Raw genomic sequence first — 72,089 nt, 5'->3', positions numbered from 1 at the left:
TGTAAATAGCATTGCTTTCATACATGTCGGGATAGATCAAATAGGGGTCAGAAAACTTAACAACTTTAATCACCCTTTAACATAAGAGAATGCCAGTCTGCAGTACTGTGGAGATGCCCCCATTTAAAATCTTATTTCCCCATTCTACTAATAGTACTAAACTTCACTTTTTCAAAGAACACTTCCTTACTCAAAACACCTGACTACCTTCTCATTATCTAGACAGTGCTATTCAATACTACAGCCACTAGACATGTGTGGTTATTTAAATTTAAATTAAAAGTAAAAATAAAAATTCAGATCTCAGTTACAATAACCACATTTCAAGTATTCAGTGCCTTCAGGGGGCTTGTGACTACTGCCTTAGACAATGCAACTCTACAACATTCCCATCAACTCTGAAAGTTGCATTTGATAACTCGGATCTAGAGCTGGGCTCCCTGATAGGATACCCACTAGCCACGTATGGAAATGTGGCTAGTCCACACTGAGATGTGCTGCAACTCTAAAATACACAGCAGGTTTGGAAGACATAGTTCAAAAAGAATATTACATAATTTCAGTAAGTTTGTGTGCTGATTACATGTTGAAACAATGATATAGGATGGACCTAGGGTCTGTCATAGAGTGAAGTAAGCCAGAAAGAGAAAAACAAATACTGTATGCTAATGCATATATATAGAATCTAAAAAAAAAAAAAAAAAAAAAATGATACTGATGAACCTTTTGATAGGCTCAAAGCAAAGAAGGGCTATTTGCCAAGGGTTTAACCTCAAGCCTGAGGTTGAGAAGCAGATATTTATCTTATCTTTGGAAAGTAACAAAGTCAAGATAAATGCAGAACGTATTCAAAAACCCCTTATTTGAAGTTCTGTAACTAGGTTGGAAATGGAGTCTTCTTCCTTGTGTCAAGGAGACTCAGTCCAGTCAAAGGTGGCAGGCTCTATTCTTACTAGTATGATTCCTTAATGTTACATCCTTTTGTTAATTATCAAGAGCAATTTTTACAGGCTAATAATAAAATTTCATATTTCTTGACCTAGCATTAAAGTTCATCCATGGTCCCTGTCATTCCCAATAATATCCTTTATTCTTCTTCATGTACGCTGTGATTATGCAAAAATGTTCTATTCTTGCCATTTCTTTGGCTCATATTCCCTGTACCTAGAATGTTCTTCCCACTCCTTCTGTTGAAATGTTTCAAGGCTTAATTCAAATATCATAGCTGCTTCTAAAGTCTTCCCAGATTTTACCCACCACAGTCAAACTAGCATCAAACAAATATTTCAACCTGATCTTGACTTTCCTTGGGCAAATGATGGACACACTTTTTATTTTGTGTTAACACTATTAAGTCTCCTTCCTTCCTTCTTTCCTTCCTTCGTTCCTTCCTTCGTTTGTTTGTTCGTTCCTTCCTTCCTCAGTCATTTACACCCATCTAATTCATGCCAGACATTACTAGGCAATACCTATATATGTTGAGATATTATTCTAAACATATTTTGCAGGCCATAGGTGAAATAGGAGATAACTAGGTAGTATTCTTTGAGGAGCTGTTGTAAAATTATCTTATGACTCTGGTATTCTGTCAGAAAATCTAATTTTTCTTGGCAAGAATAAAATATATCTGACATAGGAAATTCTATACTTCTGAAAAAAACATGCTAGGAAGCAAAAGGCTGGTGCTTTGCCTGATTCACTAGGTAAGTGATTTGGGAAATAATACCTAGGCACCAGGAATACAGAGACATCTTGTGACTGTTTCCTCCTCAGGCGATCAATCAATCAATCATCAATAAATAAAAATAGAGTATTGTTCTCCAAACTTTTTTCATAAGAATCACAAAAAAAAAATGAGTCCCAGACCTGGTCCCCAGGGATTATGATTAGTGAGTTTAGGGAGGTCTAGAATCTATTATGTTTTGTTTTTATGAACATCCATCCCAGTAATTACAAGGAAAGTTTGCGACCTAACTTCACACTTCTTCGTGTATAGGAGTCACTGGGAGGCTTGTTTAAAAATGGAGATTGTTCTGTCTCACCTCTAATGATCCTGATTCAGCAGATCTCAGGTGGGGTTCAGGAATCAAAACTTTTAATGAGCATTTCCAGGTAATTCTGACTGGGATTCATAGACCACAGTTTGAGAAATACGGGAATCAATTGCGACTTACGAGAGTTGAGAGATTGCCTAGTTGATGGCTGTAATTCTGGCAACCAGAGCAGAGTTGGTGCTCAGTAACCACTGCTGAATCAAATCGGAATGCCCTATGATGCGGTATTGTTTTATCTAGCTAAAGAAACCATTATTAAGAAGGGAAAAATAAACTGATTTACTAATAAAATAACAAAGATTGATATGTCTCTTCCAGTCCTCTGTGTCTTTAGTACATTGATTGTTTCCAATTCATTCTTTCATTTATTCAACAAATACTTCTTGAAATCCTACAATAGGCCAGGCAGCCTGTGAGGAACGGGTGATACAGCCATAAATAAGGAGACATACCTCTGTCCTGCTGGAACCTAAGGTGTAGGAGGGTTTTATGGTTATCTATTGCTGGGTAATAAACCATCCCAAAACTTACCAGCTTAAAACCAACAATCATTTATTTTGCTCACAGTTAGCAGTTTGAATACAGGCAGTGGGACATCTGTCTCTGTTCCATGTGGCATCAGCTTGGGCATCTACTGTGGCGGGGAGATCCAGTTTCAAAAGGCTGCCTGGCCACTTGGCGGTGACTGTCACCTGTGTGCCCAGCTGGGGCTATCAGCAGGGGTCCTGGTCCCCCTGTGTGTGGCCTTCCCAGGGATTGCTTGGGCTCCACACAGCATGCAAGTCTGAGGGTAGCTGAACTTTTTACGTGGGTGCTGGCTTTCCTCAAAGACAGTGTTGTGACAGAACAAGGTGTAGGCTGCAAAGCGTCTTCCTAGGTAGCCTCTGAAGTCACAGAAGGTCACTTCCACTAAGTTCTGTTGGCAACTCAAATAGCTAAGGCTGTCATAGATTTATAGGGTGGGAAATTTTCTTCCAACTTCCAATAGGAGGAGTAGCAAAGAATTCGTTGCCGTTTTTAATTGTTCACCGGATGAGACAGATATTTAACAATGAACTAAATACATTTGCAGTAAGTACTACTAAGAAAAAGTATCTGGTGCTATGAAACCATAAAACAGAGGGAGATAATTAGGAAAGGACCCCCTAAGGAAGTAATATTAAAGATGAGACAGGCTCCAAGTCAGACTGCTCCATAAAACGTGAAGAGATAATAATTAGAAAGCAGGTAGAAAAATTAGGCAAAAGAAATGAGGCTAAAAATGGTAAGAGCTAGTCTTACTTACTTGCTTGATCTGTGTTAGGCAGCATTTCCAGACTTTGCATCTATTATCTCATTTAACTCATAAAAATCCTAGGTGGTAAGTAATCGTCTTCCCATTTTGCACATACTGAGAAATAAAGAGTTCCCCAAGGTTACAGAGATAGTGAGTGACAGTGCCAGGGTTTTAGGGTCTGGTTGTATTCTAGAAATTTGAGAGTAGGGCCATCCTTGTACGAAAGGCAATCACAGTGAGGCGCAATGAGTTGTTAGGAAATTCCAGTGGGGGAGCTGGCACCCACGGAGAAAGTTAGGCCGAAAGTAAGAATGAGCAAACACCAAAAATGAACTTGATCTACTGCACCCCTTGCTCTGGTGAAGGGTTGTAATTTTCTCTCACAGCGGAGTTTCAGAAGGAGATTGAAAAATAACGGCGGGAGTCCCATTTTTAAGTAGGGAAGGGAAGTCGTTCCCTTTGATTTGGCTCCATTTGCCAACTCGAATTTTTTTAAGCCCTGAAAGACCTTAACTACCTCTTTCTCCAGGTACAGTGGAAATGGATGATCTTGCAGCAGTGGACAGGATTTGCTAAATAAATAATATCACTTTAAATAAACCTTGAAAGGTGTAAGTCACTTGTATAGGTTTCCACAGGCCGAGGTGACAGTTCAGTAAATGTATCACCTGAGTGATGTGGTTCTTATGATGTAATACTTCATCTGGACCAGTGTGATATACTGTCAGGTCTGTGTTGCTTTGATGATGTGTTACTTGGTAAAATAAGGTTAGCTGTCAAAAACTCATTCCAAGGAGCTGAAAGTTTGGCTGGGGGAAAAACATTTCAGGCCTTTAAAAAATACATTTTTCATTTGAGTGGAGGGAACGATGACATGGTTAGAGTCAAAAGGCTTGAGAGCCTTGTGAACCCTGGTGGAAAAAAAACCATCTTTCAATACAGACAACTCGGGAAAGTCAGGACAAAATCAACGAAGCCAGAGCCTTCCTGTTTTGCAGGAACCAATGATACACAATTACAGAATGGTACAACTTGGGTGACTTTTTGTAACTTCCACTACTATGTCTTTGAGACAGCACAGGATGGAAAAATTATTTGCGTAGGTGTTTCAAGAGACTAAAGTTTTATAATTAACATCTGGAATTGCTGTTCGGTACATGGGCTAGAAATGTCTTATTATTTAGCATAGCCCTATTTATGGATGCCTTAACAACTGTTTTTTTTATAGAAGGTGATAATGTATTCTAAAATGATCTTTAATACTGATATTTCAAAATCTGTTCTCAAATATGTGTGTGTTGTATGAAATTAAAAATAAAAAACCTTTCAATGTTTCATTTGGTTTCAGACGTGCTGACTAATCTTGGAACTTGATTTATATTTATCACAAAATTCAGCTTTTAGACCCACCTATTTTCAGTTTCTACTTGATATTTTCATGATAATGTGAAACTTTAAAAATAGGGTTAGGGGGCTTCCCTGGTGGCGCAGTGGTTGAGAGTTCGCCTGCCGATGCAGGGGACACGGGTTCGTGCCCCGGTCTGGGAGGATCCCGCGTGCCGCGGAGCGGCTGGGCCCGTGAGCCATGGCCGCTGAGCCTGAGCGTCCGCAGCCTGTGCTCCGCAACGGGAGAGGCCATAGCAGTGAGAGGCCCGCGTACCGCAAAAAAAAAAAAAAAAAAAAAAAAAAAAAAATAGGGTTAAGGAAAATAAGTACCTTAAAAAAAAAAAAAACAACGAAACAAAACCTCTAAGGGAGCCAAATGGAAGAAGTATTTCTTTTAGGCAAAACAAGCAGGTCCTTAAGTTCTGAAGTTCTAGAGCTGGGCTCTGATTTTGGTAACAGTTGGATCTTTTCACTTGTCTAGAAGATAAAAGAGAAAGAAAACGTATCTATTCATCATTGAGATGAATATCACTTTCTATCAATGAATCTTCGTTTTTCTAAGAAGAACCAAGAATCACTCAACTAAAAACTATCAGACTAAATCAAAGTACCCAAACAGTGATTGTGAAACAAAATGTTTTTTCTCTGTTCCCTCTCTTCTAAATACAGTAGAGGTAGAGATAGAGCATGCTGTGTTACATCATTTTCCAACTTTAAAGAATAATCCAAGGTGTTTTCAAATGTTGTCTGCCACAATTTGTTCTTACTAATTAGAATGTGTAATTATGTGTACCTGACTTGAAAATATCTTGGTATTGGGGTAAGTTGGAGTGGACTTAGGTATGGTGGGGAATCTATCCAGCTACTTACCTGAAAAATGGATGTAAAGAAGAGTCACAAACTCAATAATTGTTTTGAAATCAGTTCATGTATTATTAGTTTTGGCCTTAAAATAACTTCTCAGTGATTAAGTGCACAAACAGTAATTTTATCATCAAATAAAAATCGCAGTTACCTATTAAGCTCTCACCACTTGTTTGCCAAAAGAAAATATAGCGTCGAGAGAGGAAGACATAAATATATCAACTGATATCCATTTCTAAATTTCCTTTTTAACTTAAATACACTTTTACTTTCTTGAAATTTCTTAGGAGTTTTTAAAAGTATTGTTGAAGGAAAGACCCTAGAGAGTTTATAATATATCACAAACATTTTTAAATTTCAATGTGATGGGCATTTTAGTTATTTAGTATTTTTTTGAGTTTAAAATGGGTGATTTGTTACCAGAGTAATTTTACAATGATGAATTAAACTTGATTTATACAGATGATGATAAAACATAATAATTGGGTTTTGTTCTTTTTAAAAAAGGCAATCTAAAATCTATTTGTGTTTAAGTGCCCAAACCAAATTTTAATAACAAGACTGAGATAAAGGAACTATGGAATATATGTGTATGTGTGTGTGTGTGTGTATATATATATATATATATATATATATATATATATATATCTCAATATAAATAACTATGTGGATATATTTTTTGCTTTTTTTTTTTAAGGAGAGATATGGTGAGAATCTAAAACATCAGAAGTCTTATAATTAAACACAAAGGTTGTGATGTTCTAGGAAAATATTTCCATTGTGATAAATGTGTAAGAACTAAAGGAGAATTTTAAACTAAATGGAGTCCCTACTGTGTGGAGACAGAGGTCTGGTAAGAGATTGGAGTGCATGACATGAGAAAACCTGAGAGATACTCTTACCTGGGAAAGGAATTTTGAGTGACATGAGAAAGAAAGGAATAAATACATCAGAGAGGGAGAGTGACTTACATTTAGCTGGTTACATGATACCTAAGTGGAATTTTTGACAAAGAAATACAGTGAAAATACTTAAATTTCCAGACCTACAGCTGGGCCAGTGTGCTTTCCAGTAGAGTGGGGTGTGCATGTCTTAAACTCTTCAACTAAGACTCATGTGATCAACAGTGCAGGAACTGAAGTGTGTCATTACGATGGCCTCTGTTACCTGGAGGAGTGCATACAGGGTTAGAAGACATAGTTCAGTGAGGACAGGACAGAAAGTTATAGGGGCTTGATGGTAAAATAGTATGGAGGACACTTGAAGGAGACATAATACCTTGCCCTGTCCTCTATGCTCATTTATGGATTTGATAGTTACCTTAACAGGGAAAGTTTCAAATACACATTCTTTTCATTATGTGTCTCTGTGTTTCCCAAAGTGTAGTAAGCCTAGTATTGGGAGTATTCAGAATGATTTTAGGTGGTATGCCATAGGCGTTTGTTCTAAAAGTTATTCATTTAAAAGTATATATATATCAGAAAAAAACATGGCTGATGATTTGACAATATCATTGCTTAAGATAAGGTCAAATCAGTCTTTAAATTTTGAAAAAAAAGTGAGTTGCTAATCAGTAACAATGTTTAGGGAACTCAAAGATGTTGAAAAATAGTCAAGATGTTAAGTGGAAGGCTGAGATGGGAAAAACCCTGGTTCCCTATTTTTCTTCCTACAGCTTTCTATGTCTCTGATACAGTCTAGATTTATTCCTTTCATCATTCTGTACCCATCCTCTGTCCCATGACTGACCACATAATTTGTGTGGCCCAGTGCAAAATAAAAATTCGGGGCTCCTTGTTCAAAAATTATAACTAACTTCCAGATGGTGACAGTAGAGCCTTAAATAAAGTGTGGGGTGCTTGTGAACTCGAGGCCCAGTGCGGCTGCAGAGGTCACGCACCCGTGAAGCTTGTCCTACCCCTTCTCTTTGTAAAGGGTTAGGTTAAGTTGGGACCTGCCAAAGTTACATGTTAGTCTTTGTTGCAGGAAATCTGAGATGCAGAGTTAGAAAATTTGTGGAAGTGTTTGTGTATGTGTGTGTGTTTGGGTATTATTGTTTCCAATGGAAAATCAGAGTATATCTAAGACAGTTCCGGAAAAGTCAAACATCAGAACTTTCTCTGTTGTTACGTATGTGGCAGAATATGTAGTCATGTGAGTTACAGAAACCAGGGTCCCAGTGGTCTCCTTTGGAAGATATTAGGGCCTCATATTGGTCTCTCCTATGAGATCTCCTACTTTATATAGATAACCAAGTATCCCAAGTTACTTTTCTAGGTTAACCTAGGACTCCCAGGAGGTCATCACTTCTGGGAAGAACGACATTTCCGCCTCCAGCGCATAAAATGGGAGATGATATATCAATTGCTTTTCTCTCCAGTTTCATCTTAAGTCTCATCAGGCCTGCAAAAATTGGAATGTTTCTCTCTCTCTCTCTCCCGCCCTCTCCCGCTCTCCCCAGCCTCATGTTTTTGCCATCATCCAACTTATATTCTTGCCTTCAAGTCTCAGCTTACAAGACATCTCCCCATCATGCATTTCTGAAGCCCAGGTGTGTTGGTTCTGTTCTGGGCTTCCAGACTGCTTTGTTCTCCTTGATGCTCTCCCCTAGAAGAGCACTTCCGAAGCTTTCTGGAAGTTCCTTGCTTGCCTATCTGTCTTCCCTCTAGATCCTGAGATGGGTGAAGGCAGGACTTCATCTTGTTGACTGCTTATTCGCTATATTCTTCCAAAGATCCTGGCACATAATACACTAGACATATTGAGTGAATGAATGATTGAATGATTTAATGCATCAGTTAAAATATATGTGAGGGGTGAGAGCACTAAGAATGTCTACAAAAAGATACAAACGAACTAGCCTAAACAGTATTTTTACTGCTTATGACATAAACGTTATGGTTGCCATATGGACTTTTAGGCATGTATATAAGTATCTTCATCCTTATATATGAATTCATACTGTACTTTTCAAATAAATGATTGCTTTTAAAAATACTTTCAATATTCATTTAATGTCTAGTTTCAAAATAGATTTCATATCAAAAGCCTGTGCATACCAAACCAATAATTTTGTCGAAATTTTCACAATAAATGTGAATTTATCCTAGTGCTTAAGTAATAATTTTTAAAAATCACCAATATTTACCCTTTAAACATTTAAACCATGTTTGTGGGCGATTATTTTCATATATTAACCTACTCTTCTACCGTATGTGAAAACAGATTTAATTTGTGTAAAATTGTCTTTTAGTGGGGACAAAGGGTCATTCATGTGATAAATCATTTCTGATTCTCAAACATGTCACAAAGAACTTCAAAAATGAAAAATTTTCAACCTTCTACTTCTAGAGTTTATTGGCTTTGATGTTAGATGCTTATGTTTTCTAAAATAATATCCATTCCCAAGTCTCTTAATTCTATAAACTCTGGACTTAGATTCAGTTATGAACCATAGATCAACAAATTTGTAATCTAAAACGTCTGTCTCCTTATGTATATAAAATTTACACATTGTGTATGATTATATTTGGGAGTTTATGTGGAAAACAAATTTTCAATTGTCATATAGAAGTGTTCCATCATTAAGAAATTTTGCAGTAATATGTATAAGGGCTTAAGACATCTGAGCTATATGCAAATGAAGTAGAAAAATTAAGCTTTGTAGAAAGATGTTTCTGCCTGTGAGGTATGTTGTCAGAAGGTTTTGGACAATCTGACAAGGGGATGAACAATTTGGATCTTTGGGTGGAAAAAATGTACAAAAATAGCTGAGAGTTATTACAAATGTGCCCTGCTTTTCTCTGTTGGGAGTAATGGACTGGAGTTGCTATAATAAGAGTGAGTTCTGTTCTTTTTTTGTTTTAATTTTTATTGGAGTCTGGTTGCTTTACAATGTTGTATTAGCCTCCACTGCACAACAAAATGAATCAGCTGTACACATACAGATATCCCCTCTCTTCTGGATTTCCCTCCCATTTAGGTCACCACAGTGCATTAGGTAGAGTTCCTTGTGCTATTCACTATGTTCCCATCAGTTGTGTATTTTATACATAGTATCAATAATATATATGTGTCAGTCCCAGTCTCCCAATTTCTCCCACCCCACCCCTTTCCCCCTTGGTATGCATACATTTGTTCTCTATGTCTGTTTCTCTATTTTTGCTTTGCGAATAAGATCATCTATACCATTTTTCTAGATGCCACATATATGCATTATTTCATGATATTTGCTTTTCTCTTCTGATTTACTTCACTCTGTATGACACTCAGTCCATCCACCTCTCTACAAATGACCCAATTTCATTCCCTTTTATGGCTGAGTGATATTCCATTGAATATACGTACCACATCTTCTTTATCCATTCCTCTGTCAATGGACATACAGGTTGCTTCCATGTCCTGGGTATTGTAAATAGTGCTGCTATGAACATTGGGGTGCATGTTTTTTTTTGATTTATAGTTTTCTCTGGGTATATGCCCAGTAGTGGGACTGCTGGGTTGTATGGTAGTTCTATTTTTAGTTTTTTAAGTAACCTCCATACTGTTCTCCATACTGACTGTATCAATTTACATTCCCACCAACAATACAGGAGGGTTCCCTTTTCTCCACACCCTCTCCAGCATTTATTGTTTGTAAATTTTTTGATGATGGCCATTGTGACCGGTGTGAGGTGATATCTTATTGTAGTTTTGATTTGCATTTCTCTAATTAATAGTGATGTTGAGCATCTTTTCACGTGTTTGGCCATCTGTATGTCTTCTTTGGAGAAATGTCTATTTAGGTCTTCTGCCCAAGTTCTGTTCTTAACTGGGGATTAATAGGGACTCATAGAAGATGATGTCTGACTTCCTTTTGATCTGTACAATTCATTTCTCACATCTTTTCTACATAAATAGTCAAACCTTGCTAGAGAAAATACAAATACCATAAGTATATTTTCTTTGCCATTTTCTCTCTAATGTTGCTAGACACAAAATGTGTTTTCTGAAAGGCTGTTCTTTATATAACAAGGTCAAATATAGGGACATTTCGACTTTCAGCAAAGAGGAGCATAGTGTTACAAATCTAGTGCCTTGATATCACAAAACCTTTTTCACATTCCGAGAGCATTGTGACCAAACTGTGAGACCTTCATCAATAACTTACCTTCTATTTAAATATATATATATATATATATATATATATATATATATATTTTAAGCAGTTTCAGCTTCCAAGCAAAATTGAGAGGAAAGAACAGAGATTTCCCATATGCCCCTAGTTCCCAAACATGCATAGATGCTCCACCTATCCCACTGTCAATATTGCTCACCAGAATGATACATTTTTTACCAAGCACCTACGTTAAGACATCATTATCACTCAGAGTCCGTCGTTTACCCTAGGTATTACTCCCAGCGTTGTACATCCTATGGGCTTAGACAAATGTATAAAGACATGTATCCGTCACTGTAATGTCATACGGAGTATTTTCACTTCCCTAAAAATCCTCTGTGCTCTGCCTATTCATCCTTCCCCCACCTCCACCCTGGAAACCCCTGCTCTTTTTATTGTCTTCATAGTTTTGCCGTTTCCAGAATGTCATATAGTTGGAATCATACAGTATGTAGACTTTTCAGACTGGCTCTTTCCCTTTGTTATATGCCATGTTTTTTCATGGCTTAATAGCTCTTCTTTTTACTTTTATTGCTGAATAATACTTCATTGTCTGGATATACCATAGTTTATTTATCTATTCACCTACTGAAGGACATCTTGGTTGCTTCCAAGTTTTGGCAGTTATGAATAAAGCTGCTGTAAACTGTGGTATGTCCGTTTACATGTGGATATACATTTTTATTCATTTGGGTAAATACCAAGGAGAGCAATTGTTCAATCGTATGTTACCTATGTTTAGTTTTGTGAGAAACTGCTAAATTGTCTTTCCAGGTGGCTGTACCACTTTGCATTCCCACCAGCAATGTGCAAGAGGTTCTGTTGCTCCACATACTCACTAGAATTTGGTGGTGTCAGTATTGCAGACTTTGGCTAATAAGTCTGTAGTGGTATCTGACTGTGGTTTTAATGAACATTTTCCTAAGGAAATAAGATGTGAAACATCTTTTCATATGGTTACTTTCCCCCTCTATATCTTTTTCATTGAGGTGTCTTTTAAGGTTTTTGGCTCACTTTTTAATCTGGTTGTTTGTGTTCTTATTGTTGACTTTTAAGAGTTCTTTATATATTTTGAATGATCGTCCCTTCTCAGATGTGACATTTACACATATTTTCTCCCAGTCTGTGGCTTGTCTTCTAATTCTCTTGACACTGTCTTTTGCAGAGAAGTTTTTAACTTTCATGAAGTCCAGCTTATATTTCTTTCTTGGATTGTATCTTTGGTATTGTATCTAAAAAGGTGTCACAACACCCAAGGTCATCTAGGTTTTCTCCTATGTTATATTGTAGGAGTTTCATAGTTTTGCATTTTACATTTAGATCTATGATCCACTTTGTGTTGATTTTTGTGCAGGGCGTAAAGTCTGTGTTTATGTTCATTTTTTTTTCCATGTGGATGTCCAGTTGTTTGAGCACCATTTGTTGAAGAGACTATCTTAGTTCTCTTGTATTGCCTTTGATCCTTTGTCAAAAATCAGTTGACTGTATTTGTGGGGGCCTATTTCTGGGCTCTCTGTTTGGTTCCTTTAATTTTTTATTATTTTACAAATACCACCAAATACAAATGTCTTCATTATCATAGCTTCATAGTAAGCCTTAAGGTTGGGTAATGTCAGATGTCAGAGTGCCAACTTTATTCTTTTCTTTCAATACAGTGTTAGTTATTCTGGGCCTTTTGCCTCTTCCTGTTAGGTTATTACGTGAAATAATCCTCGTAACTTTGTAAGGAGGTATTACTATGATTCTCAGAAAACTAGGGCTTAAACTATTACATAAGTTGCCTAAGGTCACAAAGGTAATATGTTTTGAAGTGAAAATTCACTTGTGGGCCTTCTGACTCAAACACATTTACATTTTTAATGCTTAATTAAAGATCAGCATTAGTATTTCAAACCTGAGGGACTGGAAAGAAATACATTTATGTTTGTGTTTATGTATTTGCTATACTAAAAATAAAGATAAAAAAGCTATTAGAAGAAATATAATAGGAGATCAGGTCAAAGGATCAACAGTGGAGGATTGTTATATCAACAATTCCTCCCTACATTTCCATCATTTTTGAATCTTACTAGCGTTAAGAAATTAGTCCAAGGATGAATTGCTCTGAAGGGACTATACATAACTTTTCCCATCACTCCACCCCTGCTTTGCTGTTCAAGACACAATGTATATATCATATTATATATAAACAAAATAATTCTAGTATATAAACTTAGCATTCCTGGAGAAAGATGTATACTGAAAATAAGTGAGCTTGCCTAAACTTTAGATGACTGCCATGGCCAGTAAAATACTTGGTTAAACATACAATTTTGTGGAAAGTAAAGGTTAAAAGTTAAAAGTTCATATTCAGGTTTGCTGCTTAAGTGTCATGAAAGTTGCATGGTTAATATTGGGCAATACATTAGCATTGGACTGAAATCACTTTGCTCCTTTTTACTCACAGTCTCACTTGGTTTTTGTTTGTTTGTTTGTTTGTTTTTTGCGGTACGCGGGCCTCTCACTGTTGTGGCCTCTCCCGTTGCGGAGCACAGGCTCCGGAGGCGGAGGCTCAGCGGCCGTGGCTCACGGGCCCAGCCGCTCCGCGGCATGTGGCATCTTCCCAGACCGGGGCACGAACCCGTGTCCCCTACATCGGCAGGCAGACTCTCAACCACTGCGCCACCAGGGAAGCCCCTCACTTGGTTTTTAAAAGAAAAATTTATTTAGAAACAGACTAATAATCTTCAACCACAACCTTTATCTAGTAAACTTTGGTTACCAACTGCCATATTAATATCATGGAGCCTTTAGAAATAAAGCCCATATATTTTTGATTGTATATTTGGAGTGTATCAAATAATTGCTAGTTTATTGGCTAATGGTTAAAAGTTTGGACTTTAAAGTCAAACAGACAGATATAAATTTGGATCTGAGCTATACTTTTTGTTAGCTCTGTGATTTGAGGCAAGTTAACTAACATCACTTGTCTTTAATAGGTGATTTAAAAGTTCCTATTTCACAGTCCTTTGAATTAGAATGAGATAAAACAGGTAAAGTGAATAGCTCATAATAAACCGTGTAGTAAACAGCAAAACATACTGGCTGTTTTTATTATTCACTGTCATAATAAAAAGAGTTTCAAATGAGTGTTGTCACAAAGCCAAGTATTGGGGTGCAGGTATTACAGTAAGAAACTAAAATTTTTAAAGCATAGTATACATTTATTTTAAAATTTTGAAAATAGTATATGCTATCTGAAAACCATCTAGATGTTCAGTAGCTAACTTCAAGTTTAAAAAAAATTGTCACCTAAAGTGAACTCTCGGATAGTACAGGCTGTTTAGAATCTTCTCCATCCCTATTCATTCTGTCTAATACATTAGTACAGCCTATATGTGTTGAACTAAAGACTATGGACATGCAAACTACCTTTACATTTATCAACAATACAATCAGAGTTTGCTCTCTCAGGGCTAAAACGGTCAGTCAGTGTGAAGGGTGGGACAGTGGAATATTTCATCAAACCATTGATTCCTTTTTAAGGTAACACATATGTGAGCTGAAATATTCACTTTTTTATTTGGTTGTTCCATATTGGAAGCTGAAGAAACTTATCCTCTATTTGTCTTTTTTGGCCACACTTATTTCTGTGTGCAACTCCAGTCAATATGCCTCTGAGACTAATTCACACCCTCTGAAAAATGTGAATAAGAAGCATTGCCTGAGACTTAAGTTTCTAACTTAAGGGAGAGACTACAGGCAAATTTTTCTTTTTTCTTTTTTTTTCATAACGGGAAGTGGTTTGGTATGGTGATAAAATGAGACAGATTTTGGAGGAAACTAGCAATGATACTAAAGTAACTTGTACACATCTAAAATCTTTATAAAAATTTACCTTGTGACTGAGACTCATGCCTTTTTCTGCCTCCACTTTAGGGCAAACTTAGTTCCTGGGTCTGCTGTCCAGAACTTTTGGCTTCTCGACATCATCCCGTTCTCCTAAAAGGGTCACAACAAGCAGAGGAGGAAGGTAAGAGTTGTTAACATTCCAGACGCATAACATATAATCAGCAATATATTGTGATTAACGACTAAAAAAGCCAATCAAATTGTTATGTACAATAAATCTCATATTCCAAGGTCATAGGAAGTATTTTCTTGAGCTTTTAAACACCAATTCTATACTTATATTTACAGAACATAAAATTGCAGTATTTTAAACTTACAATTACTTACACTGGGATCTTTCAGATCCCTGCTACTGGAGGTATGATCCAGAGATCAGTATCATCTGCATCATCTGGGGGTTTGTTGAAGTATAGAATCTCAAGCCCTACCCTTAACAGTTGCGTATGAATCTGCATTAACAAAACACCTGAGTATTCCAATGCACATTACAGTTTGGGAAGCACTGGTTTACATGACATGTTTCTTGTTGTTGTTGTTGTTGTTTTGACATTATGAAATAGAATAATCCTAACCTTGATAAAAAGTGATGTTATATTTTCCACTTACACTGCATCATTTATTTCTTGTCACAGATATTTATAACTACTTTGCTGTGTTAAATCACAGAAATTGGTAATCAAATGAGATTGGCTCTAAATGTAAACATTGATGAAAGTGATATTTTAAAATGTAATAAAGATTTTTAAGAGAGATAATGCTTAATTATGGGTGTTATTTAGATAGTTTTATGTTATGGGATTTACTTTCAGGAAAAGCATGATTCCTAAAATATATGAATTATAGAGATCTAGAAAGTGACCAGATATATTGATTATTACATTTTTTGATATTTGTATATAACATTGGCATTATTCAAAGACCGTCAGTTGGTTTTGAAGATTTTAAGATGTATATTATATTGACAATATTGATATTCTATTGACAGTATCATATTGCTTGATACTAATTGGCGTTAAACCCAGAAACATTCATGCACAACGGCTGATGCAGTTGGTGATATTTCATTGTGCTCTTGTTTCAAATCTGGAAGTCATCATAAGATATCTTCTTTCAGAATTAGAGTTGTATATTGTGCTAATTGGATGTTTATAGCTTTAAGGGAAAATTGGTGTTTATCAATCATTTAATTATTGTAAATTAAAATGTATATGTAATCATCTACATTGTATTAAAACTGGACAGATTTATAAGGAATTCTAGGTGAAATATTAGTGTTAGCACCATGCAAACCAGACTGATAATTAGGAAATCTGTATAATTTCTTCTACTGTATCAAATTAACTCATTCTACTAATTTCTCTAAGGCTTGCTGAAGCAAAAATTCTCTGGATAAATAAATTCAAGGGCAATTTTACCATATTTTAAAATTTTTTCATTGAGGCATAGTTGATGTACCACGTTATGGAAATTTCAGGTGTACAACATAGTGATTCACAATTTTTAAATTTTTAAAGGTTAAAATTTTTAAAGGTTAAACTTCATTTATAGTTGTTATATTTAAAAGGTTAAAAGGTTGTTTAAAGTTGTTTAAAGTTGTTTAAAGTTGTTTAAAAGTTGTTTATTTAAAAGGTTAAACTTCATTTATAGTTGTTATAAATTATTGGCTATGTTCCCTATGTGGTACAATATATCCTTGTTGATTATTTTCATACATAGTAGTCTGTACTGGTAACCATTAGTTTGTTCTTCATATCTGTGAGTTGGTTTCCTTTTTGTTATATTCACTAGTTCATTTTATTTTTTAGATTCCACATATAAGTGATATCATACAATGTCTGTCTTTCTCGGTATGACTTATTTCAGTTAGTATAATACCCTCCAAGTCCATACATGTTGTTGTAAATGGCAAAATTTCTTTTTCTTTTATGGCTGAGTAGTATTTCATCGTATACGTACACCACATCTTCTTTATCTATTCATCTGTTGATGGACACTTAGGTTGCTTCCTTATCTTGGCAACTGTAAATATTGCTGCTACATGTATATTTCGGGTACATGTTTCTTTTCAAATTAGTGTTTTTGTTTTTGTTTTTAGATAAATGCCCAGGAGTGGAATTGCTGGGTCATACGATAGTTAGTTTTTTACATTCCCAACAAAGTGTACTAGGGTTCCCTTTTCTCCACATTCTCATCAACATTTGTTATTTGAGGTCTTTTTGATGATAGCCATTCTGACAGATGTAAGGTGATATTTTTAGTGGTTTTCATTTGCATTTCTCTGATTAACGATGTTGAGCATCTTTTCAAGTACTTATTGACCATCTGCATGTCTTCTTTGGAAAAATGTCTATTCAGCTCTTCTGCCCTTTTTTAAATCGGGATCTTTTTTTGACGTTGAGTTGTATGAGCTGTTTATATATCTTGGATATTAACCCCTTTTTGGTCATATCATTAGCAAATATTTTCTCACATTCAGTAGTTTTTTGTCACAGGTTTGCTTTGCTGTGCAAAAGCTTTTAAGTCTAATTAGGTCCCATTTGTTTATTTTTTATTTTGTTTGCTTTTAGGGGACAGATCCAAAAAATAATACTATGATTTATGTCAAAGAGTGTCCAGCCTATGCTTTGTTCTAGGAGTTTTATGGTTTCCAGTCTTACAATTAGGTTTTTAATCCATTTTGTAGTTTGTTCTTGTTTATGGTGTAAGAAAATGTTCTAATTTCTTTATTTTACATGTAGCTGTGCAGTTTTCCAAGCACCACTTACTGAAGAGACTGTCTTTTCTCTATTGTATATTATTGCCTCCTTTGTCATAGATTAATTGACCATAACTATGTGGATTTATTTCTGGACTCTGTGTTCCATTGATCTATTTGTCTGTTTTTGTGCCAGTACCATACTGTTTTGATTACTGTAGCTTTGTAGTATAGTGTGAAGTCAGGAGTGTGATTCCTCCAGCTCTGTTCTTTCCCAAGATTCTTTTGCAATTCAAAGTCTTTTGTGTTTCCATACAAATTGTAAAATGATTTGTTCTACTTCTGAGAAAAATGCCTTGGTATTTTTTTTTTCTCCTTTTTGTGGTACGCGGGCCTCTCAGTGCTGTGGCCTCTCCTGTTGCGGAGCACAGGCTCTGGACGTGCAGGCTCAGTGGCCATGGCGCACGAGCCCAGCCGCTCCGTGACATGTGGGATCCTCCCGGACCGGGTCACGAACCCGTGTCCCCTGCATCGGCAGGCGGACTGTCAACCACTGCACCATCAGGGAAGCCCGCCCTTGGCATTTGATAGGGCTTGCATTGAATCTGCATATTGCCTTGGGTGGTATGATTATTTTAACAATATTAATTTTCACAATCCATAAAAACAGTATATCTTTCCATCTGTTTATGTTGCATCCAATTTCTTTCATTAGTGTCTTAAAATTTTCCAAGTACAGTTCTTTTACATTCTTAGGGAGATTTATTCCTAGGTTTTGTTTTGTTTGTTTATGTCATTGTAAATGGTGGTTTTCCTTAATTTCTCTTTCTGATTGTTTGTTGGTGGTGGTTATTGTATAGAAATGCAACAGATTTCTGTATATTACTTTTTATATTTGCAACTTTACCAAATTCATTGCTGAGTTATAGTAGTTTTGGTGGCATCTTTAAATTTTTCTATGTATAGTATCATGTCATCTACAAACAGTGACAGTTTTCCTTTTGTCCTTTCCAATTTGGATTTCTTTTACTTCTTTTTCTTGTCTGATTGCTGTGGCTAGGACTTGCAATATTATGTTGGAAAAAAAAGTGACAAGAGTTGGCCTCCTTGTCTTGTTTCTTAGAGGAAATTCTTTCAGCTTTTTACTATTGAGTATGATGTTAGCTGTGGGTTCGTCATATATGGCCTTTATTATGTTGAGGTATGTTCCCTGTGCCCACTTTCTGGACAGTTTTATCATAAATGGATGTTGAATTTTATCAAAAGCTTTTCTGCATCTGTTGATTGATCATATGGTTCTTACTGTTGAATTTTTCAATGTGGTGTTTCATGTTGGTTGACTTGCAGATATTGGAAAATCCTTGCATCCCACATTTTCTTTTTCAAAAACAAAGAACTAATAGGTTCTTTGAACTTAAATTATTTCTTTCAACAAATACTTATTGAGCCTCTATGAGAAGAATATCATTCTGATTACTGTGTGGGGAAAAAAGAAAACACAAACTGTTTCAGATCACAAGCAGAACATGTACATATATCTCCGTCTTTGTGTGTGTAATCATCATTGAAAATAAAGGCTATTCATTTCCATCTAATTGTTATTTTTCATATGTTTCAGGCACTAGTTATGATTGTAAATAGGTAGTAGTAACAGTAGGCCTTACTCACCACTGACATTATATCAGCAAAGTTGGTAAGCATTTAAATTTCATTATCTCTTTGAACTTAATAAAAATCCTATGAATTGGACAAATGTGTTATTTCATTTTGCACCTCAAAAAAAAGAGGGTCCGCGATGTCTTGTTTATATTGTTCAAGATCACAGAGATAATAAGTGTTGTATCCAGAAATAATAGCCAGTGTGCAGGATGTGTGTGTGTATGTGTGTGCGTGTGTATGTTTATCAGCACTCAGTATAAGCTTCTGATTATTGAATAACTCTAAAGAAACACCAAATAAAGAGACCTTCAAAAACAATAGGGTAGACTCATTCAGTGAATACCATTCTTAACCGAGTAGCAAACAACCACCATCAGAAAGGTGAAAGAAATCAGATTGAACATTAACGTTTCTCATCATGCACAAGGTTTCTATTTTTGCCTCTTTTGAAAGAAAAAAAAAAAGATTTAGTATAGGCAACACTATTCCACTAGTATAAGTTACTGTCCTGTGACAGTATAAAAATTCTTTTTCTAAAAGGATAGAGAATAAAAAGAAAGTTTGAGTATGCATATAATGTCTGTCAGAATGCGACCAGTACCATTTTCCATCATTCCCTTCTTCTTGGTACTTTTTTCCAGAAGGTCCAGAAGTACAGGATGTTTCTGAGTCCTATTTTCTGACTTGATGGATGATTTTCCTTTAAAAAAGAAAAGTAATACCCTTTCAGGGCAAAGATGGAGATGCCTGCCTGTCAGTAGCCAATGGTGCCAGATACTCAGGTTTTTTCACTGTTCCACAGCTAAACTTTTAAAGGAGAAAATGGAAGGCACACAAACTTGTCTGCCCCCTGAGGGCCTGTAAAGTGACTAATATATACTTTGTTCACGATCACATGGGGCCTGTTAAAACAGAGGAGTGACTATTTTTATCTAGTTGGGTTAGAGTTGGACTCCCCATAGAGCCATAAAGAATGGGAATGTAGACCATCATTTTGGAGGTAGTTTCAACTGAAAGAACATTAATGTTGGAAGTTAGAACAGGAGTCTTCTTCATATCAAGGAATTAGAAACTCCAGTATGGGTTCTGCATTAAAGACCCACTGTTCTTCTTTTGTTGTTATTGTTAAGTAATACAAGGACCATACTGATTTTTTTTATTATGGTATAATGAAGTTACACTTGTTTTGAACTTTTATATTTGTGAATAGTCTTGACATTTCATCACAGTTTAATATGTTATATATTTAGACTCAGTCATCACTCTCTACCGCCTCTTTTTAACACATTTGTAATTGGGAGGAACTAGTTCATTTAAACCAAATGAATCACCCTCTGCCTGAATTAATATTTATTAACATGAGTTATATTGGTGGCTCATTTTTCTCCTCTCCTCCTCTCCCGTTTTACTTGTTGTCATTAAGCCTAGCTGTATCTTATTGTAAGAAGAGAAAAGGGAAAAATAAATCTCAGCCCAGGGCTAAGTGTGAAAGATAACAACAGCCAATAAACAAAGTGCTAATATTTTTCCTGATGGAATAATGGACACCTTGTGTAAACACATTCTTTATAAATTAACAGCTTTATTTTGTTTCTGAGTGCTAATGAAATGGTCAGAACTGTACTGCATTTAATAAAGTTAAACACTTGGAAATAGCCATGCCCATTCTCAAGTCCCGTCATGGGAATGATAAACCTAAAGGCCAGTTAGGTGTTTATGGTTTAATTTAATGAACATGCATTATGAACTCATGTACCATCCAGTGGTGTGCTAGAGACAGCTTGTGCGTTATTCGTATCTTTATCCAACTCCATATTCAGTCATATCACAATGTTGACTGGAAATGGGTTACAGTAGGAGTATTTATACCATGGGAATCAGTAAATGCTATAAATTAGAGCTCTCCTGTTTTTTCCCATCCATAGAGAAGTTATTAAGCATTTTCTAGTACATCACTGCATCCGAGTATGCAATTCTTTTTGACCTATTGGCATCTATACTTGCTTGTTGCTTTACAAATGCCTGGCATTATCCACAGGCTAACCACACATCAATCTGGATAACCTGCAAATTAATTGGAAAATGTCCAGCCCAAAGCTCATGTGTTGTAGTTCCTTGTTATTTTTGTCACAAATTCGGACCTCACTCAGTATTTACTGAGTGAATAAATCACCATATGTGATAAAAAATAAAAGCCTTACCTATCTGAATATAAAGTTATTTTTATAAGTAAGTGCATTTAATGTAGACTAGCTCTTGTTGGAAATCAGTGTATACTGATTTACAATTATTGAGGGAAAGTTTCGCATGATAAAAGAGAAAAAATATTAAAGAAATAGGACTGGACTCAAAATCCAGCTAAGCTACTTGCTAAATAGACCTCTTATTCAAGTTGTGTATTCTTCAGTTTCTCATCTGCAAATAGAATAATATCAACTGTGGGCTTATTGTAAAGATTCGAGCAATATAAAGTATTTGGCACATAATATGCTTAAAAGTTGTAATAGATATTGCTAATATAACAAGGTCAATAAGTATTATTCTTGCTATTATTGTTATTTTAGACATCATCACCTGAGGACAAGTGACTTTTCTAAGTAGTATGTGAGTTATGGAGTCACTGGTAATTCCTTTAACTGCACTGGAAATAAATCTCTTTGAGTTGCATCTTTCATGAAGACTGAGAGTTGATCAAGATCTGGTCTATGCATTTTCTTTACCAGATAGTAAAATTCACTTTCAATTGTCCAGCTAAAATTTGCAGTGAAATTTACCTAAATAAGAGACGTAAGTTAATAGTAAATTTCTAAGATCAAAAAAGAAGCAAGTCCCCAAACATCTGGTAACTGGGACATAGACATCTCCTTTAGGGAAATAGGGGAGTGAGTGATTATGCAACAATTTTGTTCTAACTCAGTGGTTTTCAAACATAATGTGCAGAACAGTCACCAGAGAAGCTTGTGGAAGAAATGCAGATTATTGACACCCCTTTTACTAACTCCCTACTCAGGGAGGAAAAGTAGAGAGGGAAGAAGAGGAGGAGGAGAGAGAGGGAGGAAAGAAGAATGAATGGGTAAGAGAGAAGGGAAAGGAGACAGGGAGAGGGAAGAAAAGAGGGAGGAGGGGGTAGAGAGAAGAATATTTTTGGAAAAGATTCATATTTACTTCTTAATGTCTTCTGATATTCTGAAGTCTCAACACTGGGCTTTGTATTTTCACTTTTTCAGAGTTTTGACATTTGGAAAAAAGATTGGGAATTTATATTGATGTCATTTAGGTAGATTTGTATTTTAGGGTAAGTCATCTTATTGGAAATGGTGTCACAAGTCAGAATGATATGAAGTCAAAACTGATTTTCTCAATGGAACAATGGTACAGTCCAGAGCAGCATCCCACACACATCATGAAATGAGAACAAGCGTCCTCTTTTTCTTCAGCTGCAGGTGATAGACATATACAACATAAAGCTTTCTCAAGGGATGCAGATTTACCTGGCTGTGCTTCAGAGTCACCAAAGAAATAAAATTGCACTTGATATGATACTGCATCTCAGTGTACTCTGTAGAGTTATTATTCTCTTCATAATTCATGTCCTATTATTAATGCAACAAGGCATAAATAAAGGAAAGCCATTGGTATCCTGAAAGTTTGAAGGATTCCACTCCTTGAAGAAATTTGTTCCAAGCATTTTGTTTTCTTTTGGTAAATATGGGATGATTAGAATTCTCTAATAATCATTTTGACTTGTGGATATATTTCTTGATCTTTTTTCATGGTATAACTGTTAATGGGCCAAATTACCAGCACCGAAGTTCAATTTGTTGGTCTTCTTTGCTTTCTTAAAAATAATGTTATCAATATTAATAATCGACATTCATAATGTCTCAACATTAGCAATTGCATACCATCTTCATTGGATGGGTACATAGCTGCCTTTAAAGTGTACACATTGACATGTATTTACATATTTCTCCCCGAATTTTCAGTACTCTTTTTTTTAACAGACTTTTCATGAGATTTAAAATTTAAGTTTGCATGGTGGTCAGATTTAAATGCACTTTGGGCTGAGTTTTGTCTCAACTCCACAGAATTAGAAATTGTCCTTTCTTAAAAGGACTGCATTTAAAAATAATATACTCACAGATCCCAAATTGCATTATTGCACCACCATTCAATGTATTAAAATTTCAATATACAGTATGACTATAGATTAATGTAATTGATATTATAGAAACAAACACATCAGAGTCATATCAGCTGGGATCCAGCCAGGATATAGAAACTATGCTAAGAATTTTAAGCAGTTAATTCAGTATAGGGACTTGATGACACAAGCAACATGAGAGCTTACAAAATCAAAAAGAGAATGGGGATGCAACACAGTTTAGTAATAGCCAACTACCAGCTACCATGCCTGAACCCTGAGAGAGAAGAAAAGGATTGTTCCAAATCCCAGGGAGATGTCCAGCAGATAGCCAGGTGAGAGCTTCAACTACCCAGAAGTACAGACTCCCCCACAGACATGCCAATGCAGAGCAAGAGAGGAAGAAAGACCCTAATTTCTACCTTGCTAGGAAATGTACTTTGCAGAAGATATAGAATGCCTCTGAGAATTAAATAGATAAGGAACAGCTCAGATAAATATCTTCATGTATATTGTTCTTTGTAAAGTTGTCTTCATGAAAGACTCCAAGATCACTCAAATGATAATGCCATTGCACAGTATATTTTTTACATTTCCATTTGTAGAGTTTTTACTACTCTCAGAAGGAAATCTGTCTTTCCCAGAGCCTGTGAATAGCATAACTTCAGTTATGTCCTGGCTTACTGTTATAATTACTGCACATGACAACATGCCTGTAATTTGCCTATGCTGCAAAATGTGAATCACCAGATGTTGACTGCGACGAAATGAGATCTATCTGTTCTGGCAAGTTTTACGAGCTTTCCCATTAGGGAAGTGAAGGATGATACAGTTTTGACTGTATATATTATCACAAAGCTCAAATTTTGTGATAGCCAAGTAGAACTTCTGAACACTCTTACTGCTTTTAAACTATTACCCTTTAACTGGGCTGTATATCAGGACTTTAAGACCAGTTAATGGTAACATAGAGTTAAGATTTACTGAGTACCTACTATGAGCTGGGCACTATGTAGGAACTATGCAAACATTACCTTATGGTGTTATGAGGTAGGTATTCTGTTTAATATGATCTAATATCCATTCTCTCTCCCTTACAAATCTATAGCATGAATATTTTGAACTCACCTGGGGCTTTATTTTAGGTGACCTAAACCTGTCTCATTTTCCCACTTATTTTCAGTTCATTCATTGGTGTATTTTTGTGAGCAACTTTTAAACTTTGAGGGAACGCGACAAGCTTTAGATAAATATCTCTCCAGTTGAAATAGGTTTGTCGATTATACATTAGACTGTGAACTTTCTTAGAATGCAGGCTTTCTTATTGACCACTGTTCGCTTGATACCAGTGTCAGACACAGAACGACTCTGGAATATTTGTGTATGTGTGTGTTTGTTTAATTAAGCTTATTTGAATCTCTGCCCAATCATATACCACACAGATGTTTCTGTAGTAGTAACCAATTTTTTTCTGCTTCTTGATCCTTGTAAGTATGCATGCCTGGTTTTTTTTAAAAATGTATTTTTCCAACTTTTTCCTGGGTCCTCTCTTAAGAATGAGATTTGATTGACTTTGGTATTATATTTTTTCATTTCACTGTAGCACCTTTAGTTTGAAAAGACTCTTCCTAATTACTAAGAAGTATTAACAAGGATTTTTTTTTTATTTTTGCATTTTTTTGTTTTGCAGTAACTTTTCTGTAGTTCTGTTGCATTCTTCAGTCTGTAACACAATGAATACAAGTTGTAGGATAAAACAGTCTTCTGAATATCACTGGGATGTTTCATACTACAGAAGCCTGACAGTTCTCACAGCTTCACTCATATTTTTTAATAATGCAGGTCTCTAATTTCAGAGTAACCTTTCTTTGTCTTAGAACAGTGAGGTTGTGAGTAACATTAGCATGGCTGCTCAACAATTCTTGTCAGTGGAAAAGATGCTTGTGTGTTGCTAGTAACGCTATGAATCCCTCATTGGGGATTTATGCAGATGACAGAGAGGATTCTTGCCTGAGTCTTAATGGTTATTTTACATAACTTGGCTTGGGACCATGCTAAGGAACAAACAACTTCTAAGAGCTATCTATTTTGCTTTAATAATTTTGTGTTCTTGAAATCACATGGAGAAGCAGGCAGCTCTGCAACCTATGGAACAATGACATAGCATGCATAAAGCTGAGCTTATACCTTGAGGTAATTCTCGTTTGTGAACTAAAAACATATTCAGTAGTCAGCTACAGCTAATGTGTCTCCGTGATAATATATTCTTGTCTTGAACACAGCAATTTATTTCTGCTAACATATTCCTTTCAGCACTTACATCTCTATCTCCCACTCAATTATATATGCATGAGTTCGTGTTTTCACATTGCGTGTTTTATTCACACCTTCTACACTTGCAACACTTAATCCAACAGTGTATTATTTGCCTCTGCCAAGCATTGTGTTCAGACAGGTACAAGCTTATCCAAGAACTTCCCAAACACCACATAATCACAAGTCAACAAGTCCACTGGTTTTGTATACATTTGGCAAAATTACTATTTAGTTCAATGGGAGGCAATGTCAATAAAGCAGGTTTTTAAAAATTTAAATGAATGTGTGATTGACTTGTCCATCGAGATTGGTCAAAATGCCACTCAATGGAAAGAGATTTGGGGAAACAAATATACTAAGATAGTCCATTTGGAAGAGCATTTTTCACTTGGCAAGTTAAGCTTCTCTTTGCAGATACTGAGAGAAAGGGTATAGTCTGGTATGTCCATATGATTGAGGTCTTGTTTTTAAACTTAGTAATGTTTGACTATTTAAAAACTTGCAGCTGGATATCGACCAGAATGACATCTTGATAGGAGGAGAGGTCCTGCCACTGTCTCCTGCATGCTTACCACATTAGTCTTTTCACTGGCAGGCAACCTGGTACCCTACAGCTTTAAAGTGGAATGTCTTAGTGGCTACTTTGAAACCTGACACTGACTTGCTTTTCCTTGAAGTAGGAAATAGCCTCAGAGACAATTACCAATATTAACGAGTCCAAGCTCTACTACTCACCATGTGTCAGGCTAGTAAATCAAGAGACAAGGTGTTGGGGCAAGAAATAGTGACTTTATTTGCAAAGCCAACAGACCAAGAAGATGGTGGACTAGTGTCCCAAGGGACCATCTTACCCAAGTTAGAATTCAGGCTTTTTTTTTTTTTTTTTTTTTTTGCTGTATGCGGGCCTCTCACTGTTGTGGCCTCTCCCGTTGTGGAGCACAGGCTCCGTAAGCGCAGGCTCAGCGGCCATGGCTCACGGGCCCAGCCGCTCCACGGCACGTGGGATCTTCCCGGACGGGGGCACGAGCCCAAGTCCCCTGCATAGGCAGGCGGACTCTCAACCACTGCGCCGCCAGGGAAGCCCCAGGCTTTTTTTATACAAAAAGGGGAGGGGACGCGGCTGGTTGTCACAAACTTCTTGGTTAAGGAATCCTTTGTTCTTGCAGCTGTCAGGTAGATCTGGTCACAAAGTTCCTATAAACCTCCAACAAGACAATTGTTATTTTCTGTTCTGCAACTTTTTATAAAGGTCAGAGCCTTGAGAATGGGCTATCATGTATATTTCAGGCTATAGGCAACATTCTTTTACAAAGGTGCAGACTCAGCATGACTAAGCACAGGCAACAGAGCACAGGGGTTAGAGCTATAGGAATAGATCCAGTGTGGAGCCACGTTTCTTTGTTTCACCATCTCTTCCTGTCTTGGCACAAAGCACTATTATGGCAACTCATGGTGGTTCTTACTAGTGTTTAGAGCTTACATTTTTTTAACCTCATCAAAGCAGAGTTTCTAGAATAAATTTTGGTGATATTTTATCACCAAAATTGAATGGAGGAGGAAAATAACTTACCTGTGTAATTCAGTAATATTCTTCTTTCTAATGGGGGATTAAATCTTTTGTAACCTCCTTAAACTTTTGTTACCTTTCTAATTTAAAGTGACAAGTTAAATGCTAATGCAATTGATAGGGGTGAGCAACTGGTCAATGACCAGCCTGATCAGGCTACATAATGTAGCTGAAATTGCTAAAATATGCAGATCCATTGTAATTTTGACAGAAAACAGTTTTCTGCAGGGCTTTATCTCTCCCTAGGTGATATTAAAAGCCAAGAATATTGTAAGGATTACATTTCTTTCAAGGAAAGTTGGGAGACATCAACCTTAACTTCAAGTTAAAAATATGTACATCAATTTCTGAGTATCTTGAGATTTGTGTCTATTCTGAATGGGAAATTTGATGGTAAATTATGTTAAAAATAACACAGCCCAAACTGGGGTGGCTTATGCTAGGTTCCACGTCACCAGAATGAAACTTAACTACAGTTTCAGCTCTACCGAAAATGAAATCTTAAACCAGTCATTCACGAATTGCCTGATCAACACTAGCTGGGTAATCTTCCTGATAGACCCCTGCCATCCCCTAAAGGAAAGTAAACTTGCAATCACTACCCAGCTTTTCTGTCTCCTATAAGTTCTTTGTTCCTGCTCCCTTCTGCCTGTAAAAATCTTTCATTTTGTACATCTTGTGGGAGTTCCTTTCTATCTGCAGGATTGGATGCTGCCTCATTCAAATAGATTTTGCTTAAATAAACCCTTAAAGATTTTAATATACCTCAGTTTATCTTTTAACAAGTATAATACTGCAGTTTAAAGATCCTTGCCCACTTTGCAGCCAATCAAATGATAAGTTATAATAGGTAAGAACCTGCTTTTTCCACTTAGCTCTAGGTCCTTTAAGGCAAAATGAATTAGACATTTTTAGCAGTTATTTGGTGATGTAGGGGTAGGCAATGGGAGTGGGGAAAGACTGCATGCAAATTCAAATACATTTATTTCAGTAACTTTGGTACGACCAGGATGTCTGTAAATGGCTAGCGTGATGAACGTACATCTGTTAGTATTTGCTTTCTAAAAGCTCATTTTTTTTTTAGTATATCCTTTTTATATCTATTTGGTGATCCTTGTTTTTTGCAATATTGAACTAGATTACTGTTAGCCCATATTGCGCTTTTGTACAGAAAGGAAAAAGGCACCGCTTCCGGTATATTCAGCGCTACACCGGGGCTCATGGCAGAACTGGCTACATAATTTGTGGGAAGCAGTGCAAAGTGGAAATGTGGGGTCTTTTGTTTAAAAATTACTAATAATTTGAAGACAATGACAGTGGAGCAGTAAACCAAGTGCAGAACCCTTCTAAGTTTGGGCCTGTTCAACTGAATAGGCTACCTGCCATGAAGCTGGCCCTGGCTTGTGGTTTTGTCAGAGGAGCACAGGCTGTATTTTGAATCACATTTGCCCTTTGATGGCCAGATACCATCATTCAGGAAGAATGTAGGGCCTTGTTAACTAGGCTGTGATGAATTCTGGCATCAACAGGAATTATATAAATTAAGGGCATTTTAAGATGGTATTAATGCCAATTCAAATTTTTGGCTAGAATATTTTTCTAGGTAATGCAAGATGTAGGTTGGTAAGTGGTGAATGGGACACTGAATAACTTCTCTTGCTCATTCAGTTAAGCACCTAATCAAAATTATGTATTGTTCATTTATTTGTGATCATTTTCATTGCTTAGTCATTGTGGTAGGGGACAGTGTACTTTAGTACATTAGACCTGAGAAAGTCACATCTGAGCGTGAATTCAGACTACATCAGTTCTTAGTTAAGAACATTTAGCCAAGTTACTTAGGTCATTAAGTTCCTTCTCTGCAAAATGGGGGAAATATCTACAACCTAGAATAAGTCATGTACACCTCTATAATAGGCATTTACTAAATAATATCTTGGATCATGTTAAAATAAAATCAGGTTATTTCTCTTAATGGTAAAGAATCTGTATTAATATCTATGGGCTTTGGTTAAGAATGTCTTAAGTTATTACAAATGATACCTTGCAAATCTGAAATACAATCTCCAAGGAAATTGAATTAAGACCCTTTTTAAGGAGAGAAAGGGTTATGAAATCAAACAGTGAAATAATATCAAACCTAAAAATGGCATAAAGATTTTCTTTAACACTATAATGGAAACCTAAGTGTGAATTTTAATCATTTCCTGTGTGTGTATTTTATAGGAGGAATTTTTTCTTGTTAAAATTGTACTTTTATTTAGAAAATCAATTATTTAACTATAAGTCACTAAGGAAATTAAGAGATTGACGGTGAATGAACAATACAAATGTAAATAACTAGTACTCTATGGAGAGAAAGCAAAGAATTTAATCTGGGAAACTTTTGAGTGTTAGCCAGTTAAAATATTAGCATTGTGCAAAATGATTTCCATAGCAATGGGAATTTGGAAGTCTCAAAACAATTTAATTTTAACATTTCATCTCATTTCCTAATATGTTTCATCTTGATGAGAGGCCAAAAATTCTTGTGATATGAAAAGATATAAATATCAATGGATAAATTTTTGCCAGAAGAACACATTTTAGAAAACATAATATGTTGGATAAAGTGCAGGATTTATATCCAAACAGACCTTGTTGACGTTCCAGCTGCCAACATTAAATAATATTTCTGTAACTTGGCAAGTCATTTAACGTTTGTGACCCTAGATTCTTTATTTTTTAAACTAGGGTGATAATACCCATTTTACAAGAATTAAGATGGAGTGTGATATATGTAAGTGGCCTTCCAACATGGTTCTTGCTTAATAATTGATTATTATTGATGGTTATTAACATTAATAATTTTAAAATATATCTTATTTTTGTATTTTCATCTTATTTTCCCAAGTAGATTATTAGCTCTTTGTGTGTAGGCGCCATAGTAAAACTCTTTTGCATACTCCAAAACCAACAACAGAACTTTGACCAGTTAACTACTTAGTAAAGAACTGCTGGAAAAAGACATTCTATTCAACAATTGAGCATTCTCTCTTAGGTCAGGGATTGGAAATTCAAATGCCTAAAAAACAGGACAAAAGATGCCATGGAAAGTTTTCTTATGAAATATTATGCTGTGCTCTTTTGATCCAGATACACATTATTTGCATGTGAGGCTCAGACAAATATTTTCCATTTCACCAAGGTACATTCTCCTCTATTTTTGTAAATTCAGAGACTTTTCAGGTTTTGACGTTCCCACATTCAAGAGTCATAGACTAAAAGGTATTTTAGCTCTTAATTCTAAGATTAAACAAGTACATAAGTATAATGATAAATGATTAGATTGTCTATCCCAATGTCAGGCGGCAACGTGATACAGCAGTGACTATTACAAATGGGAAGGCTTATGCCCCATCCAAAAGGACAGCTACACTTCATCCTTAGCCAATTAGTAGTAGTGAGATGTGACCCAGTATTGCTAGATGGCTTTATTTTTTCAAGAAAATATGAAAATTCCACTTCTTGTGAAATTTTAAAAATTGGAAACTACTTTGTTGTATTTTGATATGACTACTAGCACTATGTGGACAAAGCCAAACATTTCTTGGACTGATTGCAAATAGTCCCTGATTTAAGTAGTAGCAGATCTTTGTTAGCCAAATCTATAATCAAACCTCCTGAAGACATGACTCCATAGCCAGTTGGTTGGACTGGTGGTCCAGCAACCATTTCTACCTATAGGATGGGGTAGCAGTGAAGAAAATAATATACACATTCTTATTTCTAGATAGAGACCCCAGCATAAATAAATGTCATTCCCAACTGTATTCATACAAATAGCTTATGATTATTGGATAGCTGAAAAAGGCTAGAGACCTATTAACTACTCATTGACTGTTCCATTGTTAATCCGTCTTTTCATTACAAGCTCCTCTATACGCTACCCCCACTTTCCGAATTAGAAACAGGCGAAAGAAATGGAAGAAGAGTCAGAATATAGCACAAGTTAAATTCCTGATAATAGTTTTGACACGTTGCCCTAATTAGCCTGAATATATCTGGATTTCTATGACTACTGCTGACTGGTTGAAATTAGTCAAAATAGTAGTGATTAATGCATCCTTTATGCCGTTCCTAATCACAAGGAATAAAGAATCCCTGCTTCACTCCTAAAAAATGAAGATGTCTTGTAAAGATAAATGATGAGGTAAGGAAAACAGGAGTGGGCCTCAGCAGCCAAGGAGTTAGGTTTTATAGAGGAGCACACTGCTCTTGTGGTTCAGAAAGAAAGGCCTGTCAGTACTTCCGGTGAGTTAACACCTCTTTTAGCATTTGCCCCTGAAAACAGGCATTCAGGTCTCCTCATTAGAATTCTGCTAACCCTGCTACCCTCTCTGCTTTACTCTCAACATGTTTATATGCCATTATTGAATTTTTCTATTCTGCTTTCTGTCTCATAATTACCACTGCACTATTGACTTCCAGTGCCTGGTGACTTCCACTTGTCTCATGGATTTAGCTGTATGCCCTCTCAGCTCAAGCTCCTACAGAGAGGAAGTTCTTACTGGATCTGTTAATCACCATCCAGTTGATATGGTGTTCTCCTTGGTAGAGTTTTCAAGTCAGTCATTGCTTATCGTGCATCCCACCAGTCTATGGACAGATGCCTTAAGAGCAGGTCCCCATTTTGGTCCAATCAGCTGTGGCCAAGGCCGGTGGGGTCACATGGTCTGAAGTGCACATACTCATTCAAAGGAATTCCTTCCAGGAGGAATGAGATCATGACAGAACCTCTGAGGCTCCTCAGAAGGAAATACTCTAGCTTGTAGTATCTTGGGTGGCTGGTGCAAATACTAAAGTTTCCCCTACACCCTCAGCTTTAACTATAGGTTGCCAAAAATTTTCAATGATTCAAACACACCTTCAACTCAGTAACACAACATATTATCCAATGTTTAGTTCAGTAGTCCTATGGCTTCTGAATTCAGAGGCGTCCACAAAGTCTATTCTGCCCTGAAGTTACTGAGACTTTTTGATGCTAAAATACTATTAAGAGTTTGTAAAGTTTTAAAATAGAATTGTAAATTTTCGTATTTCCTTCCACAAAGCTCAAATGCATGAAAGCTCACTGATGTCATGAGTGAGACTGCTTATGCCCATAATTCTGAAAAGTTACTAAAATATCAAATAAATGATTGGGAGAGATTTATTTAAAGTTTCTAGTAGGTAACTAAAGTATCTGTCTTGAATGCTTGATTTCTAATTAGCTATAAAGTTCTAGAACTAGGGAATTAATTCTGCACAGATTGAGACAGCATCCTTTGACATAGGCAGTGGAACTTCAGGATAAATAATGCCTTTCAAGTATTCATTTCTCCATTTTGATCAACATCTGTATCTACAGTTTCTTATTCTTTTTGATGTGACGCAGAGTTCAGTGTTTTGAAAAAACTACTTTTAATTCTGAACCTTTGTATTTGTGAAGCCCAGCTTATTTCCTGTTCAAATCCAAAATCCTCTATTGATAATGAGGTCCATTTCCTCCTTTAGAAGGATGCTCAATTGTTTCTCATATATTTAGGCCATGTGCACACACATGCACACACGCATACGATATGAGAAGTGAAAAACTGAAATGTTCTAATTACAAATGATTAAACATTCCCTGAAATAATTTGTTTTCTACTGAAGTCTTACTTTAGTAAGTTTCCAAATTGAAACTCTTGTCTATGGTGCTTGGAAAACTTAGCAAAAGGTTAAAATTTGAAAAAAAAAATAATAGAAGAACCATCACTAGGTTATCTCTGTAGCATATATTAACATAAACCAATATTAATAAAAATACTACTGGTTTTTCATATCCTTTTCTTCAGTTTTACTTTGATCTTCGGTCAACTTTGACATGGAGCATAATAAAAATGATCACTTTTGTGTAAAACCTAGAACTCAAGGAGAAAATTTTATTTTGATTTTTCCTTTTTAAAAACTGTTGTAACGAACATGTACCAGAAATCTAACCTCTTAACAAATTTTTAAATGTACAGTAATGTATTGTTAACTTTAAGGCTATTGTTATACAGCAATAATGTTGTTGTACCAGTTTTTCTTCTCGTATCGCTAGCAACTTTATACCCATTGAACAGAAAATTCTCATTTCTCCCTCCTCTCAGCTCTGGGCAACCACCATTTTACTTTATGCTTTGATGACTTTGACTGCTTTAGATAGCTTATATGAGTGGAATCATGCAGTATTTATCCTGCTGTGCCTGGCTCACTTTTTAGCATAATGTCTTCAAGCTTCATCCATGATGTACTATATAACTGGAGTAACATATTTTCATGAGTGAATAATATTCCACTGTAAATGTGTGTAAATCACACTTTTTTTATTGGAGTATAATTGCTTTACGTTGTTGTGTTAGTTTCTGCTGTACAATGAAGTGAATCAGCTATACGTATACATATATCCCCTCCCTCTTGGTCCTCCCTCCCTAGATCACACTTTTAATCCATTCATCCATTGTAGGACATTTAGTTTGTGTCAACTTCTTGGTTACTGTGAACAATGTTGCAATGAAAATGGGAGTACAGACATCTCTTGGAGAACCTGGTTATTTTTTTGGATAAATACCCAGAGATGGGATTGCTATATCATATGGTAGTTCTATTTTTAATTTTTTGAGGAACCTTTATACTCCATAGTGCTCCATAGTGCCTACACCATTTTACATTCCAGAGAACATTGCACAAGTATTCCAACATCTCCACATCCACACCAATACTTATTATTTTATTTTTATAATGGCCATCTTAAAGGGTGTGATATGATATTGCATTGTGGTTTTGATATGCATTTCCCTGGTAATTAGTGATCATCTTTTCATATAACTGTTGGCCATTTGGATGGCTTCTTTGGAAAAATGTCTAAGTTTTTTGCCCATTTTTTAATTGGCTTATATTTTTTGTTACTGAGCTGTAGGAGTTTCTTATATATTTGAATATTAACTCCTTACTAGATGTATGACTTGCAAATATTTTGTCCTATTCTGTAGGTTATCTTTTCCCTCCATTGATTGTTTTCTTTGCTATAAAGAAACTTTTAGTTTGATGCAGTCCCACTTGTCTATTTTTGCTTTTGTTGTGATTTTGATCTCATATAAAATAAATCACTGCCAAGATCAGTGTCATAAAGCTTTTCTCCTATGCCTTCTTAAGGCATTTTTATAGTTGTCAAGTCTTATAGTGAAGTCTTTAATCCATTTTGACTTGATTTTTCTGTGGGGTGTAAGTTAAAGACCCAACTTTATTCTTTTGTATGTGGATATCCAGTTTCCCAACACTCTCTGTTGACAAGGCTATTTTTTCCTATTGTGTATTCTTGGCGCCATTGTCAAAGGTCATTTGATTGTATATGCATAGGGCTATTTGGGGACTCTCTCTTCTCTTCTATTTGTCTAAATGTCTGCCTTTATATCAGTACCACATTGCTTTGATTACTCTAGCTTTGTAATATGTTTTGAAATAAAGAAGTGTGAGACTTCCAACTTTGTCTTCTTTCTCAAGACTGTTCTTTCTATTTGTTTTTTTCTGTAGTTCCATATGAATTTTAGGATGAGTTTTACTATTTCTGTAAAAGGTACCACTAAGAGTTTGATAGGAATTGCATTGAATCCGTAAATTGCTTTTGAAGGTATGGACCTTTTAACAATATGAACTTTTCCAATCCATGAACATGGAATATCTTTCCATGATTTTTATCTTTCATTTTTTTCAGCAATGTTTTATAGTTTTCAGTGTACAAGTCTTTTGCTTCCTTAGTTAAGTTTTCCTGAAGTATCTTATTTATAAGATATTATAAATATCTTATAAAAGCTATTGTAAATGGAACTGTTTTCTCACTTTCCTTTTCAGATTATTGTTAGTGTACAGAAATGCAAATGATTTTTGTATGTTAATTTTGTATGATGCAACTTTTCTGAATTCATTTATTTTAACAATTTTCTGGGGATTTTGTTTGTGGAATCTTCAGAGTTTTCTACACATAGGATCAATTCACCTAGAAATGGAGATGATTTTACTTCTTCCTTTCTGATTTGGGTGCCTTTTGTCTCTTTTTCTTGCCTAATTGCTCTGGCTAGAGTATCTAGTACTATGTTGAATGGAAATGGTGAGAGTCAGGTTTGTTGCACTGTTCTTGATTTTAAAAGAAAAGCTTTCAGGTTTTCATTGTTGAGTATAATGTTAGGTTTGTTTTTTTTATGTATGACCTTAATTATTTTGAGGTACTTCTCTTCCTACTTTTGTTTTTTTTAATCATAAAGGGGCATTGAATATTGTCAAATGTTCTATATGCATCTATTGATAAGATCATATAGTTTTATTCTTTTATTCTGTCAACCTGGTGTAATACATTGGTTAATAATAATATGTTGAACCATCCTTGCATTCCAGGGATAAATCCAAGTTGATCATGTTTTATAATCCTTTACTGTGCTGTTGAATTGAGTTTACTGCATCAATGTTCATAAGGAATATTGGTGTGCAGTTTTATTTTCTTATAGTATGTTTGTTTGGCTCTGGTATCAAGGTAAAGTTGGCCTCATAAAATCAGTTTTGGAGTGTTCCCTCCTCTTCAACATTTTGGAAGCATTTAAGAAAGATTGACATTAATTCTCCTTTGAATGTTTGATGGACTTCACCAATAAACCCATCTGGTCCTGGCTTTTCTTTGTTGAGAGATTGTTAATCAATGATTCAATCTTCTTACTAAATCTGTTCAGTTTTCTCTTCTTCATGGTTCAGTCTTGATAGGTTGTATGTTTCTAGATATTTATCTGTTTCTTCTATATAATTCAATTTATTGTCATAAAATTGCTTATAGCAGTCTCATAATCCTTTTTTATTACTGTGGCATGAGATATGATGTTTCCCCTTGATTTCTGATTTTGCTTATTTGAATATTTATTTTTCTTTCTTAGTCTATCTAAAGATTTGTCAGTTTTGTTCACCTTTTCATAAAAACCAGCTCTTAGTTTTCTTGATTTTTATTTTATTCTCTAATTCGTTTATTCCTATCTCAATCTTTATTATTTCCTTCCTTCTGCTAACTTTGGAGTGTTCTTGAAGCATATCCTTAGGTATACTCCTTGCTATCGAAACTTTGTAATGTCTTTAGTTTCTTCCTATTTTCTCAAACTGAGTTTCTAAACTCGGAGCTATTCCTTGAGCCTTCAGCATCTTTGGAGTGCACTTCCTTTTTGCTTGAAAAATCATATTCTGTTATCCCAAACCAAGAACCATGGTATTTTTTGAGCAACAATTGTGAAATAAAACTTTACCTGTATTAAGCTCTATTGTTTAGGTATATCGATGGCATTAATGGTCCAATTCTTTACTGCTCCTTATATACACATCGTTCGTAATGTAACCCTAGAGTTATTCCCATAAAGAAAGAGAATATTTCACGACCACATGGGATTTATTTTGCCCAGTGGTATTTGATGAAAGTGACAGTGTACCATTTCCAAACCTGGGCCTCAAGAGACCTTGAGTGCTTCTATTTGTCTTCTTGACTTCTGCTATCAGCCGTGAGAGAACATTTCTAGTGATTCTGCTGACCCCATGTGAAGGACGGGAGGTACATGGAAAAGAGAGGAGTCACCTGAAGCTCAGCCTAGATGAGGTCCCCACATGAGCCCAGACTACATCAGCTAAATGACTTAGACACATGAAAAGTAAATTCTTATTGTGATATGCCAAAACATTTTGTTATGGTTTTACACAGCAAAAATAACCAATATAATTATATTGTGTTATTAATCCCAAGTTTTCAAATGAGACACAGGGGCTTAAAAAATTAAATTTAAATAGCTAGTAAATAGAAGAACCAGGATTTAAAATTGATGTTGGCCGCTACAAAGTACATGGTCTTCCACTATTCTCTGAGAAATCTAATATAGCAGTATTTTTACATGTTCAATAGCCTACATTTAGAAGGGGATCCAGCAAGAAATATTAAATTTATCTTTTTAAGATTTGAATTATTTTCTGTGACTATGAATCCAAGCATCTCCTCTTTCATTTGTACTATAAATAAGAAACAACTATAGGAAATGTCTGATTTTGACCTGCTTTTTATCAAACATAACTTTCAATCTTGTTTTGAAAGTTGTATATCAGTTAGGGGGACTTGAGACGTCACTGAGAATTACTGCCACAAATAGCATGGTGCTCGAAATGAATAGTACTACCACGGAGACAGTTATTTGCTTACAGAGATAGATTGCTAGGTAGATACCAAATTTTCCCACATAGGAAAATATAGCTCATAATTTTATCACCATGGAAATCTAGTAAATGTTGAAAAACAAGCAAAGAGGAAAGAGAATTTTTAAAAAATCAACTTATATTAAAAAGGTAAAATAATAATAGTGAATAAAAGCTTTTCCTACTAAAATCTCTCCCTTTAAAGAGAACTGTTAACATTTTATTTTACCCAAGAAAAAAAAAGTTTTTTTCACTTATCACAATATACCATGTCTGTACATAGGCTTTCTCCCATTAGTTATTTTCAACAGACCCCTAGTGAGGAACCTAAGGTTATTTCCATTTTTTAAATATTTGTAAATATATCTTAGAGTACATATAGAATGAGTTATTTGCAGGGCAATGCCAAGCCGAGTTAATAACATGTACATGCAAATTTTGCTAAATAGTGTCAAATTGATTCCTAGAAATTTGCCCCAATTTGTGCTCTCTCACATACAAAAATTACCCCAAATAGCATTCCTACACACACACACACACACACACACACACTCTCTCTCTCTCTCTCTCTCTCTCTCTGTCTCTCTGTCTCTCTCTCTCTCTAACTTCCCTGGTGGCGCAGTGGTTAAGAATCCATCTGCCAATGCAGTGGACACAGGTTCGAGCCCTTGTCCGGGAAGATACCACATGCGCGGAGCAAATAAGTTCGTGTGCTACAACTACTGAGCCTGTGCTCTAGAGCCTGCAAGCCACAACTACTGAGCCCGCGTGCCACAACTACTGAAGCCTGCACACCTAGGGCCCATGCTGTGCAACAAGAGAAGCCACCGCAATGAGAAGCCCTCACACCACAACAAAGAGTAGCCCCAGCTCGCGGCAACTAGAGAAAGCCCGCACACAGCAATGGAGACCCAATGCAGCCAAAAGATAAATACATGAATCTATTAAAAAAGCCAAAAACGAACAAAGAAACAAAAAAGAAGAAACCAACTTTACAACCCCTAAGGGACTAGAAAAAGAAGAACCTAAACCCAAAACTAGTAGCGGGATACAAAAAATGAGTACTAGAACAGGGATAAATGAAATAGAGAATAGAACAGCAATAAAAAAATATCAACAAAACCAAAAGTTGGTTCTTTGAAAAACAAAACTGACAAACCTTTAGCTAAGTGGGTTTAAAAAAAAAAACAAAAACTCGTTACTACTGTTTCTAGAAAAATAAAAAGGATTATAAGAGTACGGTAGTCCCCCAGATCTGTGAGTTTGCTTTTCACAGCTTCAGTTAATTGCTATCAACGGCAGTATGAAAACATTAAATGGAAAATTCCAGAAATAATCAATTCATAAGTTTTAAATTGCATGCCATTATAAGAAGAGTGATGAAATCTTGCAGTGTCACAGATTGTCCTTTTCCTTACTACCTGGGATTCCCAACAATCAACATCATCCTGGCTTGGTGGCCCAGGATCACGTGAAGAAGATGATTGTCCTGACGTGTCAGAAGGTCTATAGTAGCCCAATGTTATGTCATAATACCTACATCATTAGCTTCATTTCCTCCCATTGGCATTTTGTCATCTCACATCATCACAAGATAATATATTATTTGCCTGTTTTTAAAAAGCTGAGTTTTTTTGTTTGTTTGTTTTTTTACTGATCTGAGTGTAGTGTCCTTAAACTTAAAAAGAAAAAGAAAAAGTCCTTTGTCTGACATTTCTATATAAACCTTTCAAGCAGAAGATTTGATCATTATCTTGGTACTCAGGGTCACTAAAATTGGTCTGAGGGGAGGAAACACTTGACCCCAAATAATGCAGATTGGTGGTAGTCTTACTTTTTCAGTGGACTGCCTTCTTGTCTCCCAAATTTTGCCAATTTAAACCTATAATTTATATTTCATTGAGATCATGTTATTATTTCAAAATAACTTTCCAAAAGTAAACATTTCTATATCCCTGCAAACTGAAGTCCCAATAAGGCTTTTAAAGTTTTATTTTTCCATGAATTAGGTTTGTGATGGTGTGTTTAGCTTTTATTCTGGGAGATTTTTTATTCCTGAAAGGTGCTATAAAAATAAATGAGTTGATTTATAAAAAAATGCAATGCATGTTTTATTTTGTTCTCATAGTGCTTACTTTTCCTAGGTGAGTAATATATTGGATTAATTCTCCACATACACTGTTGGATTTTAATTTGTTGAACAGCATTATCCATAAATAAGAAAATAATTGCATGTTAAAGCTGATTCTAAAATGCATCTAATTTGCAGCATGTCTTGGTATTTATCATCTAAAATATTTGATCCTCCAAAACATTCATATATTTTGGAGGCTTTATAGCATTTCTATTATTATGCATGGAAACAATTACGTTCTCTATTATAACTATCCTAGAAACCATTAAACTATCTTCACTAACCACATTTAAATTAACACACTTAAACTCTCACAATATAAATGAAATTTTAGCTGCTATTACTTAAAATAGGAAGACTCAGTTGTGATGGTGTTGCATAAAACTGGTGTTTGACACCTCAAATAATTTTTAAAAACTTCAAAATGGACCAAAAGCTGTTGCTTTACCTATGGATTTTTAACAGCCCATTGCTTTTCAGGATTCAGCAATAAGAGATGGCTATTTTAAAAAGTTCCTTTTCTACTTCAAAGGAGGTCTTGTGGGAGTATACATCATTCCTTGCATGAAAGTTGAAAAAGAAATCATGTATATAAAACCCACTATTGAACATGTAAATATGTAAGAGTATGATACAAAGTCACAAGAGCTAGAGGTTATTCTCAACCCTACCTCTGCCTCAGTGTGTGAGAACATGGCCAACATTTAGTGGTTTTGGCCTCTGTTCTTCATCCTCATAAAAATTGGTTGGAATCACAGAGGGATTTATTGTAAAGCGTATGAAGTTTCAGCTTCAGGGATTCTCATTTGCATAGGTCACTTCCAAGAGCCCAGGTGGCCCAAGTATTTTTGTATTCCTGCTTTAAATATCTTTTTCTTAAGAGAGGCCTCCCAAATGGGTGTGCTGCTGGATTCCTAAAGCCTGGATTGGTATGCATTCTGGAATATGTTCTCCTGAGTTTCTTCCAGTTCTACAATTCAGTGCTATTTTATGAATGCTCAGTAGTTGTTCATACAGTTACTCACAACTCTGTCGCCCATAGTGTTTTCTGTCATAAGATGTTTCTGCTTTCCTTACTACACTCTACAACTGATAGGAAGACTGATTGTTGCTGGGATGTTTGAAAACCCTTGAGATCTGTGTTCTTTATTCTTTTGCTTTTCTATCTTTTCTTACCTCTTAGTATAGTGATTGTAAATTGTCATTCTATCATTGGGTGTATCAGAATCACCAGGAGTTGTTCTTTTTTTTTTTCTTTAAATGCAGATTCTCACCACTGCAACCTAGATTTACTGAGTAAATGAAAGAAGGAAAGGGTTGCTGATACCAGAATTCAGCATTTTGAAGAAGCCCTTCAAATGCTTTTTGTGTCCACTAATCTTTAAGAGCCAGCATGTTCTGGAAGGCTTCTGTGAGTGTTTCTTAGAAATTAGGACCATATGGCAAGGAGAACAAGAAAAGCTAAACACGGGTGAATGTGTGTGACCCTTTCCCCAAACAAAAATGGATAAGATTAGCACATTTTATTGTATTATATCATATTATTATCCCATGTCCCAATTTATATTCCCTTTTTATTTGCCATTTTCCCCTTCCACTTTTCTGTGCCCTTATAGCCATACAAAAGAGAGGAGAGACAAAAGCGGCAAAGTAATGCTGCCTTACGTTCCCTTGCCAGACTTCTTGCTTGGAGGTTCAGAACCCAGATTTGGAGAATTGGTATAACCCCTCCCTTAATACCTAGGAATAATCTTTGCACAGACCTCTCTTACACTGTAAGGAGTTGCTTCAGTAAAGGTCAAAAAGTGGAGTAACATACACACAGAGAAAGAAAGGCACGCCCAAGCCTTTCTGAGTTCCATGCCTGCTGCATGCCATGATGGAACTCAAGATGATCCCAGCAGGGCAAACGTGTACCAAGTGCAGGCCAGGATCCATATGGAATGAGCAATAGACGCTCCGAGGGCCCTGACATATTTGACACTGCAAGAAGGGATCATTTTAGAATGTGGTAGTATTTTGACTAGTCCCACATCATCATACACAGCCCATGCGCCAGAAGATCCTGAGAAACAGCTACAGAACATGTTTTGGAAACACAATTTCCATTGTTAGAAATGGAAAAGCACAAAAAGTGGGAGAACAAGGAGTATTTTCAAAGGCTTTCTTTACCCCCCATAAACATATTTAGCCAGTGTTTTAGGGTGACAGTTTGCTTGAAGAAGTGTGCAGCCTGGCAGATAGGGAAGCAAAAAGGAAAAACAGAGGTAAAAGTTACTTGGAAATGACCTCAGTTTTTTTGCTGTGCTCAAATTTTGTGATAAGGCTGGTATTCCACGCTGGGCTTTGGAGGACATAGTCACATGTATATGATTAGCAAGAGGATGAGCAAGCGGAAGTGTGTGCGTATTAGTGAGTGTGTCTCACGGAGAAATGGGTACTTCATTTGGCCTGGTGTGTTGCTTAGTTGAAATGTTTATGTTGCCCCATCAATTGAGATTGTTTATGCCCTTTTCAGTAGCCATGATTTTCACTGTGCGATCATAAATGGAAACTTGCCTCAAAAATGTTTTAGGAAATGAAAGTTCCTACAACTAGTTGAAAACTACATTTTAACAAAATACTAGTGTTCTTTATTTTCTTCTTTCCTTCTTTTTATTGACCAATGAGTATAACATGGTTGAAGACAGTATAAATGAATATTAGCAAGGGGTGTAAATGAAAAATTTGGAAGGGGGGGAATTTTTAAAGCAACTTTAGTGAGAGAAATATTGTTAAGAAAAACAAGAAGGCAAATCCGTCCAATTGTTTGCAGAATGTGAGTTCTGAATGCCAGAAAAGACTGGTAGGAAGATGTTAAATATGAGTGATCACATGAATTTTCATTAATTATCATGAGTGTTCACGTTACTTAAAATCTTCCTTATAGCTTAGCCAACACCTTTAGTCTTTATGGCCACATTTAAAGATGTGGAGGATCTCTTAATGTGAGGCTTGGCATTGACCATCATATGTACTGGAAGCTCTCTATGGTCATAATTTTCTTTTTAAACATCTTTAGATTTTTATCTCAAACCTGGTGCTCTTATTGAAGATAACTCAGCATCCAGAAAAAAGAATTAAGAACAATATGCGGAAGTCAGGCCATCCATTCATATGAACCGTTTATAGACATGCTGTTAAAACACATTACCTTCTTTTCCAGCTTGGCTTTCTATATGTCATTATTAACATTTACGCAAATCTTATTGCAAGTGTTTTGTTTCATGAGGATACAGAGGAATGCACACAAAATGGCAAGTACTATTGTCATTGACTCTTACAGATAGCTTTGAGATTTGAAGACATGCCTTGAGGATGTTTATCAGAAGGAAAAATTAGCCTTGGGAAAGAGGCTAAACTGGTCCGTAAGGTTATTTGAAGGAATCATCTTGGGAAGTTATTTCTATGAGAATAACTTGTTGTTGTTAGAGGGTCATTCATTATCTCTAAGACTGGCAGATTACTTAGTTGTTGCTGTCTTTGGTAACATGGGAAAAGGAAGCTCAGAGTTCGGGATCAATTCTGATATTAAAGAGTTAGTTTCACATTAATGTATTATTGGGCTCAGCCAGGTTCCCAGGAGCTATTTGGAAATGCTGGGATGCTTATCACAAACCTATTCCCACTACTCAGGATATGCTTTTGTCTACGAGTCAGTGGTTTCAATGACTAATGCTGGGCATATAGCAAAAGATGGAGTAGCTCTTATAAGAAACTCTTACTCATTTCATTTCATTTTGAACAACAGTATAATTCTTAAAATTCTTGAAGTAGCACTCAATCTAATTAAGCAAATGATTTCCAAATTATGATCCTTACTAATACCCCTCCCCAAATTCAATGTCTATTAAACTTTTTATATTATATCTTCTCCCAGGGTTTCTAATTCCTTTGTTGCTTATTTAAGCTGACTTTTTTAATATCAGATTTTTTTCAATGTAGTATTAATATTATTACTAAATGTTTATTTGGCAGTGTATATTTCTAACTTAACTCATCAAAGAGAAGTATCATCTCTACTAGCCAATTCTATTGTTCTTAATGATACAAATTACTTGCCGTTTGATCAGTATGGCTGCATGAATCACAGTGAGAAAAATACTAGTGATGATTGCACCTTCTAGGTATGTCTGTTGTGCTACTGTCTGCTCATTTCCTATATAAAAAAAAATAACAGGGCTTCCCTGGTGGCACAGTGGTTGAGAGTCCGCCTGCCGATGCAGGGGACGCGGGTTCGTGCCCTGGTCCGGGAAGATCCCACATGCTGCGGAGCGGCTGGGCCCGTGAGCCATGGCCGCTGAGCCTGTGGGTCTGGAGCCTGTGCTCCGCAACGGGAGAGGCCACAACAGTGAGAGGGCCGCGTACTGAAAAAAAAAAAAAAAAAAAAAATAGCATTTTACTTAGTACTGACTTTGCCTCCAGCCTGAGAAAGTATTAAACTCTCCAATACTTTAGCTACATATTTCTATAGAAACAGAAAAAATGAACTATAATGAAAACTATAAATTCAGATACTTGTTAAATGGCTGAGGAGTATATTTGGTAGTGTGATAGCTATTAAATGCATTCTAACATCAATAATAATTGAGAATAGTAGCAAAGCAATCATTATGAATGGTGAAACCAACATAAACTAAAAAGAAATCGCTATTCATTATTTTTTGTTGCTTTCTCTAGTTCCAGAGTTTTCCTCCATACTGTGATAATGGTATGAAGCATCAATGTATGCTATAAAATATGAAGCAATTTTCAAAATATTTTTATAATTATTTCATTGTGTATACTCTCATTTTCCAAAATATCTCAAAATAGGTTAATACTATAGCTGAGGTAATGAAACTGGACCTTCCAAGAAGGAGATGGCACTTTATTTCATAAAACATTTTTTCAGTAACATTTATTGTGGACTTACTGTATGCAAGGATCATTGCTAAGTACTAGGGATACCAAGATTCATGAAACGTGTCTTATTTCAAGAGGCTACAAACTAATGATAGAGAAAAACATTAATAGAGAAATGTACAAGGAGCTATGAGGATACTGTAGAGGAAGATGACCCAGGATTACTTGGGAAAGGACCAAAAAAAAAGAAAAAACATTGTTTTCTCCCTTCCCCACCAACTGCAAGTAACATAAACTTCAGGTGTCTTCCTCAGTCAAAAGTATTACTCTTTCCCTCCAAATGCTTAGCATTTATTTCTTCTCCCTTCCTCTCTGACCCTTTTGCTTTGAGAGAGGAGTTGAAAAGGAAGGGTGCCTGTCACATACTTACATAAAATTTCCTCTGTTGGATCCTGCTAAAGTGATCAGTTTTCCAATGATGTATATAGAAAATAGTGACTTGCCTGGTTTAATTTATGGTATGAGAGCATAAGTTTTGTGGCAGAAGAAAAACCTTAAGTTTAGTATGCAGAGCTCGTTGTCTGTGGTACAACTGAATAGATTTGCACTGGGGCCTGCCTGCATTGGAGACAGGGTAATTGAATCCATAGATCTGCACTCCATGATCTGCTGGGCTGTCAGTTAATTCTCTTTCTGGTGCATCAATAAACTTCAAAATTAACATTCATGAGAACTTAAGGAAAACTACCTAGCCAAAAAGATTTAGGCTTTGTCTTTATTTGTCTTCTATATGAAGGAAACAAGTTTATAAAATATCCAAGTATTCTAAAATATTCGTAGCCTGGCAGTATCTTAGAATTAAAATTCTTTAGCCGATTCTTGGACATTTTGAACGAGGACATTAGATCATTCTTGGTACTTAGGGCTACACAACAGAAGTAATATCTGGAAAGGAAATAAGTCATTCAAAATGATTTTGGACATCTGTTTTCTAATAGAAAACTGCTTCCTTCCTGTAAAATATTTTATCGTAATAAGAAGTAATAGTGTTTTTGTTTGTTTGGAAATCTGTTTATTTTGTGTGTTTGCTTTTAACTTGAGGCCACAGAATTTTCCTAAATAATGCTTATTTGGAATATTCTGCCCTTTTAGAGAATTTTATCTGATGGCAAGTTTGAATCTTTGTAAGGACACTGACAACTGATAAGCGCGGCACACTGTGGCTTTGGCGTCAGAAAGACATTAATTCAAATGTCAGCATATAAAATGGGGACTCCTTTAAATTCCCTTCTGATGGGGGAATGTGCAATTTTTACTATCCCCATATCTACCCTTTACTGAGGAGAGGAAAGCCAGTCATGCTGTTCTTAAACCCAACTCTGTTAGTCAACCAATAAAAGGAAAGAGTTCTTCTCTGGCACCCTATAGCCCTAAAGTGAAAAAAGTAGATTGGAAATGACTTCAGTGGGAAAAGTTGACCACAGCAATACGGTATCAGGTGATAACCAAAGGGTAAAGCCAGTAAGAGATTGCTGATCTTAAAAACACCGGGTCTTTGTGGGTATCCAACAAATTGTTCTTTGATATTGTCAGTGGGGACTCTTAGAATAACTCAACTTAAACTAGCTTTTCTATTTGCATTTTTTTCCCATTGTTTCTCCTCCACCACCTTTACAACCCAAGCACTAATATCTTTTTATCCTCCCTCCTAAATATTGCATGCATGCAGTCAGCTTCCATCCGTCCCTATTCTCCACCGCCATGGTCCACTTTCTAAGACCTTTCAAAAGGTGCCATTGACTGAGGCCTTCGGCAGTTTCCATATTCCTGAGAGATTCTTCAAGATCTCAACTTTATCTACCTCTTCAGCTTAAATTTGTGTCATTTACCCCCCTATTAGTCTACACTGAAGCCATTTGGAATGTGGGACTTCTAGCAGCTATTCACAAAAGCCATGTTCATTCCAAACTAGGAATATCTCCCTTGCACCTTCCATGTGCTGTACTCTTACCCACCCTTGATGTCTCAGCTGAAATGCCTTTCCTGACTTTGTAACTTATTATTCTTACAAACGCCTTTCCTCACTGTGTAAATTATTATTCTCCTTGCCGTAAGCTTTCATAGAATCCTATGTTTTTCTTTATATCAAGCTTTTCTATATCAACTTTTTAAAAAAAAATCAGTTACCTAATGTGTTGATTTTCCAGTAACTTACAAGTTCCACCAAATTAGGAACCATTTTATCTGTGTTTATCTTGTATCCTCAGTATTAAATAGAGTGCATATAGGTAGTATGGCCAAAATAAAGACTTGACGATTGATGAAGCGGATGATAATGCTGATAATCTGTTTAGGAATTAGCCATCAACACTAATTTACTCTATACAGCACCACTGAATAATCAGAGACATTGATTAGGATATTACAAATGATTTAAATCATTATATTCGCAGGAAATCCATTATTTTTCATCACTCAGTCCAAATTAAATTGCATAAATAACTTTAATCCCCCCAAAACTGTATTATGTCAGAATTGTTTTGAAATGTATAATTTTGCCTATGAAGATTGTTTACAGTACGATTTATTCTGTAGGTATGGTTCTAAAAAGCCATAATTTTTATAGTGTGGTAGATTAGATTATTATTAAAAAGTATTTATTTTCTCTCCATGAACATCCATGACATACGTATACTTCTCTGCCTTTTGACTTTGGGTTTGGCAAAGTCATTTGTTTGGCCAGTGGGTTGCTAGCAGACATGATATGTGATACAAGCAAAGGTTTGGTATATGTTTGTGCAGTGAGGTATGAGCAATTTTTCTTCTTCTCTGTGCAGAGCTTTTCCCTGAAAGTTGTGGTCCCCTTAAAATGGGGTCTCAAACGTGAGGATGTGGAGAAAAGGGAACTCTTGTGCACTATTGGTGGGAACATAAATTGATACAGTCATTATAACAGTATGAAGGTTCATCAGAAAATTAGAAATAGAACTACCCTCTGATCCGGAAATCCCTCTTGTGAGTTTATACCCAAAGGAAATTAAATTCTGGAAGAGATATTTGTGTTCCTATGTTCATTGCAGCATTATTCACAATACCCAAGACGTGGAAACACTTAGGTGTCCATTGACAGATGCATGGATAAAGAAATTGTGATAACATTAAAACAGGAGGTCCTGCCATTTGCTACGACATGCATGAACCTGGAAGACATTATGCTAAGTGTAATAAGTCAGACAAAGAAAGAAACAAACTTCATGATCTCCCTTATATGTGTAATCTAAGAAAGTCAAGTAGAGAGTAGAATGGACATCACAGGGGTCAGAGAAATGGGGGAAGAGGAGATGTTGGTCCAAGGATAAAAAGTTGCAGTTATGTGGGACGAATCACTCTAGATATCTGAGGTTCAGCACGTTTACTATAATTAACAGTACTGTACTGAATACTAAAAATTTGCTAGGAGAGATTTCAGGTTCTCTCATCACACACACAAACTATGTTAAATAGCTTGACTGTAGTAATCATATCACTGTGTATATGTATATCAAATCATTACATCATACCCCTCAAATATATAAAATTTTTATTAAAAAAATAAAAACCCTTAAAAAAATAAAGAACCAGAGGGTTGAATGGTTTTGTTCAACTGCTTCTGGATTAACATGTTCACAAATAATAGATTTTAAATGTTGGCTTCCAAGTTTAAGGGGAAAAAAAAAACCTCTCAAATGAATATACAGGGAGCAGAGCTAACTCAGCTGAGCTGTAGACTCGAGAAAAATACATGGTCATTGGTGAATGCCATTGAGAGTGTCAGGTTTTTTATTAGTGGCAATAATTGATTTTTACCCATAGTACACAAAAATTTATAGGGAAGGTGGTATAAGGTAGAGAACACCAGTTGTTGCCTGGGCAAATCACCCTAAGTGAAACTTCCTTAAATACTTGAGTGTAGTATAAATGAGTAAAGGCTATTAACACTAGGATGTAAGGTTGTCAGAGCAGTCGGAAATATCACATGAGTAAATAGTAAAGACATTCAGTAATGTGTCTATACTTTCCACACACTAGATACATCTCACCCCAGGTTAGTTTCCTCTCATCCTAAAATCTGACCAAGCTCTGTTTCTTTCTTGTGTCTCTCTATATAATTTCTAGTCACTTGATACGATCTGAAGGCCAGTGCATCCTTAACTAATACTAAAAGCTAACAATATTTGTGCCCAAATGTTTACACTGAGACATGCAGAGATTTTTGTCAAGCCTGCAACTAATCATTAAAACATAGAAGTGTGATCCTTTTTTCACCATCATAAAGCATCAAAAGGCATTTTTAACATGATGCTATAACTCATAATCAGTTAAAATTTTCCAGTATGTTGGAAGCTGAAGTATGTTTTCAACATGAAATTGGTACTCTACTCTCATTGAGTGCTTTGGAATATGTATGGAAATAGTTCTCCTCATTTTCAATAAATCTTCTTGTTCAGTACAGCATTTAAAGGGGTAGAGGGTGGGGAGTAAAAATACCACTTTGCAGGCACAAAACTTTTAACTAACAGCAGATGGTGAGACTGTAAAGAAACTGCTCCTCATATCAAGTTTATGGAAATTGGTCTATTTCTCTTAGAGTCACACATCATTTAGTACTAGAATCAGGGGTCAGGGCAATACTTGACATATGTTAACCCCAGTATATCTACCTCTTGCTGGTATATATGCTACATGTCAAGGAATTTGATTTGAGTCAAAGCATGCTGTAATTTTTATAATAACAAACTGTGACCTTTGATGATATTTTACCACTGCCCAGTAATGAATTCTTGGAAGAGCTTGAACCTCTTTTGCTTCTTTGAAATAAAGCTTAATCTTATATAAATGCTTTGCGGAACCAAAAAACTATATTCTTTTTACATACAACCTGGGTGGGGAGGGTGCGGTTTGAGGCAAAGGAAACAGTGGGAAATATGTGTGTTAGGGGGTGTGTGTGTGTGTGTGTGTGTGTGTGTGTGTGTGTGTGTGTGTGTGTGTGTGTGTGTGTGTGTGTGTCTTGATGTGGGCATGGAGAAGTCATGGAGGGAAAGGTGGTAGGCTAGAAGTTAGTGGGAGAGGAAAGATCGTTTACTGTCCTTCTATGGTAATTTTTTTTTTTAATTCCCATAAATTCTTGGATACACTTCCCTTCTAAAGTTGGAGGCTGATTCCCCTGCCCCTCAATGTAAAATGGACTTTTTGGACTTGTTACTACTGAATAAAATGAGGTAAAAGTGATGCTATGCAACTTCTAAGAGCAGATGATAAAAAGGATAGCTTTTATCTGACTCTGTTGTACTATTTGCATTAGGGAAAGGCATCCGCCCTGTTGTGAGGTAACTCAAGTAGCCCCGCGGGGGAGTCTGTGTGAGGAGGAACTGAGGCCTCCTGCCCACAGACATCATGACTTGCCATCTGTGTTGATGAGCCACACTGAGAGCAGATCCCTCAGCTCCAGTCAAGGCTTCCGATGACTACAGCTCTCAAACATGTGACTAAAGCCCATGAAGCCAGAAATGTCCAGCTAAGCCACTCTCACAGTCCTCTTTGTCACTGTGAGAATTTATAAAATTTTATTAATATTGTAAGCCACTAAGTTTTGGCGATTCAGCAATAAGTAATATGCACAGGTTTAAATTCGTTGATCTCATTGTATCATCATAACAATTAGATACTATTATTATCTCCTTTTAGTTTATTTTTTTAGATGAGAAGCTGGAGATTTCAGAGTTGAAGAGACCAAATTATTACATTGTTCAGGAGGTCAGTATATCAGTAAGGATTAAATATAGCTGCAAGTAATAGAAAATGCAACAAAAATAGTAAGACAAATATCTACGTTCACTTAAAAAAAAAAACATTGCATGTTAGAAAATTGAGGGCTGGTTCTCTGGCTGATGGAACACACAATCTATCCTAGCTCCTCCTAACTATTTTGTTCACTATTTTTAAAATGTGGGTGTTTTTATACTCATGTTCACACGATGGCTACTGTACCACCAGCTATTGCGACCATACTTGGGGCAGGAATAAAGGAAATGGGCAGCGGTCAACACTCTTTGCTTTGATAGATTTGTGTTTTTGTGTCAAGAAGAAAACCCTCTCTGTGAGTGTTTCCTACACTACAGTGGCCGTGGTTTTAATTGCCTCTCTTAGCTGCAAGGAAGGATAAGCACATTGACCTCTGGGGGAAAACCTGGGATGTGTGGGTAGTAAGAGATGGAAAATGGATATTTCTAGGCAACTCATTGCAACTCTCATCATCTACCTCTTTGGTTATCCTATGTTCAGATAAACTCTTTTCCCCTTTTAATTTTGCAGACACACTCATCCCAAAAGGTGTAACATCCACACTGGTCATTGACTGTAGCTCAAAGGTTCAGAACTCTGGGTAGTGTACAGATGAGTCCATTACTCCCAGAATAAAGAATAAAAGTAAAAATGTATGCCATAGAAAAAGAGTATTTTATGGTAGTAAAAGAAATGGGTCGTCATACTTACTAGCAGCCAGGTACTGGCTAAAATGACAGTTAAATAGTTTACATTTTCCTAACGTGAAGGAATCATTCAAGAGATGTAAAATTATTCTTGCCTCAATATTCAAGTTATGCTTTGATATAAATCAAATTATTTAGTGCAAATTTTTACAGTCTCTCAAGATTTTCATATGTCTTTAGATCTTAAGTGAAGCTGCTGATTATAAGCGAAAAACTAAATTAGCTCCTCAATTAATTAGTAAGCTTAGAATTCATTAAATGCACACTTTACTATCAAGAAACAATTATGTACAATCACTATAAGTTCTTCTCAAACTTGTATAAAGTTTACCTTAATTAAACTTAAATGGCTAATTAAATAATACGTATATGTGTCGTTTTCTCATATACACAGTTAATCTGCTCAAATCAATTGCAAGGAGGTTTTCCATGAAAATAGCCTATTATAAACCTAGCAGTTTTAAGGATGTTTTTCTAAAAGGCTTCTGTTAAATTCAATATTGTTTATTGAGCAAATGATTTAAGTGCCTCTCCAAATGATATTAAATGAGAAAAAGAGGAGTTAAAAAATATTAAGTCCTTATTATACCTGAGACTATGAGAGAGGAATTTTATGAAATAGGACAAAGGTTTTGTAAAGTTTCTTAAAACTACATGACATATAAAGAAATAAAGCAACAGAAATAAAAGAAATACTCAGAAAAATATGTAACATAAATGGTCAGAATAAAAGATCAGTAGAAATATCTAAAGATTAATCAAACAAAATCGCCCATAACATAATTCCTTGACAACAACAGCAGATATGCAGAATGAGAGAGAGAAGAGAGATGTTGAGACATGAAGTTTAATTCAAAGGACAACTTCACACAACAGAGTGGAGAAAATAGAATATGAGGAAAAATTATAAAACCCGGGGGAAAAAAAGCTTAGCTTTAAATTGGAAAAACCAAGTAAACACCAAACAGAAAGAGTTTTTTAAAAATCTCATACTTTGATACATTCTTGACAAATTGTTGATAAAGTTTCTAAAATTTTTATGAAGAAACTCTTGAGGATGTATTCCAGCAAAATAAGAGTAATTTAAGCGAAAGGAAGAGATAGGATCCAGACAACATTGCAATTCACACAAACATTCAGTAAAATGAGATTTTAGAATGGCAGTTTTATAACATACTTAGAAAGCAGTCAGTACAAATGAAAACAAGAAGCCTGTGGTCTCTATGACAAATGTTTTCAAGACGAAAATTGTTTCTGTTTAGCCTATACTATAATTATGGATTTGGAATATCTAATGACTATCAATGGTGGTCTATGTATGAGACATACTGAAATGATTTATCATTGTGTACAGTTGCTAGAAAGTTAGGAAAAAACTTGTGTAAAAACCTCTCATCTGAGCTGCCAGACTTAGCAGCACGGTTTTATTCTTTTTGTCTAGGCATCTTAGTTGATTTTGTAATAAAATAAATTCACGCAGTAACAATATTGGCATGTAACCCCTAGTACCTCAGAATATGACTGTATTTGGAGATAGGGCCTTTAAAGAGGTCATTAATGTTAAATGAGATCATTAGGGTGGACCCTCATCCTATGAAAATCTATATTTTTTTCTATAAACTATCAATATAAAAAAATACGTTTCTGTTTAAGCCACCCAGTTATTGGTACTTTGTGATGGCAGCCTTGGCAAACTAATACTTTAACTGTCACACTCAGGAAAAGAATGGAATGAGAATGTGCTAAGTTATTTAAGTGAACTAATTACATCACCTTCAGAACAGAACAAAATAGGTCCTGACTGATTTTGATAAGAAAAACAGAATAAACATCTAATGTAGTAAATTGTCTATGAAAAGGAGAATAATTAAAATGATTAAAAGGGATTGCTTCTTAGAAGCAGCACTAGAAATGAATAGGAGGTGAGGTATTCAGCTTTTTAAAAATAACATTCTGTACTGATAGTTTTTTGTCCATGGATTACTTTTTACCAAAAAAGTTGATGTAATTAATTATTTAGTTTTGAACTATTTATAGAAAGTTACCATAGATTCTGTGGCTTCTGTGTCAATTTCTTTTCCTGGTATATTTTTATTGCATGAGCCATTCTGGTTTACAGAATATGAAAAGAAAAGAAAATGGTTGTGAGAACTAATTTATTCTCTGGTTACCTAAAGTGGAGACTACATTGGCGACAAAACACAAGGGAAGGGCTTCCCTGGTGGCACAGTGGTTGGGAGTACGCCTGCCGATGCAGGGGACACGGGTTCGTGCCCCGGTCCGGGAGGATCCCACGTGCCGCGGAGCGTCTGGGCCCGTGAGCCATGGCCGCTGAGCCTGCGCGTCCAGAGCCTGTGCTCCACAACGGGAGAGGCCACAGCAGTGAGAGGCCCGCGTACCGCAAAAAAAAAAAAAAAAAGGGAAAAGTCTAATGTAAGGGACAGACTTCAAAGGAGTTTTCGTTGGAAGATGCAGACTGAGAGTAAGATACAATGCAGGCAAAGTTTATAAATTATAACCACAGCCATTGAAACAGATGGAGTAACAAGTGGTGGAACAAGAGATGAAGTGTAGAATGCTGGTGGTGAAGGGGAGGCAAAGAGACCAGAATCAACTTTCTGAAAGGACTTCATTTCAACACAGTATCTTTGAGAAAGTGGATGCTTTTTGAAATAACTGAGGGACAATTCTATTGTACCCATGTCCTAGCCATTGACATCAGATGGGTCTAGTAATTCAGCTTTTGAAATTATTAGAAAATAAGTAATGTAAAGTTGATTAATTGCAGCCAGTCTTTTAGACGAGTTTGAGGGTCATAATCAGTTAACAAAGGGAAAGACAAAACTCACCGCGAGTCTAGGGGTCTGAATCAAACTATTTACTATTTATGCCCTATGTGCAGGGAAGGCATAACTTGGATCAAAAATTAAAATATAAAAATTTTGGGTTTCTATGTGTTTTATAATGCAGATGGGATGCCTTTCATAAAGAAAAACACATTTTTTCATATATGTTACATAATGTTTTACTCAGTTTAAGTGAGATGGAATTTGGAGATTATTTGTGAACAGACTGAAACATTTATCTATGGACAAAGCAAACACAGCTACATAATCTCAAATGCAAGTCACTCAGAATGAATTGTTCAGACTTTTATTTTTAATTGACCAGAAAATTACTTTTTTGTCCCTATAATAAAAAAAAAAAATCACCATCAAATGACTGGCAGTGACAGTCTCCATCATGTACATTACTTGCCTTTCCATTACAGCCAAAGGCATGGTAAAACATTCTACACTTGTTTTAGTCCATCAGGGCTGCTGTAAGTACATCAGGGCTGAAGTACCACAGAGTGAGTGGCTTATAAACAAAAGAAATGTATTTCTTACAGTTCTGGAGGCCGTGAATGCTGATGTCAGGAAGCCATTATGGTTGGGGAAACACCCTTCTCTGGGTTGCAGATTTCTGGTTGTATCCTCACATGTCAAAAGGGGCTAGAGTTCTCTGGGTTCTCTTTTATGAAAGCACTAATCCCATTCATGAGGCTCCATCCTCATGATCTAAGTACTTCCCAAAGCCGCCACCTTCTAATATCATCATGCTGGACATTAGGATTTCAACTTAGGGATTTGGGGAGGACACAAATATTCAGACTATAGAAACATTTGTTCATTCTGCTTCTTCACGTCCCTATCATTCTTCAATCTCTGGAACCTGGCCTTGACTCCCACAATATGACTGAAATAACCTTCATAGATGAACAGGGACTTATTTGTAATTGTCCTCATCTTACTTGACTTTTCAGAAATTCTGAGTGCCAGACTACTTTATATATCTCCCTACTGGTTATTTATATTTGGATGTTCCTCAAATAACTCAACGTCAAATGTTCCAAAATGGAACTGTCTGTCTCCTTGTTCTTCTGTGGTCTAATCAGCTGACTCTTCCAACTTCTTTTCCATCCCCATGTATTGATCACTAATTAAGGTCAGTGCTACCTCCTAGGTATTTTTTCTAATCTAGCCATTTCTCTCTGTCTTTGTGTCCTTATTCTAGTCAAGACTATCTTTTGCCTGAATTATGGTCATGCCCTTCTAACTAATCTTTTTGTCTATGTTCTTCTGCAGCTCCATTCCATTCTCCATATTGTATACAAAGAAATCTTTTTCAAAAATTACTCTTGCAAACATGCAGTATGTATGAACATATATGTGTGTATATAATATATGTATACATTTTATGTGTGAGTGTGTGTGTATGTGTGTAATTTCACAGCCTTGGTTCCTCTCAGTGTAAAATTCCAAATGCTTGCCCTGACTCATAAAGATCCTATGTAGTTTTGGCTATCTCTTCTTATTATTTCTGTTTACTTATTCAGCCCCTGTCTCTCACTATATCGGCCCCGCAATAAACAATTATTGAACTATTTTCAGTTCCAGCATAATGATGACATCTTTTCTTCTTACTTTAAGGTTTTAAAGCATCCTTTTCCTTCTATTCACAACTTTTTTATTGTCAAACCATGTCCCTCTACATTCCCACTCCGACTTCTGGATAATTCTGTGGATTAAAATGGTCAGTAGCTGGTTTTGGCCTTTCCTTTGGCCTCTGGGACACAGGAGGATTGTCCATGGTCATTTATTCTTACCATATCAACTCAAGGAGTTTCTGGAAGTATACTTGTATTGGATCAAAATAAGTGATAGTCCAGTTGGGGACTACAGGACTGGCTGAAACACCTATTTTTTTAAGTATGTAGTGTTGACGATGAGATGCGGCTGAGAACGTATGGGTAAGACATACCCCTGAGTGGATGCCCAAAATACTAGGCATAAAAGTTGGAATGGGCTGAGGGCTGGGACTTTTTAAAGCTGAAGCTCTGCACATACTTAGCTTGTCTTTCACAGCTACGCTTCTCTCGAGTGTGGAATGACTTAAAGTGTGCCTGGGAGCCATAGCAAGTCAGTAATGCTCCTGCTGTGCACATTCTCAATTGTTTCCTTTCTGTATCTTTTTCTAAAGATCAGTCAGCCTGATGCTAGTTGAAGTATGTTGAGTCTCATGAGTTAGGTTGTCAGTTTAAACCTAAGATCACTGCTGCCAGTAGAGCAGAGAGGCAGTTGCATCTCTATTCATTCTTTAAACTTAGCTAGTGGGCCATTTCCTCCAGGAAGTATTCCCTGATTGACCAGGTAAGTCAAGGATTGAAGGTCCTAATGTTCTCGTAAAGCAGATACACGTCTCTCCTCAACAGTTATAAAGCTATATAATTATTTCTTATCTTTATCCATAACTAAATTACATAAATACTTCCTCTTATTCATTGGTGTATCCCCAATATATAATATAATACCTGACACTTAGTAGGTTTATAATAAAATTATTAAATAAACAAATGGCTAAAGAACATAAATCTATCTCTGCCCTGGGGAATAGGGAACTGGTTAATAAGATTTAGGTAACTAAAGCTAAGTTTTCTATTTATTCTCCCATCGTATCAATTTATTCTTGCTGTGTAACAAACCTCTAAAGTGACAATAATCATTTATTACTGAGCATGTGTTTTCAGGTTGGCTGGGATGTGGCTGGTCAAGGCTAGGCTTAGTAAGGATACCCTGCTTTAGGCTGCAGTAGCTGGATAGCTCCGTCTCTTAGTGTAGGACTATGGGTTTAGTCCACAGATCTCTCATGGTTCTTGGACCAGCAGGATGGGTAGGTCATGCTTTTTATATGATGGTGGCAGAGGTGCAAAAGAGCAAGTAAAAGTATGCCAGTTCTCTTTCAACACAGGCTTGGCACTGGCATGCTCTTACTTCTGCCTACCTATCATTGACCAAAGCAAGTGACAGAGTCACATCTGAAATCAAGGGCCAGGAAGATACATTGCACCCACAGTGAGGCCATGGCAGAGCAAGTGAAGCAACAACGTAAAAAAAAAAAGTAACTATGTGACGAATGTATTAACTAACCTTATTATGGCAATGATTTGGCAACATATACATATATCAAATCATTTCTTTGTACACCTTAAACTTACACAACGTTATATGTCTATTTTACCTCAAGAAAGCTGGAAGAAGAAAAAATGTTTCCATACTGCCTCACATTTCAACTATTAATTCTGATTTGTCCAGGAAATTTGAAGCAATATGAAACCTAACTTTAATAATATGTGTACATGCAGAATTTCTCTAAGTTAGGTGGTCTGGGCTTTTGCTTATGAATATAGAAAAATAACATTATATATGTTCTTATGACCAAGTTAGTTTCTCCTGAGGTGAAGAGTGGTTATTTTAAATACAGAATCTCAACCGCTCAGTTCTTCAGATCCAAGTATTGTTTTTGTTGTTTTTACTTGGATCATGTGGATAATTTTCTTGAGCATTAATTGGTCATGGCCTGCAAACATCTGACTCAAGCTGTATTGCTTTTTGCTGAACAGTTGAGATAGTCATTAGCATTACTGAACATGTTTCCACATTTTTGTAATTTATTTTAGTCAAAGGAGAGATCAGCTTTTGCATTTTGAAAATACCATTCACATTGTTAGGATCCTTCCAATCAATTCAAGCCGGGAAGGTGTAGAGTCATTATTTTATAATCTAGATAGCATCTAAGGTAATGATAAATGCTTTCCTTGGAATAAAAACACACATTTATTTCTTTTCTAACCTACAAATTACTTGTATAACTTGATACTTTAGCCTGCTTCCAATATTTAAAAAATAGATGATTTAAGGTCAATCAGTGAATTCATTCCTCTTGACTTTAAATGTGTCTTCATTATATGCGTCCCATAGAAAAATTATTACCTAATCTGCAAAGATACATTTTAATCACTAAATAATCTGCTGGATGCATTTACAACTGTAATTTTATGCATTGTGAAGCACTCTAATTGCTCAATGTGAACTTCAGTCTAATGCGTAGGAAAAAAAAAAAAAATCAAGGTGCAAAAGTATGCATAATATAGACTGACTCCAGATAAACAAATGCACTGAGGAACAGAAAGAATTAGGCAGTGTTTTAAAGGCAGTCAGATTACTAGTTCTTAAACCTCTAATGCTGGTTATAAAGTTGGTTAAGGTAGGGATAGGGGAGAAAATGTTTGAGGAGGGGTTATAAAACATCATGGAGTTTTGATTTTTTTTCTCTTATTTTAAAATGTCTGTCTCGACAGTAGTTATACTGGGATAGGAACTATTGAGATCTGAGCCATTTTGTCAGAATGGCATGGAGAAAAGTGCCATTATGACACATGAATGACTGTGATAGACTGAATATTTGTGTCCCCACCCCCTGCTTATTAATAAGTTGAAATCCTAATGCCCAAGGTGATTGTATTAGTAGACGAGGTCTTTGGGAGGTGATTCACGAAGGTGGAGGACGCATGAATAGGATTAGTGCTCTTATAAAAGAGGCCCTGGAGAGCTCTCTTGCCCCCTATGTATGTTGAAAACATTGAGAAATCAGCCGTCTGCTAACCAGGAAGAGTCCTCTCACCAGACACTGAATCTGTAGGCACCTTGATCTTGGACTTTGCAGGCGCCAAAACTGTGAGAAATAAATTTTACTGCTTATAAGCCACAAAGTCTATCATATTCTGTTACAGCAGTCTGAATGGAGTAAGAAAGTGACTTTTATAAATCTTTGTTTTATTTTACTAAATATGTAGTTAGGTGAATGTAGAGTGTTTTCTACCCTCTACACTTGCTACTTTATAAGATTGGTCTGTACCTTTGTTTTTATGTATGCATAATAACTTTATGATTGCTTGATAACCTTATGAGAAAGGTCACCACACCGGGGGAAGCAGAAGAAGAAAAGCATATGCTATAAATCACTGGAGATGTTTGATCCCTGAATGTGTACATCCCTGTAGATATTTGATAACCTCATCTAAGTATATGCAACTTGTTATGATACCTCATGTTTCAAAAAGTACATTGATTCACGTGTGAACTTTAGAATAATGGTATTGCAGGTAATTAGAACATGAGGGACAAGAGACAAAAAATTAATAAACCTGTTTTCTGCCTTGTTTATCCTGGTATTTCGCTATTTTGAAGAGGGCAAACTGTTGATATTCATTGAAGGAATGAATAAATGAATGGTACAGGAGTCAGGAATTGTGAATTAAAAGTATAGAGTATACATGGCATAAAGGGGTTAATATTGTAAGACAGATGGACTGGTGAGAAGGTAAAAAGTAAAACCTGAGTGAAGAAGCTAAAGACTCTAACCTGGGAAAGATGCACCTCTTAAGGATAGAGAACAGAGTCTTTTGGGGACCTGGTTTGGCCTGAACTGAGCATGTAAAGATAGACAGCAGTTGAGACTCAGTGTTGAAGCCAAGAAGAAAAACACGTAGATTGGTTAGGCAGAGCTAAAATTTAACCTTGACTACAGGTCCTGGATCCTAGCCAGAGATGATCACCTAATGAGACCCCAAATTTGTAGATTCTTAACTCTTTTCTAAACCACATAAAACATCTTATATGAAATATTTTATTCATTTCTTGCAACAACCCTGGGATAAGTATTATTTTATGATCAGTCCTTTGCAAAGGAAGCAGTTGAGATACTGAGAGGTTAATCTACCCCAGGCTCCCACAGCTGGGAATAGAGAAAGCCAGGATGGAAACCCAGGCAGAGCTCTGTGAGCTCATGCCCTTAACCCCTGGAAGGTCCCTGGAGAAAGAAGGGACTTAAGGGTTATGGCTTCTCACCATTCAGATGGAGTTAGGAGCACACTGTGTGATGACATGTGTGGGTGGAAATGTCCTAGTAACGAGTAGGCCTGCAAGGAAACTAGCACTTCCATCAGTGAGTCTCGGCAGATATAAAAGCAGCAACACCTTCTGTGTGGGTACGGATTCCCAAGGCCTCTGGAGAGATGGCCTTGAACTTTCTTCATTACGAGGCTAGATGGGAACAGTTCTAATTGTGGCCAGGACATGATGGCATCAAGGCCAGAAATGACGTTCAGTGTTTGGAGTTCCCTGGGGAAAGAAAAAAAATTTCACTAACACTTTTAAACCATAGATAAGAGCCAGTTACATCCTTAAACATTTCAGAGGGCACTGGTGCCTAGACTTAAGCTGCCAAATGTAATCATTTTGCATCATCTACCTTTATAACAAAGGCTTATAGATGTTCACTACTTTAGGGACAGCCTGGTGACCACAGAAAGAAAATTTATTTTCAACATGTTATTTAATTGAAAGGGTTCTATCCCTGAAGGGTATTATGCTAGGCACTCATAGACAATAAAATAAATGGAAATATAGACACCAGACACTGTTAAGTTATAGACAGTTACTAATGGGCATCTTTGCAGTAAAGCACTGTATTTGGAATCACACATTGAATTCTACCACAAGAGTTACTAGCTGTAAAATAAGTGCATTATGTTCCTTGTGATTTCAGACCTTTTGAGCATTATTGCATTTTTTCTAGATTGTTTATTGCTGGACTCATGGCTTTAAATTGAGAGATGCTCTCCTGAAGAAGATATTTGAAAAAATATATTGCGCGTATTATTTGAAAATGCAATTCATATCCCTTTAAAAATAAGAGACTGTCTTGTGTTTTCCAGTTTTTCAGATACCCTGACATGTATATAGTATATGCTTAGTAAATAGTAACTGCTCTGCTTTCCATATCTGCGATTTAAAAACACAGCTTGTCATACACAAAAATAAACTCAAAATGGATTAAAGACCTAAATGTAAGGCCAGACACTATAAATCTCTTAGAGGAAAACATAGGCACGACACTCTTTGACATAAATCACAGCAAAATCCTTTTTGACCCACCTCCTAGAGAAATGGAAATAAAAACAAAAATAAACAAATGGGACCTAATGAAACTTAAAAGCTTTTGCACAGCAAAGGAAACCATAAATAAGACAAAAAGACAACCCACAGAATGGGAGAAAATATTTGCAAATGAAGCAACTGACAAAGGATTAGTCTCCAAAATTTACAAGCAGCACATGCAGCTCAATATCAAAAAAACAAACAACCCAATCCAAAAATGGGCAGAAGACCTAAACAGACATTTTTCCAAAGAAGATATACAGATAGCCAACAAACACATGAAAGGATGCTCAACATCACTAATCATTACAGAAATGCAAATCAAAACTGCAATGAGGTAACACCTCACAGCAGTCAGAATGGCCATCATCAAAAAATCTACAAACAATAAATGCTGGAGAGGGTGTGGAGAAAAGGGAACCCTCTTGCACTGTGGGTGGGAATGTAAATTGATACAGCCACTATGGAGAACAGTATGGAGGTTCCTTAAAAAACTAAAAGTAGAATTACCATACGACCCAGCAATCCCACTACTGGGCATATACCCTGAGAAAACCATAATTCAAAAAGAGTCATGTACCACAATGTTCATTGCAGCTCTGTTTACAATAGCCAGGACATGGAAGCAACCTAAGTGTCCATCGACAGATGAATGGATAAAGAAGATGTGGCACATATATACAATGGAATATTACTCAGCCATAAAAAGAAATGAAATTGAGTTATTTGTAGTGAGGTGGATGAACCTAGAGTCTGTCATACAGAGTGAAGTAAGTCAGAAAGAGAAAAACAAATACCATATGCTAACACATATATATGGAATCTAAAAAAAAAAGTTATGAAGAACCTAGGGGCAGGACAGGAATAAAGACACAGATGTAGAGAATAGACTTGAGGACACTAGGAGGGGGGAGGGTAATCTGGTACGAAGTAGAGAGTGGCATGGCCATATATACACTACCAAATGTAAAATAGATAGCTAGTGGGAAACAGGTGCATGGCACAGGGAGATCAGCTCTGTGCTTTGTGATGATCTAGAAGGGTGGGATAGGAAGGGTGCGAGGGAGACGCAAGAGGGAGGAGATATGGGGACATATGTATATATATATAGCTGATTCACTTTGTTATAAAGCAGAAACTAACACACTGTTGTGAAGCAATTATACTCCAATTAAGATGTTTAAACAAATAATAAATAACATAAAAAAATTAAAAAACAGGTTGTGATTTATTTGCTGAGGTGTTTTATGCTATTCTCATAGAATATCTTTGTTTTCCAAGTCACTGGATGAAAGAGTGTCATAGAGGGCTATGAGGAGTAAGGCTGGACTTCTAGGCCTATTATCTCAAGGAATAGCTGTTCTCTAGGCTGGGACTTCTCTTTATTCCCTTGGGCAGTAGAATGAGAACAGATGTGAAAAGGAAGAATCCTTGCTGATAATTTATCAGACCTTGTGATCCTTTGAATTTTACTAACTTCTTTATCAAAACTTTAGGAGGAAATGTGAAATAGTGTGGTAGATTTTGAGGTCCACACAGCAGAAAAAGAGAAGGTTGTGTACGTGAGTGTGGCCATTTTACATAGGTGTGCATGTATTTATGTGCTTGCCTCAGAATTCTGTCCTATCTACCTTCTACAGGTAGCATGGCCCTCTTTGCGTTGAGACTAGCCTCCCTATTTCACATGGTCCTGATGGAGCCAGGGAGGCCATACACTGTAGTGATCTGACCAGAAAGATCTGGGCTGGACTGGCTGGGTTCACATCCAGGTTTGAATACATACTGTGTGACCTTGGGCAAGTTACTTAACCTCTCTGTGTGTCCGTATCTTCATCTTAAAATGGGGTTAATACAAAACCTTCCATATTAGGTCGTTGTATATTACGATTTTTATAACCTGGGTTTCCCTCAAAAGCACAGTCTAAGATAAGGGATTGGGCACAGTTGGTTTGTTCTGGAAAGTGATCACAGGGAGTGAGGACAAGGGAACAGTAAAACAGTGAAGAAGCAAAAGCGTTTTAAAGATGTCTCCAAGCTGGTCACTGCTGTGGGCACTGGGGTTCTACCCTGCTGCAAGCCCTTTAAGACCTGTGCAGACTGTCTACCAAGAGGTTGAGGAGGGGTGTATTCATATCAGATCTCCCTTCCTCTGTTGGGCAGTGTTTGCACCATGGGGTGTTAACTTTGATGCACTTGGAGGTTTGCACACATTTATCAGAACAGTTCCACAGGAATCTCTCCCAGCTCTGGGACAGAAGCCCAGGGCAGATACTGGGAAGTTTGTTGCAACACATAGGTGAGATATTGTCAGATTATACCTGGTGGCTGCCACCAACCAGCTGGAGTGAAAAAGATGGCCCAGGAGATATGACAGGAGAGATGTTAACTTGGGATTAAATGGGGGAAAAAAAAAAATGTCCAAAATATGTAAACCATTGTCTGGCTCATAGTAAGCACTCTTGCGTACTGTTCTGGGCAGAGGTATACAAGAATTTTACAGAAAATCATGTCTCTAGATTTCCTTCCCTTCTTATAACATGTATATATTATGTCTTACGATAATATGGTCAGAGCTTTACCATGCCACGTTCCAGGAACAATAGTAACAATTTGTCACTCCCATCTCTTCCCATGGAAAGAAATAATTAATTGCAACTTGACCAGTGTCCAAAGAAACCCTAGGCTTGTAAGACTATCCAGGGGACAGAAAGGTTAACAAATTCCTGTGGACCCAAAGATGTGTGATCAGTGTAAGTGCTTGAACAAGATGTTTTCCCAACCTCACCACACACACACACACACACACATACACACACACACACACACACACACACACACACGACTCAGCTGAGAGAGAATATCTATGAGTATGAGCTACTTCTAAGAGAAGTTTTAGATCTGTTTCAACCCACAAAAGAGGCAGTTTTGAGCTGAAAGTGGGACCTACTTATTTTCTTAATTCCCAGTTGCTTCGCTGAGAATATTAAACTTTTTCTCATCATTGTGGATAATGAATTAGCAAGCTTAACTTTAGATCATTCACACTTTTTTTCTTAATCTATAATTGAAAAATATGTGCTTCCTTTTGTCTTTATTTCCTTTGATGCTTCCTCATGATACTTAAATTTTTATTTCTTTATGCTTATAAAATATGGGGAAGCACATAGGCAGAGTGTTCAGCAAGGTATCTATCTATAAGTGAAGACTTTTTCAAGTTTGCCTTTCTTACCGAAGATGGGGAAATTGGATAGATTTTCTGGGGAGAAAAGAAAGCATACTGAATATAGAATTTTTTTTATTAAAAAGCAGAAAGGATTGCTTGGAAGAAAAGTAAAAATGCAAATAATTATCAGCCTTTTTTGTCCACAATAATGTTCACATGGGTCAAGATGTCCTTTTAAATATTTTAAATTTGTTTTGAAGTTTAAAAGTTACTTACACATTTTCTGAAATGTCTATCTTGTATGTTAGACATATGCTTTACAATATTATTAAAATTAAAACCATTGACTTTTAACAGATCCTTTTTAGTTTATTAAATCCAACACATTGACTCTTCTGTGCATGACCTTAAAAATCAGAGCACTGCCAGTGCAAATGAAATCACTGTTGGGGGTTTTTGTGCTCTTTCACAGAAAATGCTCAAGAGACCAGGTGAGTACCCCATAATGGGTCTACCTTGCTTCTCACACGTTTAACTACAGTAGTTAGTGAATGGCCACAAATCTAGGCATAAATTTAAGACTTGGGAAGTTTAGATATGGTGTTAGGAGCGCCTTACTATAAATAAGGACTGGCTGCCCTTGAACGTTTTTAAAGCATGTGTGAATCTGGTGTTAAAACTAGCAAAATTCATTGCTCATTTTTCCTTGGCTAGGAGAAAAATTTACAGTATGTCTCTTGGGTCTCTTGAGCTATGTGGGAATAAACAAATCTTGGTTTTAGTGAGAGCCATATAGCACCTTTATTAGTCTTTTGGGAACCAGAAACAGCTCCATTGACTGGGAGATTTGCTCATTTTAGAAAATTACATGGACTTTTGTGTTTAGGATGCCCTATATTATCTTAATTGTGACTCTTTTAACATACTTACTGCTTAATGTATGACTTTTCTTTGCAACTTTTATCACCTTAACTCTGCTGCTTGGATTTGAAGATTACAGCAACCAGGAAAAAACAATTGACCTTCCCCAAGGTCATCATGAGAACCTCTCCCAAGCAGTGATATATTTGGGTTATATTGGGCTGTGATAATCTAGATTATTTAAAGTAGTAATAATAATAACTAATAGAAAGTTAGGAAAATGGTTTGTTGCTTGATTTCTCATTTTATATAAGGTGATGTTTTCCAATGGATTTTATATACTAACATGTTCCACTAATCATCATTTGTATTTTTGGCATGAATACTGTAGGAAAGATTCCGGGAAAGAAAACAAGGAGAGACTTTGCCCTAAAGATGCTCATAGCCTGATATGGGCAATGAGGCAGTTTAAAAAATAGCAATATATTGGGCTTCCCTGGTGGCGCAGTGGTTGAGAGTCCACCTGCCGATGCAGGGGACACGGGTTCGTGCCCCGGTCCGGGAAAGATCCCACATGCTGCAGAGCAGCTAGGCCTGTGAGCCATGACCGCTGAGCCTGCACGTGCGGAGCCTGTGCTCCACAACGGGAGAGGCCACAATAGTGAGAGGCCCACATACCACAAAAAAAAAAAAAACAATATACCCAAAAGAAATATATATATACATTTATATGAATTTATATATATGCCTATATAATAATTAAAATATTAATTGCAGCACTATCAGGATAGTCAAAATCTGAAAATTACCCAAATTTCCCTCAAGAGTAGAATGAATTACTAAGCTGTCTCATAGTTGCATGGTAGAATATAATATAGCCATAAGAATTAATAAATCACAACTACAAGTAGAAACATGGATGAATCTCATAAACATAATGTTGAGTAGAAGAAGCCAGACACGAAAGAGTGTATACTGTATGATTCCATTTATGTAAAGTACAGACAAATGCATCTGTGCTGTTAGAAGTCAGGCAAGTTACCAGTGACTAGTGACTGTAGTGATAGATGGGGACATGAAGTGACCCTCTGGGGTGCTGGTCATTTTATGCTTCTTTGAACTATGTGCTATGTGTACAGGTCATGAAAATTCCTAAGCAGTACATGTATGATGTGTACATTTTTCTATGTAGACATACTTCAATTGAGATTTTTAAAATGAGCAGTATTAAGTAGAAAAAATAAGACACCTTTGTGGAAGAAATGTTTTGTAAGAGTCTGGGCTGTATTTACTAGGTGCCACTGCCTTAGTTTTCCTGATGCATTGACAGGGCTTGGAGATCTGGAGATAGTCATGAAAGAAGAGAAACACAAGCCAAAGCAAAGAGAAAGCGTCGGGTCTCATGTTAACGAAATTTTAAGTCCTTGAAGAGACGTAGGACAAATACAAAGAGGAAAAAACTAAGGTTGGGCCAGACAATGAAAACTTTTTAAATATTATGAATAAGATTTCTATCTTTCTTTAGGTGATGGGAGTTGATGAAAATTTTTGAGCAGTAGAATGGCATAGGTGTGTTTTTGAAATCTAGTGATTGAGTTTGGGATGATGGATTGAAAGGCAGAGTGACTGAAGGGGAAGAGATTTAACCACGCCTCCAGTATTAACAGGGGAACTTCACATGGATCTGTACTGCGTGACTGACGGCAGTGGGACAGTGACTGGTGCATAACTGGTGCTCATTAAATATTTGCTGAATGAACACCGATGTAAAGCAGTAAGTGAAGGAATGGGACCTTGCATTAGACTCTGTAAATAGTCATTCTTGAAGAATGAGTTTGCTTTTTCAGTGGTTCATCATTCCAAAGCAGGATCTATTTTTTATAAAGTGATGCCTTTTGAAATTGGGGCTGGAGCACACGGTAAACTCTCCCACACTCTTAGGTGATAGATCATGGAATCCTAACTGCTTCAAGTCCAAATTATATATAGAAGGCAGCGGTGGGCTGGGTTGTATTATCTGTCTGCTAATTCTGCCAAATGCATTTTGAAGTAAAATACAAATTTCTCTCAGGTAGAATATTGGACCCCTTTCTTGATAATTATCCTAAAGAGAAGATCAACAGGCACAATGTACTTTGGGTGATTTGGTTAGGAATCGTTTGACACTGTAATTTTTTAGTAGTTCTTATCCCGAAGGTCACTAATTCCAGCATTCTGAGAGAGAGATCAATGATGGTAAGTGTGACATTAGTGCTTTCCCTTAGAATTCTGACCGTAGGTATACTTAAGAGGTTTAGGGTCTGTTTTCAAGGAAAAGGTATAGGTTTGTGTTGAATTCCATTTTTCACTTAGTTTTGCTTGTGAGTCCTGGAAAGAACTTGGGGGCATTTGGTGGCGATTGGCTCTGGCCATTTATATCTGAGGAGGGCAGAAGGGGTGGTCCAGCTCCCAAATCCAAGCAAGGATGTGTGCCAGGTGGATCAGGGAGACAACTTATCAGCAAAGTATGTGGGCGGAAAGGATGACAGGATCATCTAATTCTTTCCAGCGAGTGTTTGCTTAACTGAATCTGCTAGATAATTATCTTCATTTTCTCTTTGCTCTTCTCGACACAGTTTAATTGTAGAGGAATGAAGAAGATAGAAAGCTTAGCTGATTCATTATATATTTAGTGGGAAATAAATACAGTTTCAATTCCAACTTGTATTTCCAGACTTTTCATCCTTCCTGTTTTTGCTTTCCTACTTCCAAACCATCTTCCACATTCTCACTAAAGCTATCTATAATTTTTTTTTTTAATTCAATCATGCCACGTCTCTGCTGAAAAAGTTTAATGTGACAACTGGGGAGGCATTAACTAGCTTTTTGTAGGTGTTAATGGTCTGTTTATTGAATCAACACTCATTGAGGAAAAGAAAAAAATCTATCATAAATGGCAACTTAGAGATAATATGACCCTAAAAAGATTTTAGCTTAGTTTTGTTTTCCTTTGCTGATTATATTTTAAACTATCCAGCCTATGTCAAGGTCTTCAGTAGCAATAATGAATTGCTTCTCTCTGAAACATGTTCTGGAGTTCATTGTAAGGAAATACTGTTGCAATTTAAATACTGATGCAGGAGTAATTGAGGTTGTAAAATGTGTTTTATGAAGCCATGCTGTTATTCTTGTTTATTTACGGGGAGAAAAGAATCTTTGAGTTTGAATTTTCACATAAAAGAGCTGAAAAGTTTACACCCTGCCCAAAAATATATATTCAGAATTTAGGAAGGGAACATAGTGATTAAAAGAAATACCAGGTTCAGTACATGTTAATTATGGAATGAATCAAATAACTTTACCTTCACACATCATATTTATTTCTGAAATCTAAGAGGACTATTTATTATGTTTCAACATGTCACATTTTTGTGGAAATTCTTGTAACGTTTTAAAGAAACTTCTAACATACCCCCCATTCAACTCATAAACCCATAAATGTGGAAACATTTTTCATGTGTCATTATTTAGAATTTTTAAATAATAAGTACATTGGAAATAAAGTTTCACCTGTTTATTGTAACAGAAAACTGAGACACAAGTTCAGAAGAAGATATATGCCAGACAGGAAATGGAATGTTATCAAGGAAAGTTGTTAGTGTTTTCATTAATGTTCCTAATATATGATTTCTCTCATAAAAAATAGTATATGCTGGGTTCATAGTTTCCTTCTTTCAAAGTAAATTTTGCTGTTTCTCTTGGTGTCCATCTCTTCTTTGCAAAGTGATAGACACAAAATCATTTGTAAGTCATGGTTTCCTAAGATATGATTATACAAAGATAAGCAATGCAAATCTGAGGCATCTTGTTTTTTCTTTACCTTTAAAAATGTTTTTCTTTTGCCTCCACAGATTTACGTTCTTAGACTCCATCTAAAAATATTTTTTAAGAAGGAAAAGAAAAGTACCTTGTGACAATTTGCATATGTTAATGCAGATAAGCATCTAGACATCTGGATGGCATTTTAATACCTTATTCTCATTCAAGGAACTAGACCTCACACAGATGGTAGAGACAATTTTAAGAGCATTGTTGTAAGCAAATAAGGCAGCCAGGAAACCAAACACACTCCAAGATAGGCTTTGCCACCAAAGAAGCTTTTTAGTGAGATGTTTTGACTACAAGATTGTATAGCCCTTATCAGTATCTGACAAAAGGAGAGGGACCAGCAGGCAATTTTCCGATGCAAAGCAAAGGGGAAAAAACTTACACTACCGGCATGCATTTTCAGCTTTGAATAATTGAAAGATTAAATGTACTTTTTATACTTACACAGAATATATGTGTGCGTGTACCCATACACACATACATATGTACATATAACATGTATAAGTATATATACTCATACGTACATTTTAATAAAGTAGGCATATAGGATTTACCAATAAGTTCATCTCTTTCTTCCTTCTCTCCCTAGAGATACCTACAGTCAAATATTTGGCTATTAAAAGCCGGTAGTCTGGAATCTTTTTGCCTGGGTTTAAACCCTGAGTTTAAATCTAGAATTAACTAGCTTTGTTGTTTTGAGCAAGTGACCTAGTCTCTTGTTGCATCTGTTCTGTCAAGTCGGATCATGATGGTCCCTGTCTTAGAGGGTTGATAAAAGGATTAAATGGATCAAATACTTAGCACATGCCCAGACCTATCACACATTCAGTAAATGTTAGCAGTTATTATAATTGTTTTGTTTATTTTTTTTTATATTCTACTTTTGAGTCTGGCCATCTGTAATACAAAAACAGTGAACTTGTTCTCTCACATGGTAATAGTGGGTTTCATGGTCTCCTGGGGATGTGATAATCAGGCTCTGGAATCAGACAAACTGTCTTAAACCTGAGTCTTTCTGTTACTAACTGGTCTGTCGTTAAAACTCTGTCAGGGTCAGCTTCTTTATGTGGTAGGTGGGGACAGTACCTAACCGTTTTTCCTGTATGAGAATTCATATGAAGTAAAGCTTTTGGGGACCCCTACGCAGGTCACATGCCTTGTTACTGAGACTTGCATGGCTACCCCTACCCAAAGGAAGAGACATTCTGCAACCATATTTCTCCTTATTCTATCTCTCTGGTAATCACTGCTTAATTTGGGCCAATTGGGATTTGGGATTGAGCGACATTTGTGAGTTGATGCTTAGCTTTATTTTTTTTAAGTATTTTTATTTTGTTTATAAATTTATTGATTGATTTTTGCCTGTATTGGGTCTTTGTTGCTGCACATGGGCTTTCTCTACTTGCGGCGAGCGGGGGCTACTCTTTGTTGCAGTGCGCAAGCTTCTCATTGCGGTGGCTTCTCTTTGCTGCGGAACACCAGCTCTAGGTGTGCGAGCTTCAGTAGTTGTGGCGCTGGGCTCAGTAGTTGTGGCTCGCGGCCCCTAGATCACAGGCTCAGTAGTTGTGGTGCACGGTCTTAGTTGCTCCATGCATGTGGGATCTTCCCGGACCATGGCTCCAACCTGTGTCCCCTGCATTGGCAGGCAGATTCTTAACCACTGTGCCACCAGGGACGTCCCGATGCTTAGCTTTTAAAATAATGGCATTTCATTTGAGCAGCTATGTATTTGTCATGGTTGTCCTTGGTTATGCCAAAAGAAGTAAGAGTTTTTTTAGTAGAGAAAAGCAGAAACGGAAATAGAGGAGTGAAAGCCCATCTGGAAGAGAGAGAAGACAGAGTGAAACAGAGAATAGATAAAATAGAGTGATTTCCGGGGTTCCATGGCATATCTCAGATTCATTCAAACTGATTTTTTTAATCTACCCACCCAGTATGTGATAGATTTATTTCACTAGTGAATAAAGTATCCCTGATTAAGATGACATATAATTTGACTTTCACTATTAGATCATCTGTGGGACTATACGGTGATGTACTTTATCTTGTCCATGGAATAGAAATGAGCATTCTCAGATTCCATGGAGTTTGGAAATGAACTGACAACTACAGGGAAGGGGAGAGCAGGGATAGGAAACCATTGCTGCATCTGCCGGCACTACCTTATCCTAAACCCTTGACAGACATCATTAATCATACATCACAGCCTCTCTCCTATTGAATAGAGAAGCAGTGTTAGAATGCTTTTCATTGCACAACTTCAGCAAAACACTCAAACTGAGTAAGACTCGAGTGGGATGTGATGTCAGGAACAGGTCAAAGCAAATGGTTTAGGACTAATCCCAGGAAACACTTTCTAAGTGGGCTGTCCATTCCATGTGATATGTGGGGCAAGTGTAGTTTCTTGAAAAACTGATGGAAGATGGCCATAAATAATAAAAAATATATTGTATATAGTTCATGTCTTTAAGAGGCAAAATGAATTCTGAATGTTAAAGTAGGTACATAAAAACAAAACAAAGCAAGATAGTGATTATTTTACTATGGGTCAAATAAACAGAACAGATAATAAGAGTAATAAGAGGTCATGTGCCCTGAGGACTGGGGAGCCTGGCAAGGACTAACAGATGAGGGATAATCAGAAGGGTATGCATGGGCATCATTGAAAACTCAAGTTGTCTGGGGCAGACATTCATGCCAGGAAACAATGGGAAATAGAATTGACAGGCCAAGCAGGGGACAAGCTGTGGAAGGCCTTAAATGTCATGCTAAGAAATGAGGACTTCATTTGTAGGCAGTGAAGAACATTTGAAGATTTTTGAATATGGAATTGTTGATGTCAGAACTGAGAAGGATGTTACATCAATTGGCCTAGCTCTGTACCTTAAAGCATGAGAAGTTATAGTTGTTTGATAGTAACAGCTGATTATTCATGCTCACAAGTTAAATATACTACTTATGTAGCTGACTATATATTTCCAGGTTTAAAAAAGTGGAGAAAATTGCCCATGGTGATAAGAGGATGTAAGACAACTAGGGCCATACTTTCTAAGGCACTGGTTAAATTCCACCTAATCATCTTAGTAAATGTTTTATAGCTTATTTTATGTATAGCATCATTATCTACTTAGAGCAGTGATTCTCCACCTCAGCACTATTGACATCTTGAGACAGATAATTCTTGATTGGGTGAGGGAGAGCCTGGAGCATCAAAGGATGTTTAGAAGCTTCCCCAGAATTTATCAGTAGATGCCAGTAGCACACCACTCCCATAGTTGTGACAACCAAAAATGTCTACAGACACTGCCAAATGTCTCCTCGGGGTCAAAATCATCCCTGGTTGCTAACCACTGACTTAGAGCATGGATTTCTATTTAAAACTTAAAGAAATAATTCCTTAGATTTCAAAATATAATCTTTACATATAACCATGCAGTGGTTTGCAAGGTAAATTAGAGGAGCTAGAAGTGGAAGACAATAGAATATTCAGGAATGATCATGTTAATCTAGGAGTGAGTTGATGAGGCAATGAACTAGAGCTCTGTGCCGGGGAATAACAAACAGAGGCACT

The sequence above is a fragment of the Grampus griseus genome (genome assembly GCF_964374135.1).
Source record: "Grampus griseus genome assembly, chromosome: 10".
NCBI classification, from domain to species: Eukaryota; Metazoa; Chordata; class Mammalia; order Artiodactyla; family Delphinidae; genus Grampus; species Grampus griseus.
The sequence above is the reverse complement of the archived record's forward strand: the minus strand, read 5'-3'. Positions refer to the sequence as shown.